Source organism: Crocuta crocuta, unplaced genomic scaffold (assembly GCF_008692635.1).
Source record: "Crocuta crocuta isolate KB4526 unplaced genomic scaffold, BGI_CrCroc_1.0 scaffold282, whole genome shotgun sequence".
Lineage (NCBI taxonomy): Eukaryota > Metazoa > Chordata > Mammalia > Carnivora > Hyaenidae > Crocuta > Crocuta crocuta.
Genome location: NW_027529174.1, coordinates 2,981,372 through 3,053,460, shown reverse-complemented (window position 1 = coordinate 3,053,460; position 72,089 = coordinate 2,981,372).

The following is a 72,089-nucleotide window of genomic DNA, read 5'->3' as shown; positions in this document are numbered from 1 at the left end:
TATAGCAATAATAAGATGCTTCTCTCCATATATAAGAATATATATTGAACAATATATATTGGTATAAGAGTGTACCCACAACCTGGAACATTTCTTCTGTTGGCATTTCTTCACAAGGGTTACCAATACTCCAGAATGAACCTGAGCTTAGAAATAGAAGAGGCAAGTGTTGAATGCACCAAAATATATCAATACATAAATATCACAATTAAACATTCTAAAACTTCTCTTCGGGGCATTGAAAAGGATCTACCTAGGATCTCCATTTTATAGACACAGGATAAGGGATCTGTACTTTGAGATCACTACTTTCGTAACAAAAAGAAGACTTCAAGTCATGTATCAGGTGCTGTTAATTAACTTAACTGTGGGTTCTGACTGCTGCCAGGTCAAGCCAACTGATCACATGACTTAGATGGTTCCAAATGTGTGCTTTCTTCAAACTTTTCCAGGAGCAATGGCATCAGCAGCCCAGTCACCCAAAGGAGAACCCTCAGAGCCATTCTTGTTTATCCTCTCCTTTTTCCTCTCCCCCTCCCTCCACGGACACATGGTTTCAGTCATTTGAGACCCTTACTCATTCTACCTCTGAAATGACCTCACCTCTGCTTCTCTCAATCCCCATAGCTCTACTTTGGGACCCCATCAACTCTCTCTTTCCCTCTCTCTCCTTCTCTCTCTCTCTCTCTCTCTCTCTCTGTGTCTGTGTGTGTGTCTCTCTCTCTTTCCCTGTCACTGACATTGCTTCTCGACTCATGTCCAAATCCTTGGAACCTTGACCAGAAGACCCAGACATAGTAGGCCAGATGTTCCTCGTGTATATCTCATTACCCCAGGAAAAGTTAATGGTTTCCTCATCAATATTACCACATTTCTTTTATTTTTAATGTGATGATTGTACAAAGTTATTTTATTGAGATATGACTTACATACAATTAAGGACACAAATCTTAAGTGTTGATTACAATTTATATATGAGTACACCCATAACTACCACCCACAACAACATCAAATACTCCAACAGCTGGGGCACCTGGGTGGCTCTGTTGGTTAAGCATCCGACTTCGACTCAGGTCATGATCTCACAGTTCGTGGGTTCGAGCCCCACGTCAGGCTCTGTGCTGACAGCTCAGAGCCTGGAGCCTGTTTCGGATTCTGTGTCTCCCTCTCTCTCTGCCCCTCCCCCACTCATGTTCTGTTTCTCTCAGTCTCAATAATAAATAAAAACATTAAAAAAAATTTTTTTTTAAAACAAAAGCAAATACTCCAACAGCTCAGCAAACTCTCACATACCTCTTCCCAGTCAATATTCTGCCACCTAAAGGTTACAACCATTCTAACTTCTACCACAATAGATTAATTTACCTGTTTTCAAGTTTTTTTATAAATGAAATCATACATGGGGTGCCTGGGTGGCTCAGTCAGTTAAGCATCTGACTCCTGGTTTCGGCTCTGGTCATGGTCTCACAGTTTATGAGTTTGAGCCCCACATTAGGAGCCTGCTTGGGATTCTCTCTCCCTCTCTCTGCCCCTCCCGCATTCATACTCATGCTGTCTTTCTCTCTCAAATAAACATTAAAAAAAATAAAAAATAAGTAAGTGAAATCGTGTGGTATATACTTTGTGTGTGTGTGTTCTATTTTATGAATATGTCACAATTTATTTATCTGTTCTTTGAATAGACATTTGAGCTACTTCAATTTGAAGGCTATTATGAATAAAGCTGGCATGAATATTTTTGCACCTATCTTCTTTTGTGAGCATATGCACTCATTTCTGATTGGGATATACCCAGATGTGGAATTGCTAGGTGATATAGATATGGGTGTGTGTGTGTGTGTGTGTGTGTGTGTGTGTGTTTTACTTGAGCACATACTGCTAAACAGTTTTCCAAGGTGGTTGTATTTACCAATTTCTAGATCTCTGAATTATTCCAACAATTATACAACGTTAACGTCAGTTTTTTATGTATCTGTTCCCAGACCACATTTGAGCTCTTTAAACATAGATCTCTATGTTGCTTTACTCCATATACCCAGATATAGATTATGGTTACAATTAAATATTTATATTACATACAAGTAAAAGATGAAATGCATTCACAAAGCTTGGTGGGGTAGAAGGGCTTAGGAATCTCACATTTACCTGTCTCTGGACCCAGCCCGGAGGTGACACATGTCTATACTAGCCCTGTCAACACCTCCATCACCCAAAGAGAGGTGGAATATTCAAATCAGTTCCCAACATTCCCTGGTCCTAAGTGCCCAAAAGCTCAGTTACATCCATCTGCCTGGTATTACCGGGTTCTAAACTTGCTGATATGTATTCAGTCCCTCATTAAGCTGCTGGAAACTTTAATAGGCTAGAAAACCTCCAAAGTTCAACCCTTGTTTTCCCTGTAACTCTGCAGATTCATTATGAAATGCGCTAAGGAAAGTGTGCTCATTAACCAGCCATCCTGCCTTCTAAGGTGGAATCAATTAGTGCCGAAGCCCTCCACCTCAATCCGGAGATAGAAAATGCCTCCCAGAGCAACACCCCCAAAAGATGCATGTCCCTTGATCTGTTTGCGCAGATGGAGGGTATTAGTTACACAAACACATGGAAAGAAGATAGGATTACCGAGGAAGTCCTCCAGCTCTCCCTGAAAGTGAATTTCGTGTCCTTCCTGTTTTTGCTTCTGAGTCTTAAATTTTTCACTGCTCTTCGGCGAGTGTCATGGCACGAACCACTTTCTGCTCCTTTTTGCAAAGACTACTTTCTGCTTTTTGATGTTGCTTTTAATAAAACATTGGCTCTAGACAGCTGTAGCAACCACATCCGAAAGAAACCCTCCACAACCCTGAAACCATAGCCGTCCTTGAATGAGAAGTAAAAGGAAACTGCTAGAGATAAAGCTGTATAAAAAGGTTGCAAAATGGAAAATATATATTGCTATTATTTTCTGTTATTCCAAGAGGTAACATTAACACTTACTTATTTTTGAGAGACACAGCGGGAGTGGGGGGAGGGGCAGAGAGAGAGGGAGACAGAATCTGAAGCAGGGTCCAGGCTCTAAGCTCAGCATAGAGCTCATGAACCGTGAGATCATGTCCTGAGCTGAAGCCGGACGCTCAACCGACTGAGCCACTCAGGCGCACTGTCCCCCACCCACCGGTAAAATTAAAATGCCCTTTTGATTTTAAGTGAGGGGTTTTTCTTTCCTGTGAGAGAACCTCATGTGTCTGAGTTACTTGCTATTGCTACCTTATTCAGCAGGAGAGGTTTGATGGGGAAAATTCTGACCTGGCAGTAGGCAGCCATTCTGTGAAATAGAGGCACTTCATTTTTCCATCTTTTTTTTTTTTTTAATGTTTTACTTATTTCTGAGAGAGAGTGTGTGTGTGTGAGAGAGAGAGGGAGACACAGAGTCTGAAACAGGCTCCAGGCTCCGAGCTAGCTGTCAGCACAGAGCCTGATGCAGGGCTCGAACCCACGAACTGTGAGATCATGACCTGAGCCAAAGTTGGCCGCCTAACCGACTGAGCCACCCATCGCCCCTCATTTTCCATCTTATGAGATGCTTCTAAAATAAGTCCAACAATGGGGCACCTAGGTGGGCCCGACAGTTAAGCCTCAGATTCTTGATTTTGGCTCAGGTCATTATCTCATGCTTCATGGGTTCAAGTTCCAGTCGAGCTCCATGCTGACAGTGCTGAGCCTGCTTGGGATTCTCTTTCTCCCTGTCTCTTTGTCCCTCCCCCACTTACTCTCTCTCTCAAAATAAATAAATAAACTTAACAATGATTTAAAATTTAAAAATGACTTAAGTCCAGCAAATAAGTATTTCTGAACACCTATGGCTTCTCACCAGCCTGTAGCTCCCACCTCCTGCTCTCCTAATCACACATAGTAAAATGACCACTGTTGGCATTCACTGAAACCTGGCAAACATTGTCATTCCTCCTGGGCCAGGGGTCAAGTTGCATTGGCACAGCAGGATGCACAGTGTAATAACCTGGCTGCTGCTTTAGGAAAACCTCAGGCAATTTAAATACAGTTATTTGTCCTGTGACATTTTCACAGGTCTTACACATGCCCCACCCGATCCACCCTTGCCAAGTCACTCAGCCACTCACCCCTCAGGATCCCAAATAGAGATGGCATGAGATCTCCAACTCAAGTAAGTCTTTGTAGTCAAATCTCAAAAAGGGATAGCAAAGGAAATTAGATATTTGTAGGTGGCTGGATGCATTAATTCTTGTTTAAGACAAAATAGGTAATTTGTAGTTATGTGAACATTTCCCACAACGTTTAGCCCAAAGAACCTCCCCTTCTTCAGCCTCTTTTATCTTAGATCTCACTTCCTCTGACTTCTTTCTTTTGTACCTACCTCCATCTTTCCTTCCCTCTCCTTACCCCCAACACATGCACGCGCGCATCCACAAACACCCTAGCACACTTTCCTGCTTTGGCATGCTTGTCCCCACATCGCCATGACACCATACCCAATTGATGCTGTTGATCTGAACAACCTCAGGATATATAATTGCTCCAACTAACTCAACACGTTGGTCTCTTGCGGGTACCAAGCAAGTACCACCTTTACTATTCTTTAGAGGTTCCTTCCGGGCCCATGGTACAAGCGGATAGCAGAGCTCCCGCCGTCGTCCCGCGACTCAGCCATGGAATAATTATGACTAGGCACCACGTTTTTAAAAATAAGTTTGAGATAGGAAGGCTACAGAAACAATAAAGACACTAATAGTAAGTCTAATAATGATAGTTATAATAAATTACACATAATCTTACCCCAGTAATACCAACTTCGTTTTAAAAATTTTTTTAATATTTATTCCTTTTTTGAGAGAGAGAGAGAGTGTGTGTGTGTGTGTGAGTGGAGGAGGGGCAGAGAGAGAGGGAGACACAGAATCTGAAGCAGCCCCATGCGGGGCTCGAACTCATGAACCATGAGATCATGACCTGGCCAAAGTCAGAGGCTTAACCAACTGAGCCACACAGACGCCCCTACCAACTTCATTTTTATATTTGTTACATAATTGAATATACTGCATAAAAATGTTAATTTTACACTTGTATTTTTCTATTGAACATTGAGCTAAACATTCTCCCATGTTTCCACATAGTCTTAACATACCACTTTATAAGGACTGCCCAGTGTTTTTACCTAAAATTCACCTAATTTTGTCATCACTAATGTCAACTGGATATCCTATCAATTCTTTTTTTTGTTTTAGTAGGCTCCACACCCAAGGTGGAGCCCAGTAAAGGCTTGAACTCACACCCTGAGATCATGATCTGGGCTGAGACCCAGAGTCAGACGCTTAACCAACTGAGCCACCCAGGCACCCCAGATATTCTATCAATTCTAAGACTACCTAAGTTGTATAACCTGATATACCATAAAAGTAAATATATCTAAACATTAAGCATTGCTTCGTCAAGTAGATGGGATCCTGATTTTTATTCTGTCTTTAGACTTCTTAAATTTTCTGCAGTGACCCTGTATTTTTTTTTATTTAAAACTTTAATAATAATAATAATAGCAGCTACCACTTATCAAGTGTTTGCAATGTCACAGGAATTCTTCTAAGTGCTTCATGATACTCAACCTTATAACATGCAGTCTTTATTACAACTTTTGAAAGTAGATACTATTACTATCCCATTTTACAGATGAGGAAAGTGAGGCACAGCACAATTAAGGTGCTTGCACAAAGTTACAGAGCTAATAAGTAGAGTTGCAAGGATTTTAACTTAGGGGGCCCAACTCTAGAATCTACACTCTCACTTTATATGCTACACTTAAAAAACATAGACTATCCTTTCTAAATATATTTAAGTTATAACCATTTTAAAATAGTCCACTTATTGACTTCATATTACAATGGGATTCCATGATATTCTGATATTTTGAGACTGCTAGGTGCCCAATGTAACACCATTCTACCACCACCATCAACCCTAATACCACCATCATTAAAAACCTTTATTAAGATTTTAGAGTGTGCAGTACACAGTACCCGGCACTTGGGGAAATACAAACTATGTAAAACACATGTTCTTTATTCTTGTGAATACCAGAGCTAGTCTGAGAACAGCTTCAAAATAAAAAGGCAGTAAATACCCATAAAACAAAAATCCAGAATTTAAATCATTAACAGGAAATTATGGGCAAAAAATAAAAATTACTACCTGAAATACAAAAAAAAAAAAAAAGAAGAAAGAAAATAATGGATGATGGGGCTCTTTTATTTATATAGGATAATAGCTTGAAATCCTCTTTCCACCCAACGTATGTAAACATAAAGTTTTATAGAGAAAAAAACATGAAGATTGAAGTCAGCTGTACATACTGCACTCTTCCTTCATGATATTTTCAGCCTGGATCACATAATCCCCTAGTTCTTATATCAAATTAAAAATAACTATCTTCATATGTAATATGTAATTGTGTTCAATGAATTTAAGGAAATATGATTCTGACTCTTTGTTTTCCAAAATATTCTGAGTACCATTAGGAAAAGAAAGTTTCTACTTCTAATCAGTGGATACTAATTGCAAATTCATTAAACAAGTTGCAAGTCTAAAATGAAGTAAGGACTCTGCCAGTTTATTCACATGAATATACTTGCCTCCTAGATCCAGTCACGCATTTTTGAAGCTGACCTGAACTATTTGGTATAATATGCTAAAAGGACACATATTTTTGAAAAACGAAAAACCATCTATCTATGTTGTACCAATTAAGAATTCTCTTAATTTTACATATGTGCATTTCTCTTCAAATATACTCTAAGACCAAACTAATAAAATAAGGCTTAGAAGATGTCCTGAGGAAATGATTTTAGCTGATAATAAAAATAATTTGTAGGTAGTATATAAATGATATATAAAATGCTTTTCTGAAATATTTGACTATTCTTTATTATGATTAATTTCTTCAAGCATATTAAATATCTTCATGCCCTCTTGTTTAGACTATTACATTATTTAGCCATTTTTTTCATAGATAATCAAAAGTAAACTTCCAGAATTTGGAATCCATGGTGTCCAATCAATGAAACTGTTTTTGAATTAGAGTAAATTCCCGATCACAAGATTTCCCCATCATTTCTCAACTCTGACTTTGTAGGTGTCCTTGATCCTGGTTCTAGTGAAATCTTTCTAAGACAGGCCTTTCTTTACAGAAAATTTATTTTCCTTTTATATTTGATCAATACTTCTTTTAATTTTTCCCAATACCTTATTTTTTGGTGTGACATCAATTCTCATCATATAGTCAGCTTCTCATTGATTTCATGTATACATTCTACCAGAATAATGTATTTCATGTTTTATAAGTAATAAAATATAAAGATGTCTTTAAGACATTTCTGTGAAAACTAAAAACATTTTCACATACTCATTTATTTATTTTTTTATTTATTTCTAGGAGAGAGAGAGAGAGAGAGAGACAGCGTGAGCAGGTGAGGGTCAGAGAGTGAGGGAGACACAGACTCTGAAATAGGCTCCAAGCTCTGAGCTGGCAGTCAGTACAAAGACCGACGCGGGGCTCGAACCCACGAACCGCGAGATCATGACCTAAGCGAAAGTCGGACGCTTAACCGACTAAGCCACCCAGGCGCCCCTATTTTTATAATAATTTTTAAGATGGGCATGGAGGAGGGCGCTTGTGGGGATGAGCACTGGGTGTTATATGGAAACCAATTTGACAATAAACTATTAAAAATAATAATTTTTAAGCTTTAAAAGTCTGGAGAATATGATTTCTCTTATGGAGATAAAGTTTAAAAAATAAAAACAAGAACTACAGGGCTCACAACTAACCCTCAGGCAAACTCTACACTCTTTCACTTAGTATTCAAGACCTTCCATAACCTGACCTCTGATCTGCCTTTATAATCTTACCTTCCACTTCTCAAAATTGTTACCTTTATTACTTATGTTAAACCATTATTCCAGGGTCCTCACCTATAAAATATGTTAATAATCTTTACTTCTAAGTGTTTCTGTATAAATTAAGCCTGAACACACTGAACATTGAGGTTAGCCCATAGTAAGTATTCAGAAAATAAGAGGAGGCATAGAAGTTATGCAGAGTTGGGTCTAAATCTCAGAGAATTGCTCATGGTCACATCATTACCTCATCTATAAAATAGAGATATACTATTGACAGGGCTTCATGTAAAGCACCTAGCACAGAATCTGGTACAAAGCAGGCTCAAAGTAGACACACGTTATGAGTGAATGAATGGATGCTACTATTGTCCATGGACAGCAAGAGAAATTGACATAGATCTCCAGAGATTCACTTTAAATCCGCTGAGATCAGTTCACCTCTCCAAATCACAGAACATGCTCTCAGAAGGCAGAAGCAAAGCAACTACATTGGAATCACCTTCCAAAATTTATTCCAGAGGTCAGCTCTGCTCAGAAGAGCTGATATGAAATCTGGCTGCCTATAAGGGCCGGCTCTAGACACAGTGAAAGAAAGAACAGTGAGGTACCTTGGCAGAAACTGGACTGGCCAATTACCTGAAATAATAATCAGACACAGATTATCATTTATAAAGTTTACTAGAGCAGATCTTATCTCTAACAGACCTCTACCTTGGGTCACCTCCCCATGGAGAACAGGAGATGACAAGGTTAACAAAGCAAAAGGCACCTCTTTGTTTATGAAACGTTACATTCATCTATTTTTAAGTTTAGAATTTGCAACATGAGAATTTATGTAAGAAACAAAACAGAGTCTTAAAATGGAAACTTCAATCCCTACTACCATCCAGAGAGACAGATATTTAGCATCAAGAAGCAGAGGAAAGGACAAGCAGCAAATCAACTGAGGAAGGAAGAAGAAGAAAAAAACCAGTCAGGGGGTTAGAAAAAGAGGCCAAACAAGGAAAAGAGAAAAAAAGAAACCCCCATGGAGCCTCAGAAGAAACAATAATTTTATGAGAGAAAGAGGTGAAGTTCTGATGCTGAGAAATCAAATCCAACAGGGAAAGGAAAGAAAACTAACATATGCAATACTTAGGGGCCCTGAGCTGGGCCCTTGCACACTTGCGATTAAGACTTCTGTATCTCAGATGAGGAAAATAAACAGTGACCGAATGAATTCTACATAGTGATTAGAACAAACATTTCAGCCAAGTCTCTGGCAACATAAGGAAAAAGAAGACAAAGAACTAACTAACTACCATTATTGCATTTGATCATCGTTCCTGATCTTTATCTCCTCAGCAGTATGTCAGGGAGAAGGTTTCTACTCAAGCCCAATTGTGAGAGGAGTACCACAGCTCTGCCACTGGGAGGTAAAGACAAAGATCACTTCTTATGCACTGTTGTTCCCTAGAACAGTGGCTTCTACATAATAAATGTGTCACAAAAGCTAGTTGAATTTAATTGAAGAATTAAACATACTAAAGAAGGTTCATGTTCAGTTTTTTTTTTTATAACAACAAACAAAGGTTTAAGGCCTTACATAAGGCAAACCCTTACCTTCCAATCAAGTACCCCTGAAAATACTTAACTTTCTCTCCTGACTTTGGCTTTCCGCCATGAGCTGCTGATGCCATTGAGATTAATAAAGTTAACAGAATTCCTCTCGCAAGAAATGGATAGAGGAAAACAACCTACCAGAGCATGTAATTATAAAAACCCCTTACATTATGTAGTGCTTGGTACCTTCGGTTATTTTCCAGTGATACTGAGTCTCTGGTTCTCCAAAATGAACTGTGTCTTGTTCAGTCTTTCCTTCCATGTATACCCTGGGGCAAGCCTTCAAACTCTACAAGTTCCATAAATGTTTCATTGATACTAACAGTCGAACACGGGGGTTAGAAATGCCTCCTTTGTGTCTGTTTTTGAAAAAACTTAAATTATCACCCTCATTCTTCAAGCATTTCTGGAAATCAACCTTATTTAAATTAAACAAAGAATCAGTAGATTAGGTTGATAAAATAGTCCTGAATCCCTTTTATGTTCTAACTTAGGTCTCCTTATCTCTTATTTGGATAAGTTTCTTACCAGGCTTCTCCGTCTACAACTTCTTCCCTTCTGCTCATTCTTTATACTGCTGCCAGGATGATGTTTGCAAAACACAACTTTGTTCAGATCACTGTCCACCTCAAGTTTTTAAGAAAACTGTAATGGCTCTCTCTTGCCTGTAGAATGAAGTTCCAACATCTTTGGTATAGTAACCGGGACCTTCCAAAGTCCAACACCAGCCTACTTTTCTACCTCAACATCTTAAATCTATCCATACATCCTATCATCCAAGCTCAACTAACCATTAGCTGAATATGCCATGGATTTTCAAGCATTGGCACTGTGTTCATTCCATTTCTTCACCCTAGATGGCCCTTCTCTCCATTCTTTATCTACCAAAATCCAACTCATCTTCTAAGACCCAAATTAAGTTTCACCATTCTACGAAACCACCGCAGAGATCCCCAAATGGAATTAATTATCCCTTTACTGTGTTCCCATTGTACTATACACCACTAATAAACACTTACATTCTATGTGTTTCTGTAATGGTTGGTTGTATAATGGGGTCTTTGCTGCTAGTTCAGAAGCTCTTTGACAACAGGCCCCATTAATTTATTATTCATATTTCTTTCTTTCACAGTGGTGAGCCCAGGGTCTTGCACAGAGTAGAAGACTGATAATGAATGAATGAATGAATGAATGAATGAATGAATGAAAAAGAATGAGTGTATGAAATAATACAGTCAGTGAACCATCATCAATTTCTTTTTATTTAATTTTTTTAATGTTTATTCTTGAGAGAGAGAGAAAGAGAGTGGAGAAAGGGCAGAGAGAGAAGGAGATGCAGAATCTGAAGCAGGCTCCAGGCTCTGAGCTGTCAGCACAGAACCCAACACGGGGCTCAAACTCACAGACCTGGAGATCATAACATGAGCTTTGAAGTCGGATGCTTAACCTACTGCGCCACCCAGGTTCCCCAGAAATTTCTTAACCCATGGAGTGAGACAGCTGAAGTTTCTGAATTGGAACCCTTGGGTTGGCCCCTTCACAACCAAAGGAGCCAATAGATGCACTTAACTGAAAACACACATTTTGCTCAAAAGAAGGGAAAGGTACCTTCTGGCGAAAATGATGTCTCATCCTGATGGCTTAAGCCCACTAAATATTTAATGAAAGCAGGCTGCTTTCTCCTTATTTTGCTTCTACCCTTGTACTGTGGTTGCCCTTGGCCCAAATTTTTCAGTGCCCAGCACATGGGAGGTCCCCCAGCCCCTGCCTGGACCTGAATCCCAATCAGCAGTGCCTCTCAGACTAAGAGTGTGCAGGGCTCAGGGTTTTCCAAAGAGCTCAGGATCCCAGTGCCACACACCAGTGCAGCAGCAACATGCCCAGGAGAAATATTGGACAGAAATGAAGGAGTCAGGAAGGTGGTAGAAAGCACAAAGGGAGACCAGGGTGGGCGGACAGCAGGTGATAGAGGCTAATGGAGATTCCTCTGTAAGGGTTCATGGGCTGAGGAACCTTCCACTTGAAGGTTGACTCCTATGTCTGGCTCCTGGGCACAGTCCCTGTGATCCCTGGTGACTCCTGACCAAACAAGGGCTTGAATCCTCGCTTAAGCCAAGTTATTTGGTGCTAGAACAAATGTATTCAAAACAATAAGGGAAATTAAGTTTGCTTTCAACCATCCACCATATCTTTGTGGTGTGACTGTTGGTGAGCAAAAAGTGGTTTGAAGGGAAAGTTGGAGAAATGGAATGCCTTTATCTCCTGTACCACGTCAACATATTGTGAATATGTTTTTAGCAGCATTTATTGTAGCGGTCTTAAAATTGGTGTGACATCAGAGAGGATGTCCAACAGGACAATGCCAAGTGAAATCACGACCGTATTAAAATATGGATAGGCATGGGATTCTTATCCATATGGCACCATTGATAAAATCTTAGCCCATCTTCCCAGTTAACCTAATCTGAACATAAAGCAGAATGGGTAACTTTTGTTCTAGATTATAGAATTTTGGTTATAAGTAATTGAACTAACAAGAAATGAAAACCTTATTGAACAGCTTCACAGCTCCCTGATGATGAAAGAGTGGCCACTTCTGCTTCCTCAAAACAGCCTGGAAAATAGATCCTCACAAGGCAGCAGAAAGGAAGACACTTAGCAGAACTAAGGATCAAAGTATCTGGCTGCCTGTTGGGGGAAGCTCTCCAGGTTGTGTTTACCAACTCCCTGCTTCTCTTCCTCCTAAACACAGAAGAAAAACAAAGTGGGATCCTGAAGTGCATTTCAGCAACCCCCGTACAAAATTCAGGATTAAAATCAGGGACAATCAGAGCTACAGAAACAACTGAGTTACTAGGTTAAGATAGATGCTGACATAGAAGCTCAGGAAATGCCAGAGACAAGATCCACAATGTAAAGGGGAGAAAAACATAAGCCTCTTAAATATTTTGACTGATTTTGCTCCAGAACCTTTCAGAGCTGTAGTTATATATTTAGATGAGTGTTCTCCCTCTAATTAAGGAAGACAAGTCATGTATAAAAATAACCCTAGGAGGCAACAGGGGGAGTCAAGTTCTCTAAGATTTATATGTACTATGTGTTTGATGCAAGAAGAGGGAGAGACCTTCCTGGCTGGGGGAATGGAGATGACCTCACTGGAGGAGAGTGAGGGGAAATGGACTGTGTCTTCAAGGATTCTGACAAGCAGAGATGAGAGTGAAAGGCATTCAAGAAGGGAGCAATGTGAATAAAGGCACAGAGGCAGTTCAGTTTGGTTGATGGGTAAGATTCATGCATTATCCGAATAAGGCAAAACTGGGATGGGAGGGTGAGCTGGGACTAAGTCATAAAGGCCTTGATCACAAAGCTTAATCTGTACTTGGTAGACAATATGGAGTCATTGAAGGTTTATAGGCAGTGATGTAATCCAACTCTGATTTTTGGATTGGTTGATGGTTTATTTCCCTGTAGGAAGGCAGGGGATAGATGTGACCAGGGAGGAGAGGGGGAAGGAAAGGCCATTTGGAGACAATTGCAATAATCTGATGACAGGGGATGGTGGTTTGAGCTATTGGAACAGGAACATCTGATAATTCCACCACTGATGGTGATGGGCTAGAATAAGCAAGGAAGCCTTTAAAGGTGGAGAAATCGAGCAGAGCCGTCTGTATGAGCACCTGAAATAAGCATGACAGTGGGACTCAAATGATTTTGCAGCTCATGGGATTAAAAGGTCAAGTCCACAGCAATGGTTTCCTGAAAGGTTGACATGGCTATTAATGGAAGGGCCAAGCACCCACTCCCTGCCAGAAAAACAGTCATTCTGGAAACCAGAGATCTGGGGCAGCATCTTCTTATATAAAATAGGATACATACATTAAGAAACAGATGATGACATAAAGAACTATTCTAGAATTCACAGAAAGAGAAATATCAATGTCCTATAATATTTTTTAAAAATTGAAACCTCTCTGAAGACAGAGAAACAACAAATAAAACAATAAAGCTTCTTACCTATCAGTTTTTCAAAGATTTTTAAAACTTTTTGATACTCAGAGCCATTTGGCGATATGTAACAAAAGTCTTAAACTTGCTCTGCTCTTTGGTGCAATAATTTCATTTCTAGAAATGATGCAAGGAAATAATCGTTGATATTTGTGAATGCTGAGTTTGTTTATATTATTGAAAATTGGAAATAACCCAAAAGCATAATTAGGGATTTCTTAAATAATGTTGGGTTGGTCTCTACAATGAAATACTATGTAGCCATTGAAAAGTACACTGCAAAACATTATGTAGTGACTTGGAATTGGTTCATTATATATTAATTGGAAAAACCATATATAAGCAAAACAGTATATGAAATATAATATCATCCTTGAAAAATATATGATATAGGATTGCTACAGTTAACCAGGCTTATCTCTGAAGGGTAAGATAATGAGCAATAGTACTACATTTTTTATCTTTTTTTATAAAGTGTCTATAACAAACGTTTACTACTATAATAAGAAAAACAGAGATTTTTTCCACAGAAGAAGTTTATTGACTTTCAAAATATCATTGTAAGAGATTAATGACACATATTTATGGTAAAAGATGGTAGAAGGATGTATTTATAGTAAAAGATGGTAATTTGTGTGGCTAATACATAGCTTAAGCATATCTAAATATGCTTTTTAAATTTTTTAGTGTCTACTTATTTTTTAATATAATTTATTGCCAAATTGGTTTCCATACAACACCCAGTGCTTGCCCCAAAAAGTGCCCTCCTCAATGCTCATCACTCACTTTCCCCTCTCCCCCCTCCCCCATCAACCCTCAGTTTGTTCTCTGTATTTAAGAGTCTCTTATGGTTAAAACAGGTATTTTTAAAAACAGAACTGGTTAGTAGGCCTCGCACTCTAATTATTGTCACAAGTGTTTGTTGAGCACTTACTATGGACCAGTAGATCTAGGTGATGGGAAAGCAGGCAATATCCCTGTTCTCATGAGATTCACAATTTTGAAGATTTCCTTTTTATTGCTCAGTCAGTTAAAGTGGAAAAGATGAGTCCCTTTCAAGCAAGATTCCTTCAGCTGGAAATGACAGCATCTAGTTCAAATTGGCTTTGGCAAAAAAAAAAAAAAAAAAAAAAAAAAATTCTGGAGTTCGCAAAAGTGAAGCCTATGAATAACTGATTCCACATACGGCTAGATTATTTGGACTCTCCAGAACTTGACATCTCATGAAATTGCAGCTGACTTTTCTTTGTGACTGCTCCACCATCAGCCAGGCTTTCCTGATAGTGTCAAGATGGCTGTCAACAAATCCAGGGTTGTATCCAATGTCCTCAAGGACACAAGGCAGAAACACAGATACTGTCTTCCCAATAGTATTTTTTTTTAGGAGAGAGAGAGAGAAAGAAAAAAGGAAAAAAGATTAAGTCCAGGTGGTTCTGACAGGCCATATGCCCGTCCCTGAACCACTCACTATGGCCTGAGGAACATAATGCTATGATTAGCCAATCCTAGGTCACATGGCTTTTGCTGAATAGGAACCGAGAGTGGAGGAGACATTTTCCCCAAGGGAAACCATAAGGCTGTTACCAACAGAACAAGAAATGTTTGCTGAGATGGTAAAACAACTGAGATGTCCACTCTAACCTTCTGGCAGAAACATAGAAACCTGATGAACAAGCTGGAGTCTTGTGTCAAAGTATGAAGCTTAATCCAAAAAAAGAAAAAAAGAAAACCCCACTTCATTTGACACTGTATTTAATGGACACAGACAATGTGAACATCACCAGGCCAATTTGCTTTAGACTCACATCAACCTAATTGTAGATGTATTTTGAAAAGATATTTACTTACATGCATATTTTGCCATATGAATTCTGATCTTATATATATTACAGGTACACAAAGGATCAACTATGCTAGAAATCGATTCGTTTGGCAGGTGATATGACAGGGACCCAACGTCTTATTTCTGCATAGTAGCAAGGCCAGCCCGGAATTCTGACTTACCTCTTTCCTTCCTCATTTCTGCTATCCTGTATAACTTCAGCCAACAATAATTTTTCAGACTTTTAAGAATGCGCTGTAAATGAAGTACACTTAAAACTTTAATAGATCAGACCATAAACACCTCTTTTTTGTTCTGGCTAAAGATTAAACAGTCTCTATCCATAGGAATAACTAGCTAATTACCAACACATGTCCCCCATTTATCCCTAAGGCTCACTTCAAGTATGTGCTTCCTTTATTAATTATTTTCCATAAGTATTTTAAAATTTCAAAGCTCACACTTGATATTAAGAAATCGGGCTTGCCAAATATATTCAGAGCAGAACATCTGTCATTCTGTTCATAGTTCTATCCTCTGCTCACCTGTCTCTCCATAACTGGGACTGAGATTAATATTCAGTTCTAGAACTTGTACATATGGAGGATGCTGGGTTTGGGAAATAAGATCAAGATCTACTAATTAGGATTACAGCACAAGATCAGCACTGGTCCAGTAGTAAGTCTGATTTGATGCTGAGTGAATGAGTATAAGTCACTGCCCTTAATAACTTCCTTCCCACCTGTGCACTTGGTCAAAGACCCTATTAGCAGCTGTGTCTACGATTTCATGGCTCAGGGACTTCCTCCAGGTTCCACCTCCCATTCTTTACTTTGAACCCTATTGTTTTGGTCTGGTTTCCCTGGTTCCTTCCTGTTTCCTTGAATCTGGATTTTCCCCTCTTTGCCTATTCCCTTCAGGTTGATAACTGGGTTGCCTGACTTGTCTTACTCCATCTTGGACCTTGAACAATAAGCTCTGCAGCCCTTGGCCAGTCCTTTCTACCCTTCCCCGTACCGAGCCATGGGGAGTACAGCTAAACTAGGAGTAGCCTTTGTCCAGTGGCCTGGACCCTTGCTTGTCTGAGAGGAGAGACGGAAAATTGAATTCTCTTGAATGGGGCTTCTGGAGTCCATTTAGTCTAAGATGAAGATTAAGTCTAGGATGGATCAGGGAACTCAGAGACAAATACTAATTGATCACCTATTACGTAGCAGGTACTACTCTAGATGCTAGGGATATAACAGGGAATGAAAAAAGTCTCTGATCTCATGGAGTTTATAATAGAAGTTGGAAAAGACAGATATATAAACAACTAGACAAAATAATAATTATTATAAGTCAGGTTAGAACTGTGCTATAATAATAATGAAGCAGGGTGGGGCTCCTGAGTGGCTCAGTTGTTGAGCATCAGACTTTGGCTAAGGTCATAATCTCACAGTTCATGGGTTTGGGCCCCACATGGGGCTCTGTGCTGACACCTTAGAGTCTGGAGCCTGCTTTGGATTCTGTGTCTCCCTCACTCTTTGCGCCTCCTTCGCTCACGCTTTGTCTCTCCATGTCTCTCAAAACTAAACGTTAAAAAAAATTAAAAATAAATAAAAATAAAAAAATAAAACAGGATGGTATGAATAGATTCTAGGGTAGTCAAGGAAGACTTCTTGAGGAAAGATATGAGTGACAAGGAGCCAGCCTCAGGAAGATTCATAGGAAAAGAGTTTTGAAGGAGAGGAAGAAACAGATATAAAGGCCCTGAGGCTGGAATGAGCTTGGCATTTTCCAGGGATGGAAAAAAGACCAGTGAGGCTGGAGCCTCAAGACAAAGCCATACTCGACAAATAAATAATTTGCTTTAAACATGAAAGGGGGCTCAAAAAGTCAGCTTCTGGGTGTGCCAATTTTTCTTCCCAATTCAACCAGGATTGCAACATAAAATGTGATGTGTACTTATACATGTTTGTGTGGGCACAAATCTTATTGGCAGCTCTGGTAAATAAACGTAGGACTAGTTGAGGTCTCCTTGACGCCCATCACAACTGTGAACACAGCCTCAGATAACATTGTTTTGTCACTTTTCACTCCCACCAGCAATGAAGACAGATAAATGGCTTCCTGACAAATGGCCCCACTTTCCAGGACCCGGAGCTCTGAAGGAAGGAGACATGAAGGAGACGTGAGCTTTGGAACATTTCTTGGGGTGGACTCCTTAAAGGGTTCATGGCCATGAGCCCTTGAGTCTGCGCCAGATGGAACCACTGCATTATTTCTTCTGAAAAAATTAGATTTTGCTTGCAGCTCATTAAAATTTCAAAAGGCTTATGAAATGGATTCCAGACTAACTATGTACCATTATAATTTGCAACAGAAAATACCTGTTCATAGAAACGATAGGGATTTAAAATGAAAAATACTTCATATTTTGCTTGTGTCTAGCCACGGTGCCCTTGAGAAGGTAAAAATCTGTCATTTCTGGGAGTAGACTTTCACCTAGATCTTATTCTTCCCAGGGATAACAGCTGTAGAGGGTTGAATAGTGTCCCTCCAAAATTTGTGTCCACCCAGAACTTCAGAATGTGACCTTATTTGGAAATAGTCTTTGCAGATATAATTTGTTAAGTGGAAGTCATACTGGATCAGGGTGGGTTCTACATCCAATGATTGGTGTCTTTATAAGAGAAAAGAGGGGAGACTCAGATATGGAAGGAGACCGTGTGAAGATGGAAAAAGGGATGGGAATGAGGTAGCGGCAAAGCAGGCAACAAGAAAGACTGCTAGAATCCACCAGAAGCTAGCAGAGGCAAGGGAGGATTCTTCCCTAGAGACTTCAGAGCATGGCCCTGCCAACACCATGATTTCAGACTTCTAGCCTCCAGAATAGTGAGGGAATACATTTCTATTGTCTGAAGCCATCCAGTTTGTGGTAATTTGTCACTGCACAGCCAGGAAACTAACACAACAGCCATGTGCCTTTGCCCTGGCACCAGAAGAGCGAGAGAAACTTCCAGGTGATTGGGATCAACTATGACAGCCATGATACCTTCGCCCCAGCACCAGAAGAGAGAGAGAAACTTTTAGGTGATGGGGATCAACTGTATCTACACTGGCAAAGTAGAAAATAGAGTAGTTATTTGAGTAGTTATTTGATGAATTTGACCAACAATAACTTGAGATTAGGAAATTGTGTGGGGTTAAAAGTTGGGGCTTTGCAATCAGAATGTCTGTGTTGGATCTTAACACTCTCATTTACCTTGTGCAAGATACTCAACTCTAAGCCTCAGCTTTTCCTACATAAAATGGCGAATTGCCTCACAAGATGGCTGAGAAATTCAAAAGGAAAAATCTCTGTGAAGAGCCTAGCAAGCGCCTGTCCCACAGTCAGCCTCCAGTAAAGGGGAGCTGCTATAATCACTGTTATATTATCATCCCTCCTCCATCTTCAGAAATGTTTCCTACCCCTGAAGGAAGAAATGAGCAGCTATTCTCAAATGTGCTTTTAGACTCTGTTCCTCTTCTGTTCCGTGTTCAGCAGCCACTCAGCAGGACCAGTCTATAAACTAAAAGCACAGAATGTTTACCAGTTTGGAATGAAAGACCAGCCTTGCTATGTTCACAGCAAGCCCAGACCCCAAAAACATATTTTGAAGCAATTTCTTGCCAGTCCCAAGACATAAATATTTCCTCTCCCCCCAAAAAAATGTGTTTTAAGGACCATAGCATTTTCAACAACAATAGTTATTGAGAGCTCATCGTATGCCAGGCACTTCCCAAATGTTTGTCGGTTAAACTTCACAACAGCTCTTCAAGCGAGGCTATAATAATCCTGTTGTACAGATGAGAGGCTTAGGCTCAGAGAAATTTCTAACTGAGGATTCCAGACTGACTGCAAATGAAAGTAGGAGATAAAAGCAGCACTGGGGACAAGGATGAGTGAGGCAGGGATGTTGTCACAAATACACAGTTTTCTCAAAGGCAGAGTAAAACTGACTGGAGGGTCAGGACTAGGCATCAGGAGGCCTGCTGTGGTTCTCTTCCAGGCTGCACCATTACCTGAATCAAGTGCTGCTTCTCTCTGGGCCTCAGTTTCCTTCTGTGAAGTAAGGAATGTGGTCTAGATAATCTCTAACAGTACTTTCAGTACTTTTTCAATTTTTTAAATGTTTATTTTTGAGAGAGAGAGAGACAGAGCATGAGTGGGGGAGAAGCAGAGAAAGAGGGAGAGGGAGACACAGAATCTGAAGCAGGCTCCAAGCTCTGAGCTGTCAGCACAGAGCCTGATGCAGTTTTGAACTCAAGAACCATGAGATCATGACCTGAGCTGAAGTCAGACGCTTAACCCACTGAGCCACCCAGGTGCTCCTTTAAAAGTTTTTTTAAAAATTTAATTCAAACTTAGAAAATCACAATGTTAGGACACACAGTATCATGAATTTTAATTAGCCTTTTTAAGCAATGTGAGATGGAAAAAACTTTAAAGATTCTGAGGTTGAAATTTTCCAAACAAATTCATAATATTTACGTACAGTATTGTAATTTTGGTTTTGATTACACTGATCCTACCCCTTTATTTCTCTAGTTAGCTCATATCAAAACAAAAGCTAGGGCATTTTTCACTAAATCCTATTTTTTTCTTTTTCTGTAGAAAAGTCTGAGCAATAGTAAATAAAAATAATAATGCTTCATATTTAAATAGCATCTGTGATCTGAGGTCTTACTGTACAGTATTTTTATAAGACATGCATGTCACTTTTTTTTTTTGGTAGGTCACATAGAAGTGCTAGGGCATCTAGAACACTGGCATTATGGAAAGTCTCCAAAGCGACACAATGACATTTAGGAACAAACACAGCTTTTTGCTTCAGTTGTACCTTACATCCAGGAAGTGCTGTATTTTTTAGTTTTAAATGATGTTTCATTGCCCTGTATACTTCATAGGTAAAGAAATGGAATCAAGGCAGATTCTAAAGAAGAATCCAGATGCTTGTTATGTTTACCGATAATAGTAGCAAGCAGGGACACCTGGGTGGCTCAGTCGGTTGAGCAACTTTGGCTCAGGTTGTGATCTCACAGTTTGTGAGTTTGAGCCCCGTGTCAGGTTCTGTGCTGACAGCTCAGAGCCTGGAGCCTGCTTCAGATTCTGTGTCTCCTTCTCTCTCTGCTCATTCCCCACTTGCCTTCTCTCTCTCTCTCTCAAAAATAAATAAACATTAAAAAATATTTAAAAAAATAATAACAGCAGTAGCAAGCATTTATTAGGTAGCATTTATCTAACTCTGTCCCAGGTGTCATTCTAAGCACTTTACCAAGTAGTAGCTCATTTAAGCTTCACAACCAGAGGAGGTAGGTGTGACATCTTCTTTTCCAGATGAGGAAACTAAGGCACAGAGAAGGGAGTAGCCTGGCCCAAGGGCCAGCTGCCAATCACTCACAAAGCTGGGACTTAGTTCCAGCTGTCTGGCTCCAGAGCCCACAGTCATCACCTCCATCCTCTTGTGAGGATGCTGAGGCTCATGGAAGTTTAGTAGCTTGAACATCTGTCCCTACTTCTCAAATGCTCACTACTCCATGGTCACCATCCATGAGCTTGCTGCTCCAAGAGGAACGAAATAGCTCTCTCTATCAATATCGTTGACTGGCTCCACTGACTTGCACTGTTCCTCATCTTCAGTGAGTCGCAAGCCAAGACTCCACTAGACCACGTTAACCTTTTGCATCCAATAGTAAATATTTCAGCTGTCAGATACTTGGTCCTTGTGCCTTATTCAAATATATGGCAAAATAAAAGAGCAAAGGTCATGCTAGTCTTTATTTCTGAGCAGATTGAGCTTCACATCAAGTACTTCATCTCCTTCCAATATATAATCCAATCACTTCTAAAGCCTTATTATTATTTTCATCGTATCTATTTTCATCGTATCTTCATGCATTGCGAGAAATTTAAAAAAAACACACACACACCTGAAAAAACCTCCAGTATTGGGCCAGATTCACTCTGAAATGTTTATTGCTATTTTTTATTCCTTGGAATTACCCTGGGCCACAGTGGTTAAAATTGCTATCATCTGTGAAACATTTTAAATCCCTTGACTCAGAAGCACACTCGTCAGACTTGATTTTTAGTGAGTTATTTTACCAGACGTTACCGTCCTCCTACGATGTGGACTCTAGCTCGGGGGAAGCAGATTTCATTTCTCCCCCAGAGGAAGGTGGAATGACCTTTGAAGCTCATATAACTGCAACTAAGGAGCAGTAATGATGGTTGTTCTAGAATCACTCTTTATAAAACCTGTACACACAGAGTTTAGCAGCAAAGCAAGCTTCTGGATCATTTAATTTTATAAAATGTATTTGATCATTTATTTCTTTATTCCATGCCTTGCTCCACAAAGGATTCCAAGTTCATATTTTTTTTAAGGTATGCTGCTTAAGAATTTTTATCTTCCAAGTGACAGATTTATTCACAGCTATGGGCAATGCGTTCCTCGTATTCCTGACTTTCCTCCATTTTTTATGTCAGGTAAGATCTTAGATCCAAAATAATATAAATGTTCTTCCCAAAAAAAACCACTCTCCAACTGCCCACCCCTACCAATTTCCTAGGGATCTCTTTAAAGGAGTTCAGAAATCAAATTCAGAACTATTGCACACAATCACAAAAAAACAAAAAGAGGTTATTTAGTGTGTGGAAATTGGCTTTCTCTTTCATGCATTTGCTTTTATTATTAAGGAATCCTTGAGGCCCACCATCTCCCCATCTGCCAACAGGGCTGACATCAGTTTGAGGCAATCAGAGTTATCAGGCAATGTGAGGGAAGGAGGGCCACATTGTGGGTGGATGCATAGACTCGCAGAGCCGGGCCATGTCATAAGCATTCTTTCCAGAGGAAACCAGGCCAAAAGGCTGATAAACCCCAATCTCTTTTCACAGCTTGCCTTTGGAGCCCCTTAATGCAACTCCCTCATTTGTTCATCAGCACTTTATGAGAAAATAAACAAAAACATGGTCTGTTTCCTCATTGTCAGCACATCAGGATACTTCCTGCTTGGAGAGGCCACCGTCCCCACCCTAAGAGTCAGGGGTCCTGTCTCTATTTTGCCTCAACTTTTTAACAGCCCATTTTCTAAGCTGAATTCCAAGGTGCTAATCAAATCTGAACGCCCCAATCACCAGATTTCTCGGTGGGTTAGATGTCCTAGCCTCCAATGCTCTGCAGGGCAGGGGTTCCTCTAGAAATACCAGGAGTGACCTACACTGATGCCATGGAGGTCACTTCCTTTTTCTCCATTCTTATAGTACTTTACAAAAAAGCTTTAGGAGGCTGAGGAAAAGGAAAAACACGTCAAGTATTATCTTTTCACCACATTGCCAGTTCTGTAAGGTAACACAAATTCTATAACTATTGTAACATTTTCAAATCAATTCAATCTTTCCAGATTTTTCACTAAATCTCATTACCAGAAGAAAAAGAAAGAGGTGGAAGAAGGGAAGGAGGAGGAATGGGAGGGGGGAGGCAAAGAGAGAGGGAGAGGAGGAGAAGAAGGAGAAGGAGGAGGAGAAGAAAAGGAAGGAATAGTTAAATGGCAAATGTAAAAGTTGTAAAGTTATGACTTCTAGGTTTAAATTTCCAATTTCCAAGTGGCTCACCAGTGCCCCATGGTAGACTTAGCATTGGTATCTCCTCTCTTGAGAAGATGCAAACGTTGAAGAGGGATGGGGTAGACACAGAGTCTAGCTGGAGAGCACAGCCAAGATTCTGGATGGATGTTAGAATGTTTCAGTAGCCCGGAAGTACAGTGGGTACCACCATGCCAACTTCTAGGAGTCTGGTATTTAAAATACATGAACAGTATGGAACCTCAGCTAAGGACACAGGCTTTGAAGCCTGATGAGTTTACAGCATAACCCCAGTACATGCTATCTCTGAGAACTTAAATCAGCCCCTTAAACTCTGTAAGCCTCCATATCTGCCTCGTAGGATGGCTATGACAGTTAACTGCATGGAAAGAGCAGAAGCCTCTGCCTTCGGGCTCAAGAAATGTTGACTGTTAAATATCAGATGACATTAGTGGATTCCAACATTTCTTACACTGTGCAGATTATGAGTACTAAGGGGCTGGGTTTTTTAAATTTTAAAAATAAAAAAAGGTAAAATAAAATAAAATAAAGAAAATAAGAGAAAAGAAAGAAGGAAAGTACAGACACAGAGGAAACCAACTTGACCATATTTGCTGAGGAACAGAACTCAGCATAAGTTGCATCTGTCTTAGACCCCATGCAATAGGGTTTGTATTATGACAAAACAAAGAACTCCCTGAAAAACAAAGCAACTCCTGGCATGAGCCTGGGGCTCTAGCATACTTTGGAACCAGACTCCTGGGGAAATAAGTGGACATTACCACCAACTGTGTAACCATGTGATCTTGGGCAAGGAACTTAACCTCTCATTGCTTTCATTTAAAAAGAGAGAGAGAACTTAGGCAAAAGTTATCAAAAATACCTGAGTGCCATTCACCCTAACATTCTATGATTTTGTTTAATGCCACGAATGGTTTTAAGTAGAATAAAACAAGATAATGAGAGCAATGGCCCCCAAGCTGACACAGTCTAGGAGAGACAATTTAGTACTGGATCATTTAGACTCCTGTGAATGTGTTGTTGTTGTTGTTGAAAATCTTTAAATCTTGCTTTCCCAACTAGATGAAAGTCTCTTTGAATACAGAGATTGTGCATCATTCTCATTCCTCTTTGTCCTCTGATCAGCATGTAACACCAAGTAGCCATCAGGAATGTACATAAGTAGAGCTTAATTCCATAAACCATACACATCGATCCGTATTATAGCTTTATAATCATGGTGGGCACTCGTTGATCAATCAGAACAATGTAACTCAGAACAGACATCAGTGAGAATAGCCAGGCATGTGACTCAACAAAGTGTATTTCTACCCTTTGATTTATTCACAAGTATTTATTCAGTAACTGTGAAGTGCCAGATGTTAGGATGCTCTACACCACAGTCACAACCGTGGAGGTCTTCACATAGGCAATGTGTAAGTCACAGATGTGTACGATGAGAGCATTACTAGAAACCAGACTGGATCAACCAACCCCTTTTTCCCCAAACCATTCCTCCCCATGTAGATGAAGGGGCTTCACAGTTCACCCCTGGAGTTTTATTAGTATGTTATCATGTCAACAGGTGTGGTGGGTTACTCAGTTTTTTAAATGCCTTTATAGAACTTTGTCCCAGTCTAAAACCTAGTATTTATCAACAATATTTTGACCTTTCTTAAAACAGAACTACTCTACCGTAGACTGGCGACTCCGATTCCCAGAAGCCTTCTGAACTTAACATTTCCTGCTGCTGTGTTTCTGGTCTTCAGTATGTCAGCAAAATACTCCATGGTCTGTAGATTATCTGTAAACCAACTGACAAGTATCCACTGCAGACCATGTGCAGACATTTCTTAGCCCCTATCGCTGCCCTCAGATGATGCTGTGAAAAGTAAAAGTTCATCAGATGCTGGCCGGGTTCATGATAGACCCGCACTGTGAATTCCTAAGGCTGAAAGGCCGTTTGCAATTCATCACTCCTGCAGCTTATCAGCCAAGGAGTGACTTTCCTCCACTTAAATAGCAGCCTGCTTCCCTCCTATGGCTCCATCCCTGTTGCCAAGGTTCTCTAAATGCTAATCAGGAGATAGAGAACACTCTGTGATCTTGTAAAGTGCTCACCCAGCAATTTGGTAAAAACAGAGTGTAAACATCAAGCCTGGATACCTGCATTTGTTGGTCAAGGATCAATGCAGAAATGACCACCACAAGGCTGTGCCTGCCACCACAGAGGGAAATGGAATATTCAGATGTTTTTCTAGAAATTTCAGATGCATTTAAAATAATAATAATAAAGCCAGTTCACTTATATCAATAGTTATTTGTGGCAAAAAAAAAAAGTAGGGGGAAGGAAATTATAAAGCTCATAGATCTAATGCTAATATATAGAGGTATAACCTGATTCTATGAAAAATATTTGAGATAGGAATATATAAACATTTCCAAACAATATGAATAATGTCATCTGGGTGCTTCGTTAGCAAAATAAAAGAATCAACAATGTTTTTTTGGACAGTCTTTTTTAGAAAGTTGCCATGATTTCGTGGATAGAAAAATCAACCTGGAATTGAGAGGTCTTTGTTTGATTCAGCAAGTGTTTATAGAGAGTCTTCCCTGCTTCACCACAAATACAATGAGTGAACATCATAAAGTCATACCTCCTCCCTACAGTTTATTTTGTAAAGTCTTCTGTGAAAGGATCCAAGTCCTGTGGGTTTTTTTAAGGTTCCCAGTCACCAGTAGTACATATAAGAAATATACAAGATAATCAACCAACAGATTCACTTCACTTCACTTGAAAGCTAGTGCAGAACTCTGTGTGATGACTTTTAAAGAATCACCTGCTAATTTTAGATATATACAGAGTGTCACAGAATCTCAGAGCTGAAAGCATGGTCGAGAGGTCACAAAATGAAGTAAAATTTGGCAAATATCCATATGTCAGTAAATCAACCTCGACATAACAACTCATGTTCAGTGTTAATCAAGTAGGGGATCATAAGGGACCTAAACTGTGCAGAAATCCACAAGGGATGGTTCCCAGAAGGAAACAACAAAGATATGATGTTGAGCCAGGATTACAAAATCAAAGTTAACCTCAAAACCATCGGGGAAAGATATCCTCTTGGGATGCTGATAATTTCAATTCAGCGTAACTTCTTTTGAATTTTTATTCATTAATGTCAAGCCTGGTTTTAATATTAATTGCTAAGGGTCAAGTTCAGACGCAAAAAGCATAGGCAGGCAAGTAGATACAACCTGATGTGTTTATCTTTTCAGCGCACACTTTCGGCTGCAGGCGTGTGCCAGATGTAGCAGCAGCTGTAGGAAGTTGTTTATCTACCCTCTTGACCTTTGTGAAGTGTTAGGAGATGGTAAAAATCATGTTTTTAAATTATAGTCGTCTCCTTTCAAACTAGCAACTTTTTAGTATCAATCAAAACATATCAATAAAGGCCTAAGAAGGTCAAGAAGATATGATCGTGTCCCAATGATACCTGTAAAAACATACTTCTATAGTTATTTACAATGCCACAAGGATTCCAAATTCACTTCATCCACTCAGCATTCAGCAAATATTTATTGCAGTCTTACTGTGTGAAGGGCACAAGTAAAAAGTGCAAGTCAGATGAATCCTAATACCTGAAACATGTGTGTCTTACCTGAATTTTTGCACAGGTCAGTTGAGTATTGCAAATGAATCTTTTAAATTTTTCAAAATTTATCAATAGTCCCAGGATGAGGGATAATTCAAAATCTTTAGGCATACTTATTAAGAAACATTATGGGGGAGGGAGGGCAGTTCACAGACAAAATATAAAAATTTCAGAGGCAAATGTCACATCCTTCTTGCAGAGAAGAAAGCTTGGACCAAGCTTCAGGACCACACAGTTTCTGTGCTGATGGGTCTTCATTTGGGTCTGTAGGGATTACGGTAAAGGCAAGTGGGATTGATCTATCAATCCCTCATGAGAAATTATCACTCATGTGAAATAACAACAATGTCATTAGCTAAGTTTCCAAAACAACCCAGTTCCTGCTTGAAAGTCAATCCCTCAGAAGCATGCTAAGATTTACTTTTGTTATAACACTTGAATGAAGTCACAAAGGTCCGTTTGGTCTTTCTCTGTCAACGTCAATGTCCTCTGGGGACTCCAGTGTGGTGATATCAAAAAACAAAGAGAAGCAAGTCAGGGTCTCTGAAGAGAAAGACACAAACAATAATTATTTTTAAGAAACTCAGTCAGCTTCTCCTTTTGGTCCAGGAAAAATTAGAAAATACTATATTTCTTTCCCCAAAGGAAGGTCAGCTTGCAACTGAAATCAGAATGTATTCTCATACATCTTTGAATCATGTTTATTAATTTACTCAAATTCTCCTAACCTGATAAAATATTTGTAAACTTGGACATTCACATCCAGCTATATTTAGACACATTTACTATGTGTACATAATTCAATTATACAGGCATAGGCAGATTCTAACTCTAAGTAAAAAATTTAACATGGGACACCTGAGTGGTTCAGCTGGTTAAGTGTCTGACTTCGGCTCAGGTCATGATCTCACAGTTCGTGACTTCGAGCCCCTCATCTGGCTGTGTGCGGACGGCTTGGAACCTGGAGTGTGCTTTGGATTCTGTGTCTCCCTCTGTCTCTACTCCTCCCCCACTTGCACTCTGTCTCTCTCTCAAAAATAAATATTTTTTAAAATCTTTAAAAACAGAATTGACACAAAATTTTATTTCTCCTTGAGATGCGTGCTCATTCATTGTGTGCACACAAGTGTGTGTATATGCCTGCATATATGTGTTTGCTGGGAATACAGAGGTTAACAGATGTGGCCCTTGCCTTCAAGGAACTCTTAATCTAGTAGTTGTGCTTAGAACCATTGGCTTGGCAACATTTTCTGTGGCAATCTTTGTTTATATAGTAAAAGGCCATGTATTCACTGTGCAGTGATATGTATAAGATTTTGAATTTTCAGCTTCCACAACTGACACTCTTGCTTTCCCTTCAGTATGTAACCTGAAATGAGCCTTTAAATCCTCTGAGCCTCCACTTTTCACTATCACATCAACTCGCCTTAGAGAGGTGACATAAATCATTCAGAGCAACAATCTCTGGGCATTCTCTTGCAACAACAACCTGTTCAACAATTTTCCAGTTGTGCAAATTGCATATACTCAGGCTGAAGGAATGACTGCGGCAAGACTAAGAGGAACATGAAAATAATTCTGAAAATATTTTCAGATGCCAAAGAACGAAACAATCATTCAATCATTCAATAAATATGACCTAGATATCTATTTGGTGCTTGCTGTTGTGATGGAAAATTGCTTCCAAATGTCCTCCTCACTCACTCTAGAGCCGTAGTGAATCATGATGACCAAGTCTTGGCCATAGTCATAGAAAAACAGCCCAAATCTCTTTCCTAAGACATTTTTGCTAGGATTCTTGGGAGAGTGTGTTGATGGGGGGAAAGTCAAGTGCTACTGAAGGCAAAAATATGTGCATTACTGGAAAGGCATGTGGACTTTTCATGTGGTGTGATATACATAAATATGGAGCAACATTAGAAAAAAAGTGAATGGCCACTATTCCACCAAGAGAATAGTCAACAACACAACACAAATAAACTAGATTACATTAAAATTAAAAACATCTGTGCAAAAAGACACACTCAACACAGTGAAAAGCCAAGTCATGTGATAGAAGGAAATATTTGTAAGCCATATATCTGATAAGAGGATGATATCCAGGATATATAAAGAGATCATACAACTAACAACAACAACAAAGCTTTTAAAAATGGGCAAAGGACCTGCATAGACATTTTTCCAAAGAACACATACAAACAGCCAATAAGTACATGAAAAGATGCTCAGCCTCACTAGTCATTAGGGCAATGTAAGTCAAAATGACAAAGAACTACTCTTATATATCCATTAAATGGTTACTATCAAATAAATGGAAATTGGAGAAATTGGAACTTTTGTGCACTGCTGGTAGGAATGTAAAGTTGAATATCCACTATTGAAAACAGTATGGTAGTTTCTCAGAAAAATTAGAATTGCCATATGATGCAGGAATTCCACTCTGGATATACATCCAAGAGAACTAAGAGCCAGACTCAGAGAGAGATTTATACGTCTATGATTACAGCAGCATTATTCACAATAGCCAAAAGGTGGAAGCAACCCAAATGTTCACTGATAGATGAATGGATAAACAAAATGTGGTAATACAAAGAATGGAATATGATTTAGCCTTATGAAGGAAGGAAATTCTGATACATGCTATAGCAGGGATGAAACTTCAGGACATTGTAAAATAATCCAGTCCAGTGAAATAATCCAGTGAAAATAATCCAGTCACAAAAGATGAATAGTATATGATTCCATCTGTATGAGGGATCCAGAGTAGTCATACCTGTAGAGACAGAAAGTGGAATAGTCTTTTCCAGGAGCTAGGGAGAGAAGCAAAGTTGTAAAGTTTCAGCTTTGCAAAATGAAGAGTTCTGGAGGACTGCTTTCACAGAAGGTGAATATATTTAACACTATTGAACTAGACATTTAAAAATGGCTAAGACTGTAAGTTTTATATGACATATATTTTACCACAATTAAAAATAATAAGTAAATGGTCCAATAGCATTTTTAGAAAGTTGATTTATTTAAGCAAATACTGCTCTCAAGGTTTTTTTTTTTAATCTACAATATTTCCACCAGAGTCAGACAGAGACAATCAGCCCGAAGGAATATAAACTTCAAAATTCAAGAGAGAGTCAGTAAGCCTTTCTTCTCATAACTGATCGTAGTGAGAACAACACACAGCAGAAAGGATGACTCTAAAATGTTGGGAACAACAAATGGTAATTGCATTGGTCAAAGTTCCTCAGTGAAACAGAAGCAATCGGATATATGGAGAAACAGATTTCTTTTAAGGAATTGGCTCCCATAGTTGTAGGGGCTGGCATGTCTAAAATCTATAGGGCAAGCTACAGAGTGGAAATTCAAGCAGGAGCTGATGTTGCAGTCTTGAGTCCAAATGCTAGAAACTCAGGCAGGATTTCTGTGTTGCACTCCGGAAGCAGAATTCTTTCCTGGTCATGGACCTCAGTCTATGCTGTTAAAGCCCTCAACTGTTTAGATGAGGACCACCCACATTATGGAAGGTAATCTTCACTATTCGACGTCTACTGATATATGCATCTCATCAAAAATAACTTTGAAGCAACATCTAGATTGGTATTTGATTTAAAAATTGGTACCTTAGGGGCGCCTGGGTGGCTTAGTCGGTTGAGCATCCGACTTTTGCTTAGGTCATGATCTCGCGGTTCGTGGGTTCGGGCCCCGCATCGGGCTCTGTGCTGACTGCCACCTCAGAGCCTGAGGCCTGTTTCAGTCTGTGACTCCCTCTCTCTCTGACCCTCACCTGCTCACACTGTCTCTTCCTAGAAATAAATAAAACATTAAATAAATAAATAAATAAAAATAAAAATTGGTACCTTAGCCTAGCTAAACTGTCATATGAAATTAGCCATCACAGTGCTAATATAGATTTTCTTTTAAATCATTTGTATTTGTATAAGTGAATTTCTAATTCCAAGTAGTCATCTTGGGAAGCTCTACACTCATTATGTTGATGCTTTCTTTATTCTCTTTAGGCAAGTGTCTTTTTGTACCAGTCAAAGAACCAATCTCAAACAAACAAACAAAATTAGTATCTTGGATTATAGCCAAAATGCTATTATTTGCTCAATTCATTAAAAAAAAAAAAAACACTTTGTTCCAAAGATTTTGGGGCTTTTTTATTTAAAAATCAAATTCACTTTCAAAGTTAAATATTTAGCACCTTTGATACTGGCACAAAAATAGACACATAGATCAATGGAACAGAATAAAAAGTCCAGAAATAAACCCAAAATTATATAATCAATTAATTTATGATAAAAGAGGCAAGACTATACAATGGAAAAAAGCCTCTTCAACAAATTGTGTTGGGAAAACTGAATAGCTACATGAAAAGAAATGAAACTGGACCACTAACAACATATACAAAAATGAACTTAAGATGGATTAAAGACCTAGATGTGAGACCTGAAACCATAAAAATCCTAGGAGAGAGCACAGGCAGTAATTTCTCTGACATGGGCCATAGAAATATTTTTCTAGATATGTCTTCTAACTCAACAGGGGAAAAAGCAAAATAAACTATTGAGCCTATGTCAAAATAAAACACTTCTATGCAGCAAAGGAAACAAGCAACAAAACAAAAAGACAACCTACTGAATGGGAGAAGATACTTGCAAATGACATACTCAATAAGGGGTTAATATCCAAAATATATGAAGAACTTAAACAACTGAACACCAAAAAAATAAATAACCCAATTAAAAAAATAAGCAGAAGATATGAATAGACATTTCTTCAGAGAAGACATACAGATGGCCAACAGACACACAAAATAGGCTCAACATCATTAACCATCAGGGAATAGCAATTCAAAATCACAATGAAATATCACCTCACACCTTGTCAGATTGGCTGAAATAAAAAACACAGGAAACAACAGGTATTGGTGAGAATGTGGAGAACAGGAATCCTTGTGCACTGTTGGTAGGAATGCAAACTAGTACAGCCATTGTAGAAAGCAGTGTGGAGTTTCCTCAAAACAATTAAAACTTGAATTACCATATGATCCACTAATTCCACTACTGACTATTTACCCAAAGAATACAAAAACACTAATTGGAAAAAGATATATACATCCCTGTGTTTATTGCAGCTTTATTTACAATAACCAAAATATGAAAGTAGCCCAAATGTCCATCAATACATGAATGGACAAAGAAGATGTGGCGTATATATACAATGGAATATTACTCAGCCATAAAAAGAAGAAGAATGAGACCCTGCCATTTGCAACAACAGGGATGGATCTAAGTGAAATAAGTCAGTCATACTAAGACAAATGACACATGATTTCACTCATATATGGAATTTAAGTAACAAATGAACAAAGAAAAAAGAGACAAACAAGAAAACAGACTGGTGGTTACAGAGGGAAAGTGGGGGGGGAGGGATGGGTGAAATAGGTGAAGGGATTAAAAGTACTAAGTAATAGAGTTGTTGAGTCACTATGTTGTACATCTGAAACTATATAACACTGTATGCTAATTATGTGGAAAACAAATACATACATGCATACATATATACAAACATACACATACAAAAAAAGCAAACACTAAAACAAAAATGTGCCACCTTTGAGAATCTTTAAAAGCGTGTATCACCAAAACTATTGCACAGGTGGTGTTTCAAAACATTCAGATCATTCTTTTATTTGCCATTTTCACCTTAAATTTTTATTCTTTCTTTCTTCTTAAAGCAATACATATTATTATAGAAAACAGAAAGTACAGACAAGCCAACAGCAAAATAATAACAACAATAAAACTACTTATAATAGTTTAATACTTAAAGTAGGTTAATACATTCAAATATCAACATTATTGGATTTAGTGTAACACTCCCAAAGGTAAAAATCTTCCAAAAGTTGTCATGTCTATTCTATAGTCATTAATAGTTAAACTTTTGAGCTAAGTTGTAACTATGAAGTTGTAGTATTGAGAATTGTGATGTAAAGGAATATTAATGACAAATATAAAGGATCCCAATCACATTGTTCATGATAGGGAAAAGATATCTACAGGAATCTAATTAAATAAATTATAGGATTAACTTAAACTAGTTAGAATACTGTGTAGCTGTCTATAATGTCACAAGCAGGGACAGGAAATAAACAATTTTTAAGCAGTGAAACTCCCAAAATTTGTATGCAACATTTTGCGTGCATGTTCACTTTTCTAAGGCAAGAAATCATAACTTTGAAACACATTATAATCCATCCATGACCATACCACCCTGAACATGCTCAATCTCATCTGATACATGTTATAATTATAACCCCAAAATAGTAGGGAAACCATGTAGCAGAAGGATATTTAATACAATGGGGAAATATTCAAGTTATATTGCTAAGTAAAAAGGCAGGATATAAAAGAGGTATGGTAAAGTGCATTTAAAGTATTTTTATGTATGCTTAGTAAATAATGATGAAAATGTAAACACCAAAATATTAGCAGGAATAATGTCTGAGTAGTGGGATTGTAAGTAGTTTTATTGTTATCTTATTTTGCTTTGCTGTTGGCTTAGCTGTACTTTCTGTTTCTACAATGATATGTATTGCTTTAAGAAGAAGAAAAATGTAATAAAAATTTAAGCTGAAAATGTCAAGTAAAAGAATGATTTATCTGTCTATTGACTGATGAATGGATAAAGAAGATGTGGTATATATACATATATATATAAACACATACATATACACACACATACATATATATACACACACACATACATATATATATATATATATATAATGGAATATTACTAAGCCATCAAAAAGAATGAAATCTTGCCATTTGCAACAACATGAATGGAACTAGAGGGTATTATGCTAAGCAAAATAAGTCAGTCAAAGAAAGGCAGATACCATATGATTTCACTCGTATGGGAAATTTAAGAAACAGATGACCATAGGGGAAGGGAAGGAAAAATAAAATAAGATAAAAACAGAGAGGGAAGCAAACCATAAGAGACTCTTAACTATAGAGAACAAACTGAGGGTTGCTGGAGGAGTGGTGGGAGGGAGAATGGGCGAGATGGGTGATGGGCATTAAAGAGGGCACTGGTTGTGATAAACACCAGATATGACATGTGAGTGATGAATCACTAAATTCTACTCCTGAAACCAACACTACAGTATATCTTAACTAACTTGAATTAAATAAAAACTTAGAGAAAAAAATAAAGAATGACTTGTCTGTGTGTCTATGTGTTATCAACACAATTTAGATGACGTGAGTTCTGGTCTAGTCAACTGGTATCTGTTTGATATTAATAGTATCTGTAATAACAATAGCAGTTTTAAAGACAATAAGGATAAGTACTTTATAACAACCTATGCCGGTGGTCCCTCTATGAATTGATTAGGGCTCATATGTGTCTCATTATAAATCAGTTAGCTGGAATTTGGGGTTAGAAATTAGTGTGAAAATAGTTGATATGAATCAATCTCCCTTGGTCAGTTTATCCATAACTGGGAAGAAAATCAAATTTCTGAACTTGAAAAATTAAGAAACCCGTATGATTGTATCTTGATTATGATCCTTTGAGTTTGACAAAGATATAAGATAACTACATAAGATGATGGCAGTCTCTTCCCCCAAAAAACTAGATTCATGGATAGATTATCTTCATTTTTAAAGTGTTTATCTTTTTGTACCTTTTTCTTGAAATGTTGGTATTATCACCTACTTCTAGAAAATACCAGCCACTGAAAAAATAAATGATAAAATAGCAAACAAATATTAATATTAATAAACAAACAAATATTAATAAACAACAGTCAGTTCAATAGCTCATTTTTACTTTTTCACAGACAATAGTATTTTAGATTCTGCATAATCTGGGGGCTTCCAGGAACTCAGATCTCCAGGAAGCAGAATTAGAAATGTAATAGATTTATTGGGGGAAATGCTTATGAAGGTCAAAGGGAAGAAGGAACAGAAGCAGGCCAGACACCCATGACAGGAGAGAAGGAAGGAAGAAGGAATTTAGTAGCAAGGACCTCAGACTGCAGTGACGTCTGTGAAAGTCTCAGCTAGACTCAGAGGGAAGCTCAAAGTGAAGATCGCTCAATGAGAAGTTCCACACTGAAACAGAAAAGCCCCAGCTCGGGGTGCCAGAGTGGCTCAGTGGGTTGAGTGTCTGACTGCAGCTCAGGTCATGATCTCACTGTCCAGGGGTTTGAGCCCTGGAGTTGGGCTCTGTGCTGACAGCTCAGAGCCTGCAGCCTGCTTCAGATTCTGCGTCTCCCTCTCTTTCTCCCCCTCCCCTGCTTGTGCTCTCTCTCTCTCTCTCTCTTTTTCTCAAATATAAGTAAGCATTAAAAAAGAAATGGCCCAGGGGTGCCTGGGTGGCTCAGTCAGTTGAGTGCCTGACTTCGGCTCAGGTCATAATCTCACGGTTCGTGGGTTTGAGCTCCACCTTGCGCTCTGTGCTGACAGCTCAGAGCCTGGAGCCTGCTTCGGATTCTGGGTCCCCCTCTCTTTCTGCCCCTCCCTTACTCATGTTCTATCTCTCAAAAATAAATAAACTTTAAAAATTTTTAAAATAAAAAATAAATGGCCCAGCTCTACTATCTCTGTCATTCCCAGTCACTGGCTGAGAGCAATCTGGGGAGGACTTGGCCTTGGCATGAGAGCTAGAGCAGACCCCAAATGTGCATCAGCTCCCTGCTCTCCTCACAGTAGTTTCTGGCTTAAAAGGAGAACTTGGATCATTGCTACAGATTAGCTTTTTATTTCTTACATGTAGAATTATTTTTTGCTACTAAAATTGTTATTATTTCTTATGTTAAAATTAAATATACCATTCTTTCCCCATGTTCCAAAAAGAGCATAGTGTTGCTAGGGGGCGCCTGGATGGCTCAGTCAATTAAGCATTGGACTCTTGATTTTGGCTCAGGTCATGATTTCACAGTTTGTGAGTTCGAGCCTGGCATTGGGCTTTGTGCTGACAGGAGCCTGCTTAGGATTCTTTGCCTCCCTTTCTCTCTCTGCCTTATCCCCGCTCACTCTCTATCTCTCTCAAAATAAATAATAAATTTTTTTTTTAAGAGCATCGTGTTCCTAATCTACAAAGACTATGATTTCTGGGTGTTCCCACTTTAAATTTCGGGACCCATTTCTGCTTTGGAGTCAGAAGACACCTTCATCACTTCTACCTTCATTACGTTGAGCAAGATACCTGGCCTTGCTGAACCTCAATTTCCTTATCTGTAAAGTGGGAATATCCATGCCTTACCCCAGAAGATTATCTTAAAGATGAAATACAGTAATGTGTGAAAATCCCTAGTATATAGAAAGTGTTTGATAACAGGTATGATTTCACATAGCTTGTCAACATTACCTTACTTTACCTGGACAGGTTATCTAATTCATAAGCCTCAGTCTTCTCACCTATGATATAGAATAATATTACTCCCTATGGCACTCAGTTGTTGAAATAATGGAAACAAAGTATTTATCCCAGGACTTGACACACAATAAGTCCTCAATAAATGTTACTGATTAGACTTATTTGCTATAAGCCCATTAGTTCCAAAATTTTAATTTTGAAGTTTGGAGAAATTAGATGCATTATATATATGGCAATCTTAGTTTCATAGGAACTAATAATATCTCTGTTGTTCTTATTGTCAGCTTGACATCTTCCTTGAAGTAAGTGCACAAAAACACCACTACTTACCAAAGATGACCCAATGTTGTACGATAATAACTAGACTAAGATAACAAGCAGCTTTACATTATTGATCAATTATTTTCAAATTTGCTCTTCTGATAGACATGCTTGGATTTGTCCACATATGCTGGTAATTTATTATTATTATCGCCATTAGAAATGAAACTGTGATGTAATTTGTACCTAAAAGCCTCAGTTTCTTTTAGGTATTTTTGCTTAGTTTCAAGTCTTCTGCTGGACATTTTAAATGAAAATTAGATTCATTTTTCCTTCTGTTCATCCACCAGTTTTGCCCCTGACTAGTTTATCAATTGAAATTTCATAGAGTTAGGGACAAGGAAATGTTGGGGGGAGGAAGGGGGAATAAAAATGGTTTAAAATAAGGAAAAACTATAGAAATATATATATCCTATAATTCATTGAAACTAAGATGGGAATAAAACAGGACATGGCTGGGATGCCTGGGTGGCTCAGTGGATTGGGTGTTGGACTCTGGCTCAGGTCACGATCTCGTGGTTTATGGGTTCAAGCCCCCATCAGGCTCTGTGCTGACAGCTTAGGGCCTGGAGCCTGCTTTGGATTCCATGTCTCACTCTCTTCCTGCCCCTCCCCCACTCATGCTCCCTCCCTCTCTCTCTCTCTTTGCCTCTCTCTCTTTCTCTCTCACTCTCTCTCTCAAAAATAAATATTAAAAAGTAAAACAAAAACAAAATAAGAGATGGCATTGGAAGTTTCTAAAGCCAGAACTACAAACTCTCACTCTGACCACTGAGTATTAGAAAATTAAAGACGGTCATAGATATGCCAAGCTTTTTTTTCTCTACATTTACAGATTGAGAGTTTCAGATTTTACAAGGCTAGTATACCAGGCTGGGCTAGTCTCTAGACTCAGATGGGAACCCTTTATTTTAAATTTGAAAAAAGAAAATAGGAAAGGAAGGAAGGAAGGAAGGAAGGAGAAAGGGAGAAAGGGAGAAAGAGAGAAAGAGAGAGAGAGAAAGAAAGAAAGAAAGAAAGAAAGAAAGGAAGGAAGGAAGGAAGGAAGGAAGGAAGGAAGGAAGGAAGGAAGAAAGAAAGAAAGAAAGAAAGAAAGAAAGAAAGAAAGAAAGAAAGAAAGAAAGAAAGAAAGGAAGGAAGGAAGGAAGAAAAAGAAAGAAAGGAAGGAAGGAAGAAAGGAAGAAAGAAAGAAAATTTCACTGACTTTAAGCACTGGGGTAAAATTGTCACTCAAACATGCTTGTTCCTAATAAGGAAATCAATTTGATTAAGACCACAAGCTCTTTTCTCCTAGAGCCAAAAAGCAGTCACCACTCGGTGAGTAATGATTTTTCCATTCTAATCAATAGAGCTTACTTACAGCAACTAACTCAAACATAAGTTTCTTATTAAATTAGTTATTGATTCAAAAATCTATGAGTCAAAATCTAGATTTTCAAGACTTTTGTTCAAAATGTATAATTTTCCACCATCACAGATCACTAAGAATTCAAAACTATTGATCACCTTTGACAAAGATACAACAGCACTGTATTATTGCCAAGCACAGATAATTTTTCATGAACTAAGAGCAGGATTCGGCTTTCAGTCCAGGCCACAATCAATGAAATTCAGTTTACCTGGTCCTCTGTCACAGATATGAAGGCACGTCACTAGATGAAAAGAGTGGACTTTATCTCCCAGAAGTGAAAAGGGAAAGAGAGACGTAGCTAGAATCCCAGAGGTTGGTACAATTCTAAAAACACAAACAAACAAGGGTGCCAGGGTGGCTCCATCAGTTAAGCATCCGACTCTTGATTTCAGCTCAGGTCATAACCTCGTGGTTCATGAGATTGGGCCCCACATCCGGCTCTGTGCTCCACAGTGTGGAGCCTGCTTGTGATTCTCTCTCTCTGTCTCTGTCTGCCCCTCCCCTGCTCATGCAAGTGCAGGTGCTCTCTTTCTTTCTTTCTCAGAATAAATACATAAACAAAAACACACAGACACACACAAAAAAACTCCTGATAGAGCTTAACTTGATGAGCAGAGGAAGTCACAGATGGTTTGAGCAATTGGCAGATGTGTATCATTTCTTCATTTTATTATCAGGCATTTATTGTGTGCCCACTGTATGCCAAGATCACTGCAAGCTGTATAGGCTTAACCATACCACAATTTCAGGCAGCCCAAGAAACCATCACACAAGCAACCAGTGTTGACCAGTTACAAGTCTGATTCCTAATAACATCCCCCTCTGAAAAAGGGATTTGTCTTGCTATCAAGTGACTCAGCAAATAGGTCCTTCCTCCCTGCTGCCCGGTATCTCAGGTGATAAAATTTACCTCAAGATTTCTATGGCTTAGATTTTTTTCCAGGTACAAAATAAAGACTTAAACCAGATGTTTCTGTGTTAAATTAAACAAAACAAAACAAAACAAAAAAAACAGGTAATTTAAATTAAATATAGCAATATTTCTCCTTATCTACCTCACTTTTCATGCAGACTCTTAGTTTGCATAAAATTTCCAACATAAGTCACTTGACCCTCTCTTCTAAAATATGTCTTGACTAGGCGTGTCTAGGTGGCTCAGTCTGTTAAGTGGCCGACTTTGACCCAGGTCATGATCCCACAGTTTGTGAGTTCCAGCCCCACAATGGGCTTTGTGCTGATGGCCTGGAGCCTGGAGCCTGCTTCCCACAGATTATGTGTCTCATTCTCTCCCTTCCCCTCCCCACTCACGCTTTGTCTCTCTGTCTTTCAAAAATAAATAAATGTTTAAAAAAATTAAAAAGAAAATAAAATATGTTTTGACTAAAAAGAGAGTACAAATATAGTGAGAAGTGGGTTAGGTATACAGCCCATTGCTCAGAGGCCTAAGGTTTTTTGTGTTTTTTTTTAACATTTATTTATTTTTGAAAAAGAGACAGAGCATGAGCAGAGGAATAGTAGAGAGAGAGGGAGACACAGAATCTGAAGCAGGCTCCAGGCTCTGAGCTGTCAGCACAGAGCCCCATGTGGGGCTCTAACCCATGAACTGTGAGATGGTGACCTGAGCCGAAATCAGACACTTAACCAACTAAGCCACCCAGGCCCCCCAGAAAGCTAAGGTTTTAGCTCAATTTTGTTATTGAAGCTTGAAATCTAAAATATGGGTATGGGAGCACCTGGGTGGCTCAGTCAGTTAAGCATTGGACTCTTGATTTCGGCTCAGGTCATGAACCCATGGTTCATGAGTTCGAGCCCCAGATGGGCCTCTGTGCTGACAGTGCAGAGCCTACTGATATTCTCTCTCTCCCTCTCTCTCTCTGCCTCCCCCCATGTGCCCCTCTCTCTCTCAAAATAAATAAGTCTTAAAAAATAAATAAAATAAAATAAAATATGTGTATGGAAGGAGACAGGATTCGTGGTAGTCATGTTTTACCCAGGCCTCTGTTCACCCTCCCCAGCATTAACATAATCACAGGGGTGGTAAAGCCATAGAAAAATGAAAAATTGCATTCATCCTGGCTTTTCAACAAACCCCAGTATATGTTTGGTTCTCTTTTATAAAAACAGCATAATGCTTTCAACCATGAGTCAGTAAGAGACCACAGAGGAAAATTTAAGTGTCAATTTTCATTTTCATCTCAATGACGCCCATTTCTGTCATCTTTATTAAGACATCAGTTGCCTGCTCAGGTCCTTCTGCCATTTAAGTAAGAAAAGCAATTCCCTGGAGGAGACCAAAGGAAAAGCAAAACAGATAAGGTATTTGAAAAAGAGGTTAAAATGGGTGAATTGAAGATTCATGTCCCCTCAACCAAAAAATAATCAGGTCAACTCAGAAAATCTGCCCCTCAGTAGAAATTTGGGTCAGAATAGAACAAGGCATCTTTGTCACAGAAGTTACATGACTTAGCCTCCAGGCAATTTGGTAGGTTAGGACCAGTAGACAAGAGACCAAAACAAAAATAAATATGTTAATAAATGATGGTCTTTTAGGACAAACTTTGTTTGATTCCATAAAACCATGCATTTCAATAATTATTATTACAGGGGTGCCTGGGTGGCTCAGTTAAGCATCCGACTTCAGCTCAGGTCATATCTCGCTGTCTGTGAGTTTGAGCCCCACGTCAGGCTCTGTGCTGACAGCTCGGAACCTGGAGCTGCTTCAGATTCTGTGTCTCCCTCTCTCTCTTCTCCTCCCCAACTCACTCTTTCTCTCTCTCAACAATAAAAAAAAATTACAAAAATTATTATCATAGCTAAACATTTTTTAGTGCTAAAAAATATCAGGCACCATATCAAGCCCTTTACAAACATCATATTTAATTCTCACAAAAGCCCTATGAAAAATGTACTATTGTTATCCCCATTTTCCAGATGAGCACATCAAGATACACAAGGTCAAGAAGGTAGTAAGTTCCAGATTCCAACTCCGAAATCCCACTGGTCAACAATAGCCTAGCAAGCTGGCCTCTTGCCAGAGGAACTGTTCCAGTTATCTCTTGGGGTGTAACAAACCACCCCAAAACTTAGTCACATAACTCTAGCTGGCTCTTCTCTCTCATGGTTCTGTGGCTTGAGTGAACCCAGAGAGGTAGTTCTTGCTCAGGTTCACACAGTGACAATTATATGATGGCTAGGCCAAAAGTCATCTGAGAGCAGGAATGGGCTGGGTTGGATGTCCAAGATGGCAACTTACATGGCTGCCCGGTGATGTTGGCTGCAAGCTGTGAGACCAGGTGGGGTCAACTAGAGTGCCAGCACATGGCCACCCATGTGACATGGGTTTCTCAGGGCACAGCCCCTGGTGTCCAAGAGGGAGTGTTCTAAGGAGGAGTGGCCTGTGACCAAAAATTCCAAGAGACTCAAGCAAAGGTTATAAGGTTTATGACCTAGTCTCAAAAGTCCTGTCATATCATCTCCACCAAATTCTATTGGTCAATAGTGAATCCCAACAACAGCCAGGTTCAAGGGGAAGAGACTACAAATAGCATGAATTCTAAGATATTGGGTTGATCTCTAGAGACTCATATTTGACTCATATATGACTCATATTCATATTTGTAAAGTGAAAATCTTTATGTTCCCCTCTGAGAAGAAGCCAGAGAAGGGAGTTTGACCCCATCAACTTCTGGGAATGGAGAAATTTTTACAAAGATGTTAAGCTAAGTATATTACGAAGAGGGACATCTGCAAACAATGACAGGAAAAACAAATGGCAGTAATAGACATAAATTTAAACTTAATCCTCCTATGTGGTCTGTGCAGAAATGACCACTTATCCCACACAAATAATGAATTCCTCAGCCTCTTCCTCAAAGCACTGCCCTGAACATAGTCTTCCAAAGGCCTCATATGTTTTGTGGAATACATGTGATTTCTTCTTTTTTTTTACTGCTCGTTTCTTTATATAGCCTACTGATCAGAGACATTATGGCATAAGCAGAAAGATGGTAGTGGGCTCTGGAATCAAACAGGACTGAATTCAAATTCAGACTCTATCAGTTCTCTGAGTCCTTAGGGAAAACTTGAATTTTTTTGACATTCTGTTTCTTCATCTGAATAACAAGAGTAATGAGTTCTGCATCTACAGCCGAGTGTAGGTATCTCTCTATATGCTACTGATATATCTAGTCATTATATATGCAATATTCAAATTGAATGCATACACATATTCATTTTCTTCTAAAGCCCAAAATATCTAATAGAAAAAAAAACTAAGTCACAGTCTCATGTCTCACTTTATAATGAACACCAAGAAAGAATTAAAGAAAGTGGTAAGAGTTTCAGCCAATCATCAGCCTCAAAGCTCTAGCCTCTTAGGGACTGTCCCTGGTCTACTTTGCTCTGTGGTGGGGCCTCTGCCCAGCCAGTTCCTGTATCTAGGAATATATGACCCTAAAAATTCTAAATCTAGACATGAAGACTGCGTGATCAGGAATAGAAAGGAGAGAAAATGCATAGACAAAGATGGTTTTCATTGTTTATTGCATAGTACCTGCCTCAGAGTAGATATACTAATTGTTGTTGAGTGCATAAGAAACATAATTGGGTGGGTAGGTAAACAGATGGATAGACAGATAGATGGATGGGTTTTAGTTGCAAATCTTTTCCCTCATGCCAGTAACAGGAGATGGATTCTCACTTCCACCTCCAGATGTTCCCAGTCCATTCTATACTCCTTAAACACAGAACAAAAGACCGTGTCTCCCTTCCTTGCAAATGTTCTACCTACCTCACTTTGTTCTCTCGGTATGTATTTTCCTCTTTCTTCCCTCACCTACCATAGAATATTTAAAGAGAGAGATCAACAACCAAGGCAGATAACTGCACACTTTTAGCTTATGAGGGAAGTGTTTCCCTTTCCTCTTGGTTTAATTTTAAAAACATGGTCCTACCCTTCAGTTTCTACAGCTAGTGTCAGGAGTAGTGTCCAGATTCCGGAAGTTTTCTCCCAGCATGGTGCTCCTGTGTCAGAGGAGGTTGACTAGGACTTATCCTGTTTCCCTGGAAAAGGGACTAAGGCTCCTGGCTGAGTACAAAGAGGGGCTAAATACACCACACTCTCAAGTGAATCACAACAAAGGGCTTTCTGAAAATCAATAGAACCAGTCCTACTACCATCATCAGCACCTCAACCATCCCCCTCCATGTACACACAACCTTTTTCAATGTAATCTAACGAGAAAGAGAGGGGAGAGAGAGTTGTAATTAAAAGCTGCCCACCTCACGGGTCCTTGGTAAAAGATATTTCTGTACAAGACTAAAGAGATGTACTTCCTTATCCTCACAAAGCCAAGAGATAGGCAGGGTTGCAGAATAATCACTTTTAGAGAGACTAAGAGTATCTGAAAAAGAGGAAACTGGCATCTCCCTCTTGGATGGATGCCCACTGAATTATACAATCTGAAGTCCAGTACTGGGGTTGTTATCCAAGTGGAATGCAGTAAAAGATCTGGGAGAGTTTAGCGTGCTTCTCCTAGAGTTTGGGGGCATCTGTGAATGTAATGAATGGCAAGCTGCTGCTTGTCTTAAGATTTATGAAAACAGACTCCTTGCTGGTTAGCACTGGGAATAAGATGGAAACAACATCTATCGGAGGATTCACAAGAGAACTCCAGTAGTTCTCATGGCCTCTAAGGAGGGAGAAGCAGACTTTAAGGGCTGCCCAAGGAGCTGTCAGGAAAAGGGAAGTAAACCTTCCTTTCACTCTGAGACTACCCCTTATCCCAGAAAAAGTGTTGGAGGCATGGATCACTGGTGGGGACAAAGATACATCTACCCTCTTGAAGATGGGCCTCAGCAATAGAGAGGTCCAGAGGAAGATGGACAACATCCACCAGAAATTCTAATCCCATTGTCTATGCAGACACTACCACACCATGAGCAGAAAGATCCAGATGAAACAAGACCCAACCAAAGGACAACCAAAGATTCCCTCTTACCACTGACTCAGGCCCATAAATCTAATAAGATCTTACTTCTTCATCCTTCTCCCTGGCCCCAAATTAGGCTGATTGAGCAGAATGTCCCCTTCAACCCTAGAGTTATTTGGAGAAGTGGGAGGGGAGCTGATTCTCATAAGGATGAACATGCTATGGGGATTTATATTGGGAATGTGGGAAGAGAAATGTTAAATATTCAGAAATATACAGAGCATTTCCACCCTGAGAATTGTCCCACCCAAAATGACAGTAACAATCCCTATGGGGAAACATACTGGTGGACCCAGGAGAGGGAGGAGGTGTGTATCTCAGTATAAACTATTTCTCCTCCATCCCCCACCTTTGCCTATCACCTCTCTCTCTATTCCAAGATGTCAGGTTCAATTCCAAATGAAAAGGCAGGTTATACATGCCTGCCACAGATCTCCCAGGCCTCAGGTCAAACCTGTGGTTTCAAGGAGAAAGGAGATTAGATTTAAACTGAATCTGAGATTTACACTTTAAACAAAATGGACTGAAATGTTTATAAATGAAAGAGAGCAGAAGGTTATGGAACCCACCAAAAATGTTAAAGAGTGGGAAATGGGAATTCAGTTGAACACTATAGAAATCAATAATTTGGAGGGCCACCAGAGTGGTTCAGTTGGTTAAGTGTCCAACGCTTGATTTCAGCTCAAGTCATGATCTCAGCTCAAGTCATGATCTCACTGTAGCCATGAGTCACACACAGAGTTGAGACACCAAGGCTTTTCTTTCCAGGAAGCAACTTTACTGGTGCCAGCATGGGCTCAGCAGGCTAAGATCCCAAAAGGCTGAGCCCTGACCACAACGGAGGGTTGCCTTTTGCACAATATTTGCTCCTTTGTCTCTCATATAGGTAACAGTCTGAATGGGCAGTCTGTGTTACAGAGTGGTGAAGAAGGTCACACATGCCCACATAGCCAGATTGCCTTCCCTTGTCTTGAGGTTTTCACCACATCCCTCAGGGAGGGGCTCTACCACATCATGGTTGTAGAATTGAGCCCCACATTGGGCTCTGCACTGACCACGGAGCCTGCTTAAGATTCACTCTCTCTGCCCCTTGCCCACTCATGCACTCTTTCTCTCATTCTCTCTCAGTCTCTTGAAAGAAAGAAAGAAAGAAAGAGAGAGAGAGAGAGAGAGAGAGAGAAGGAAGGAAGGAAGGAAGGAAAGAAAGAAAGGAAGAAAGAAAGAAAGAGAGAGAAAGAGAGAAAGAAATGGAAGAAATAGAAACATTTCATGCTTATGTCCCACTTAGTTAAAACTCCTCAGTTACCTCCTCCATAAAGGGGAGTGGGGTCATGGTTTTCAAACACTCCAAGGAAGGAAGGTCACAGAGAATGTTTCTGTCTGCCTCACTGACTACTGCAGATAAGCAGCTGCTGCTCACCCCACTTGGAAACATTGCATCCTGTTTCCAAGGGCCCTGGGTGGAGCCCACAGGCTGCCATCTAGGGTTGTGGTAGTTGGGTAGGAGCTCATTGGAGGCTTAGTAGGGGTGCTGGCCATGGCCACAGACACTGCACTCCTGTTAAAGGGTGGCTATGGGTAATGCAATGGGTTTCCCTCTCCCCCTGCCATGGCAGGTGCTTGATATCAGACCCACAGCTAAATGATCCAAGAGGGAAAACACCCAGGTCAGGGCAAGCTGGGCTGTGATGAGGAGGCCTGGGGGGCACGTGCCTCTGATACATGTTACTATTTACTCTGACCTTCCATTCCTCCAGTCAGTTCCCGGTTGTCTTGGCTCACACAAAACATAAAATCTCAAATCCCAGCTTCCCTTGGGATTCTCCCAAACTCCCTCCCTTTCGATCCCTTCACCTGCACTTGGAGAAGCAAGTAATTGAAGAGTGTCCCTGCTAATACTATATCAGAAAATACCTTACCTTGTAAAATGTACCAGTTGGCATAGGCTTTGGGAGGACAGTCTAGCAATATCTATTAAGTTTTTAATGTGCTTACTCTCTGACCCAGCAATTCTTCTGCGTATTTTTCCTGTGATTGTGTCGTTTTACAGCTATATTCCAGTGCCCACAGTTCTAGAATGAACAATACCAGGTAGACAGAGGGTGCTCAATAAAAACTTATTAAATGATGAATGAATACACAATTTAAAAAGATAAACTGGCAAGCAGGCCAACACAGACATTGTAATTTCAGATTTATAAAAACGTAAATTCTATTTTTCCTGTCGTTTAGAAAATTTTATCAACCTTTTAAGTTCACAACAGAGGTTATCAGAGGTATAGAAGTTGGCATCCTATCTGTCGCAGTTTCTCTCTTACCTTATTTTATTCTATTGAGCCTCTTCACCTCTTCATATACTTCACAGATTCAGTGCCATTTCCTACCTCACTCTCATGGTTGTGATAAATGTCCTTGTATCTGGATGTATTACTGAAACATAAGTAGTGCTTTTACGTATATGTTTTTGTTTTACCTAAGTGATGTTGCATATAAATCTTATTCAACTTCTTGGGCACCTGGGTGGCTCAGTCATTTGAGCCTCTGACTCTTAATTTCTACTCAGGTCATGATCCCCAGGTCACAAGGAGTCTGTTTAAGATACTCTCTATCTCCTTCTGCTCCTATCCCCTGCTCATTCTCTCTGTCTCTCTCTTTAAAATAAAAAATAATAATAAATTTTAAAAATAAATTTTATTCAACTTCTTGCTCTTTTCACTGTTTTTAAGATCAATCCATGTTACACTGTGAATACATCTAGTTCATGAACTGTGACTATTACATAGTATTCTATACAAGACATCCACTATGATTTACTTCCCCATTCCCATTATATGGACAAGCCCCTTCCAACTCCCTGTCCACACAAACAATGCTGCCAAAAAAAAGAATTAAAATGCTTCTATGTGGGGTGCCTGGGTGGCTTAGTTGGTTAAGCATCCAACTCTTGATTTCAGCTCAGATCATAATCTCATGGTTCCATGATCTTAAGCCTTGCTTCAGGCTCCACATTGATAGTGCAGAGCCTGCTTGGGATCCTCTCTCTCTCTCTCTCTCTCTCTCCCTCCTCCGTTCCCTTATTCTCTCTCTCTCAAATATAAACTTTAATAGATAGATAGATAGATAAAAATAAAATGTTCCTATGTGATTCCTTGTACCTGTGTAAGAGTTCCTCTGGGGCACATGCCCAGAAAAGGGATTGTGAGCAACAGAGAATATACATTCTCCGTTTCAGTAAGGAGCACCAGACTGTTTTCCAGAATGACTGTGCCAACTCACATTCACCAGCACAAGAGGGTCTCTCTTTCCTCACACGGAATTATCTGACCAGTGATCAGACTTATCAAACCTTACAATATTTTGTTAATTTTATCACTGTAAAGCAGCATCTTATTGTTTTATCTGCAGTTCTGATTTCAACAAGATTCATGTTCCTTTGTATGTGGTCTGCTTTCTCTTTCGGAAGATTTTAGAATTTTTCATCTTTGCCTTCAAGGATCTTTATTTTCACTTTAAGATATCTCATTGATGAGTGTCCTATTCTCAATGATCTTGAAGAGTGAATAAGTGGCCAAGATTATCCACACAGTTATAATAGTGAATAGATCTGAGAAGACATTCATCCTCTAGTCAAACTGCTCACGTAATGCCAAAACCCCTTCTGTAATATCTCTGTCCACATTAATTCAGCCTCTGAAATGTCTGAGAGCAATCCTTTCATATAGATGGACATTTCAGCTTGCTGCTCTCATCTTCCTTAGAGTTCAAGTACTTGTCTCAGGTGAAGCAACTGACACACATGTGTCTAAATAAATAAGGGCTTCCTTCCTTCCCTTCTATATGCCTAATTCTACTGTCTTGGGTACAAATCCTCGTACTGGCCCTTTAAGTATCTGAAAACAGTCACTCAACCTCCCTTGCTCCCGGCTCCCTACCTCCTGTTTCATAGCTCCTGCTTACTTTCTAAATCACTAAACTTCCTGTTGGTTCCTTTAGCAAAGACCCTGATTTGAAAGTCTCCTAATGCCCCTTAAAATGTGGTGGCTAAAATATGGACCTCAAGGTAAATTCTAAACAGAACAAAGCACAGTGGACCTATGAGCTCCTCCATCTCCCCTTGAGTCTGTTATGCAAATTAAGGATGCTTTCCGGTCTTAGCCAGCAGCACCTGATGGCTCACTAAGCTTGTGGCCAGCTCAGCCCTCCAGGCCTTTTGCACATGATTGCTTGCTTCTACCTGTGGAATTCATTCTGAGGACTATTTGGATGGTTCTGAGTGCAAACTGAAATAAAAATCAGTGGCTCTACCCACCCTTCAAGCACTTACCTCCAATTTAATTAACTCCTGACTTTTATCCTTTCTTTCTTTCATTTAGCTGCTATATGATTGATCAGGCTTTAGTACTAGATGGACCAGGGTTCAAATCCCTCCTCTGTCTCTTCCTAACTCAGTGAACTTGGGAAAATTATTTATTCTCTCTGAACTTTTATTGCTTTGATCACTTTGGAAATAATAATAACATTTACTTGATAATAATGTGAAGTAATATAAAGATTAAATGAGCTATAATATTATAAAATATAGAAGCCCCTCTGCATGTGAATTCCTTTCTCCTAACTCCTTGCCTTTTCTGCCTGGACTTCAAAAAGGAAAAGAAACACCCAGTTTCTCTCAGCTATGTCTAGATTCCTGATTCCCACAACAAAAACTATCCATCCGCCTTCATATTTCCTCACCTCTCTGCTCTCCAGCACAAAACACATTAACTGATCCAAGATAGCGCAGGAAGAGGTCACAGTGGATCAAAATGTTCCTCTTGCAGGTGACATTTGCAACTTCACAGAAGTTTCCCAGATTCTCAATGCCTCAATGCTTTTGGGATCAAAGTCAGAATGTAGGGTACAAAGTCAGGCAGACGGGATTCTCCCCACCCTGGTGGTTTGATGTTGGCACAGTGCAGCTGTGAAATGCCTCAGTGGGAGACAGTAGGGATGGGGCATTGGACTGAGGAGCCACACAAGTCCAGCGGCTGCCACGGTGCTAAGGAGCTTAGCAGGCCTCAGAAAGGCCAAGAGCTTTCACATCACAAGTTGCCTCACAGAGCTCCAGCCACATATGGACAATCACACATGAAGTCCCTCTGCACATCAGTAGAAATCGCTGAGGGGAAGACGGAGGTCTGCAGCAAACAGTTGTTGTGGTCATTGCCACACTCCCTTTAGCCCACCTGACTTCAGCATAGCTTTGGTTGCAACCCCAAATTCCAACTCAAACTCCTATCAGGGTATCTCCAGATGTTCTGCTCAGGAATTTTCTCCAAAAGCAAGGAAGACTACTGAGCCTGCATGTAGCCATGGCCCAGGAGGGAAAAACAATAGCCCCAGAAGCAGCCTTCAACCAATGGGGTAACAGAGCCAGTGGATAAGTGCCCCAGCCTCCTGCCCAATGGAAGAATTATTCTGAGGTTCTGGAGGGTTCTTCAGAGCCAGTTGCCCCCTGTAGCCACCAACTCACTAAAATACCTTTACTGGATTTTCTTCCTTCCCTGTCTCATTCTCCCTACTTTCTTGTTGTGCTTCCTGGGATTATCTTTCCCCAAACTACCTGACCCTGTTTGTGTCTCAGACTCCACCACTGGAGATATCCAACCAGGGTTTTGACATCAGCTACAGAAATGGTGAGTGTTTTGGCTTCTGTTAAAATGACATCAATTTATCTTCAGACTGATGTGCTCTGAGAGATATAGCAACTTTGTAAATGTTATCTGAAACGCTTGGTGATTCTCTAACCCAGCAAAAGGGTTACCAACAGAATTAACTGCTCATCCTTCTGTGATCTTCAGCATCTCATATGTGCTTTTTAGTACTCACAGAGATGTTAGAAAACTTGTCCAAGTTCACACAGCTGGGGAGAGGTAGAGCAGGGATTTGAACCAATGACCCCAGAGTCTACACTCTTTCCACTAGACCTCCCAGGATGTGAGCCAGACCTCCACCTCCTCCCTGGTCAGGGAATCTGGAGACAAGAGTTTAATTCCTGGCTTGACCACCAATAATTTAGGCCAATTTACCCTTTTAAAAGTTTTACTGACTCCACTGAAAATATAACTGTATTTTGCATAGCATCATAAGAACACAGAAAGAATGAAGTCGTGTTTATAAAGTACTATACAAAGTCTAAATAGACTTTTATCTTTAACATATTCTCATATACAGATAAAAATCATACTCTCAAAAAGGCATTCTAGAACCCCAAACTAAGATTAGGTTTCAATGTCTCTATTTCTTAACTAACCAGACACCAAATAACATCTTTTCAAACAGCATAGATGATGTTTTTTGGAGCCTAGAAAATAAATGTTAGTGCTTGTGGTAGTTTCTGGGAATTTAAAAGTGCTAGTCCCAGAATAAATACATATTTGGGAGAGAGATAATATAACCTAGGCCAATAAATATTCAAGAAAAATGCTCACATAGAAAACATGTGGGAATCTAACTGTGTTGATTCAAAAGGAAGAAAGTAAGTTGATACTAAGATTGGGCTGTGATGGAACTTGAACCCAGGGCTCCGCGGCTACCTGTGATGTGCTTTTCACCACTGCCTGGAAGTCAGGGCCAGACACAAAACTCTCAGTGGGATGGAAATGCCCTCCATGTGTCTGAAATAGCCTTCCTTTTTCTACCATGATAAACTGATAAGTTGGAGATTGGGTGCATTAATATGGATGCTACAACCATAGTCATGTCATTCTACATTCTTAGAAATATTAAATATACCTAGCAACCATAGTTAACCATATTTTCCCCAGCAGCAGCAAACCGTTACTAGATGTATTGTTCTAAAGATCAAAAATGTTGATAATCCAAGCCTAAAATTTCCCAAATTTTTTCCTAAAATTTTTCAGAACTTTCCAACTTCACTAAATGCTGACTCACACTTCTGTTCTGCTTCGGCAAGGCTACCTGCAGTCACACTAAGTACTTGCCATGGTCCTTAACTTCTGAGCCCCCATATGAGAGTTAATTTTTGGGCCAACTTGGGTAGGCCACGATACCCAAATATTTGGTCAAATATTATTCTAGGTGTCTTTGTGAAGACATTTTAGGATAATATTAAGATTTAAACCAGTAGGTTCTGAGTAAAGCAGATTACCTTCTATAATTGGAGGGGCCTCATCCATTCAGTTGAAGGCCTTAGTAGTAAAAGACCGACCTTGCGGGAGAAGTCCAACAGACCACCTTCGGACTCAAACTGCAACTCTTCCCAGGGTTGAGACTGCCACCCTACCCTGCAAATTTTGGACTTGCTAAGCCTCCATAATCATGTGAGACAGCTCCTCAAAATGAATCTAGATGGGTAGGTGGGTGGATGGATGGATGGATGGATGGATGGATAGATAGATAGACAGACAGACAGACAGACAGACAGATAGATAGATGGCTAGATAGATGGCTAGGTCCCTTATTGGTTCTGTTTCTCTGAAGAACCATGACTAATACTTCCAGTTAGAATCATAGATGTGATAATGACACCAAAGGTGCATGAAAAGCATTTGCAAAGTGGCATGTGGGGTCCCTTCCAACAACTGCAAATTTGGCCACAGGTATCTCAAATGCAACAGGTTCCAAACCAACAGGCAAGGGTTCAAAATTATGGCTGCGCGTCTTATTAGCCATGTGACTACAGGACATTACGTAACCTCCCTGTGCCTTAGTGTCCTCATCTATTAAAGAATAATAGTGCTTCCAGGCTGTTTGGGTTAAGCGTCTGACTTCAGCTCGGGTCATGATCTCATGGTTCGTGGGCTGGAGCTCTGCATCGGGCTATGCAGTGACAACTCAGAGCCTGGAGCTTGCTTCAGATTGTGTCTACGCCCCTCCTCTGCTAACACTCTGTCTCTCTCTCTGCCTCCCTCTGTCTCTCAAAAATGAATAAACATAAAAAAATAGTACTTCCTACATAAGGTTATCATGAGAATAAAATAAGTTGCTACACCTGAGACATTTAGAAGCACACATGGCATAGAATGTGGACTCCTTAGATGTTGTCCTAATCCTCTCTCAATCTCTACCCGCTTCTGCTCTCCCTAATACTTCCATCCTGGGTATAAGCATCCCAGCAATACCTAAAAACCTCCTCTTATTTTTGCCTTCTCTCTTTCCCTCACAAATTTACTCCCCCCTCTCAGAACCTATGGATTCCACATCCCCGTTGTTTTTTCCATCCATACTTTATTTATGAATTCATTCTACAGATATTTACTGACCACTATTTCTGGGCCTGACTCTGGGTTTGGACACCAATAAGTAAATAAAGGCTGGGTACTCTATACTGGAAGGGACTTTCTGTTCCCATTGCTCCACCTTTGTTCATTCTCCAGCCTCTCCCCTGCATTACCAATGGAGCTTCCTAAGCAGCTTTCCAATCTCTCTCACTGCAATCCATCTTTCATCTGATGCTTCCCAAATTCAGGTCAGTTTTGTTTCTCTTGGCCTTGGCAATAAAGTCCACAACTGTCCCCAAACAGTCTTGATTTCATCTTCTCCCAATATTATTCTCCACAGTGGGCTTTCTGACACCAAACACTGTGCTCCTAGGTGCTCTGTGACCCTGAGCCTCCAGCTGGTCCTCCCTCTGGTCACCTGCCCAATGCCTTCCTTGACCTTCCCAGTCAGACATAATCATCCTTCCCTTGTGTGGTTCTTGTCTTTGCACTTGACATTCCAGCTATCATTATTTATGTAGCTGAGCCCTGGCTTGAGCCCAGGCCATCTTCACACCAGGATGCAGACGAGGCCTGGGCAAATCTGGAGGGCCTCTGGGGTGGGTCTGCCAAGGTTCTGTTGCATGAGGATCTGAGGAGCCTCCTGGGAAATGAACTCATCCTGAGGGAACAAAGGGCCAAGTCACACAAACACGTTCCAAGGACAGTCAGCCAGTGTCCAAGGAAGGGATAATTTTGAGTGCAGCATGGTGTCTGCCACTCAGCTTGTCCTTGGCCAAGTTCATAGGGACACATGCCTGAGTCCTTTAGTTATCCATTCACACCCAATAAACATTTAGTGGGTGCCTACTCTGGGCCAGACTCTGTACTGGGCGCTGGGGATACTCAAGTGAGCAAGAGAGACCCAGTCCCTGACCTGAAGGAGCTTAACTTGAAGCTTAGTGAGAAACTCTAAAGACAGATGAGCTGCAACTAACAAGTGTGTTGTTTTTATTTGTTTTCTTTGTTTATTTTTTAAAATGTTTTTATCATTTTAATATTTACATATAATTTGAATCTCCTTCTGACTGGGAGAACAGAAGGCAACTCTGCCTTTGTGGTCTATGAGTGAGAACACACCAGGGTTAGAGATAAAGGATGCTTTCCACATATGATGTGAAAGTTGGGGAAAGCAGAGGCAAATGAGATGGCATCATCATAGACAACATCTGAGTATCTGGGATGACCAGCAACCCATCTCTGCTGCGGAGCAGGTGAAAGACAGATGCCATGAGGGCCAGGGAGGCAGCACTGGAAAGGGATGTGCCTGGAAGTCCTACAACTCCACATTCTATTCATATTAGGACCTAATTTCTGCCTCAAGAGAACATCTTAAGGAAACTAGCATGTTTTTTTCATTTCTATTGAACCAATCTGTCACTTCTGTAAGGGCAGGCACTACGTTTTATTGTCTGGGGAATCAAATCGGTAACTAAATGAAACTAGGCATGGAACAAAGTTTTGTTGAAATAAAATGAATATGAAGAACTTGCATTTAAGTAACTAGCCCAGAAATGTAAAGAATACTTATAGCCAGGTGGGGTATTCCCCCTTCTATTACAAAGTGAACTTGGCACTCATTTGTCATTCCACATTAGAGGCTTAAGGTTGAATTAAAATAAATAGAATTAGTTTGTTGCTAGTCATTTGATGTTAGTTCTGTGTTGGTATTATAAGAATCATACATCCTCATGATGAAAAAATAAACAGCCTGGTAAAGGGTAGAAAGATAATAGTTAAAGCAGACACTGCACCAACATAGGGTGCAACATTCATTGGTGGAAATGAATAGAATTCTATCATTTGGAAGCTCCAGAACTATCTTTCTCCTCCCACTTCCCTACACTTCAGGTATAATAATTCCCCCATAACCTGCGACAGAGATGGAAACAGGAACAAAATGACAGGTGACTTTCTCACAACCACACAAATCCGTTGGCCCCCAAAATCCAGACTAATCGAGAATCAGCCTGATTTCTGGACAAAAGGAATCGAACGTCATTAGCTCAGCAACCACAGCCTTGGTCCGTCTGAAGTCACTCATCATAAATTCCAACCATCAGCCGCTGGTGGGAAGGAAGGTACTAGCAATAGCCAAGCCACTCAACAGGGAACCCAAGTTCATTTTTCATTCATTGTTTTCTGGGGAAACACCAAAAGAAAATTTTAAATTATAAAGACTGAGTGTGTCTATTTTTACTCTTGTGGTTGGCTCATACCATGGTAGTAAAAAGGATGTGCTAGTGAAAGCAGAACAAGAAAACAGAAGCACTAAACCAGTTTTGCTGTGTAGTCGCTGGATGACCTATAGCAAACAGGTTAACTTTCTGAGCTGCTGCTTTTCCTTTGGCAAAAAGGACCAATCATCCCAACGCTGCCTAGCTCACAAAGCTGTGGTAAAGATAGATGAGCTTCTGTTTTTGGAAACTCTAAAGAGTGCTGGATAAGGGAGGTATGAAGCCTACATCACTCTGACCAAAGAGTGTCAGACATGATTTCCCTGTATTTCCCCCAAATGCTCCACCCAAAACTTAACCCCCACTACTTCCTACTAACACAGCATCCTCCTTCTGGCAGGATTCTCTTATTACTGGAAAAGTACCCAATACCCAAGGATCATCAGCACAAGGTCAAGAGCTAACTGTCAGCAAGAAAGAAAGACAGACCAAAGAAGTGAAGACCACACAAAAGGAGAACATTGTGTTTTCATGGCTCTGCCTATAAGGTCCAAATGAAGGTGAGTAGACCATAAAAAGAAACTCTGGCTGTTAGAGCCAGGGTGGTGGAGGGTGCAACATAGCGTAACACTGAGTACACAGGGAAACTTGTGCCGAGCAAAACCCAGATGGGTACAACATACTGGCCCTTGAGCCAGACTACAAGGGTCATTTGAGAGTTATGAGACTTTGAGTAAGCCAGAGTCCTTCTGTGCCTCAGTTTCCTCATCCACAAAAGGAAAACTCAAATAACAGCACCTACTCCATACGGCTGTCCTGAGGATTCAATGAATGAACATGGATGAGGTACTAGGTAAGCACTGCAGCTGAAGCAAGAAAGTGACAAGCGGGTGTTGAAGGTGATCAATGGTGATAGTAGTGATGATGGTGGCGGTGGGGATAATGATGCTGGTGCTGATACCAGTGCTGGTGGCAGTGGTGATCATCGTGATGGTGATGATGCTGGTGCTGGTGCTGGTGATAGTGGTGGAGGCGGCGGTGATTATGGTGGATGGTGGTGGTTTGGACTACACCTCCCACTGCTCACACATAAAACCATGAGGCAGAACAGAGCAGAGACAGAAGTGCCCCCAGGAAGAGGCAGTGAGCCTCTGCTTTCTACAGAGACCATATGGAAGGAAATCAGGTGTCTTAGTTCATTCAGGTTGCTACAATAAAAATACATACACTGGGTGGCTTAAACAACAAACCTTTATTTCTCACGATTCTGGAGCCTGAAAGTCCAAGTTTAAGGTGCCAGCAGCAGGTTCAGTGTCCGGTGAGAAGCCGCTTCCTGGTCCATGACTGGCCACCTCCTCACTGTGTCCCCTCCCATGGTAGAAGGGATAAGAGAGCTCTCCAGAGTCTCTTTTAAATGGTTACTAGCCATCGCTTCTTGACCTTTTGTCTAAGGTCAAGTGTAAATGGTTACTAACCACCTACCAAAGGTCTCACCTCCAAATACCATCACTTTGGTGGGAGTTAGGATTTCAACATATGAATGTGGAGTGTGGGGGACATAAACATTCAGTACAGCATAAGGCTTCTTCAAGGTCAGGCCATGTAGAGGTTTACAGTAGCAAATCAGAAACCACAAGACCCCAGGCAATAAAATTGGGTCTCCATAGACTGTGAACTTTGCACAGCTACAGTCAGACGGTGGCATCCTAGTGATTTCTATCAAAATGCTGATAAAGGAAGCGCCTGTTCCAGTGCGCGTGAGCATGAAGTACAGAGGAGAATGGTGCAGAAAAGAGCCTTTGGGACAAGGCAAAGCAAGGCCAAGGGGGGGGAAAAAAAAAAGAGCCACAGCACACGGAGCCAGGGCAGAATGATTCCTTTGGCCTCTCTCCACCGAGGGGGTTACTGAGTTCACAGTGAGGAGAGACGGTTTAATAGCATAGCCATACTCTACACATGCTTAATACTGTGCTGTTCAAGACATTTGCTTCAGCTAACTGCTCAGTAAAGTGTTTATAGCTCATCCTATAGTGTGGGTTCCTCAGTGAACTGTTTTCGTGTGTTCATTCAGCAGATATTTATGGATTGCTACAGAATTCCACACCCTGTGCTCAGGAATGAGAGTTCAGGGCCAACAGCTTAGCAGGGGAGTTAGAATGGTAAACAACTGTAACTCTCAGGCTGGAGTTTGCAGGAGCACAAAGTGCCCGGGGCTAAGGGAAGCGCTGGAAGGGATCGAAGGGTAGATTGTGAAGGGCCCCAGAGGAGCCGTGTTAAGGATTTGGACTTGGCTGAAAGCATGGGGGCCATTAAAAGATACATCAGGTTAAATGCCCTACCAGCGTTGTTACAGATGCTCACGCATGGTGAACCCCAATATCTCATCCAAATCCCGGCACCCAGAATGAACCAAATTAATAATACCTCCCCTTGCAAANCGCATGGTGAACCCCAATATCTCATCCAAATCCCGGCACCCAGAATGAACCAAATTAATACCTCCCCTTGCAAGATTACTACCACCCATGGACTATTCCTTTTGAGGGGTGGCTCTATGTTATGTTATACTCACCCATCAGCAACACACATCTAGGCGATGGCTACCCTGAGGTCTCAGAAAGAGGTTAAAACTTTATTCAGTTGGACTTAAAACCCAGAAATCCTCTCTTTTTAGAACAGGAATGATATTTGGGCAAGTAATGCTTTCATTTACTGCAAGACTCCAAGATTATCCAAAGATTCTCATACGATCAGAGATGCCCAAAATGTGGGTTGGCTACTAAAATTTTAAAGGCAAAAAAAAAGGAAGGAATTTGAGTCATTTTAGTTGTAAAAATAGAGCACGCTGGATGGAGGCCAGCTACCTATTGTAATAATCAAGATACCGCTCTTTCTATGTTGCAGGGATAATGTCAAAATTCACACTAGCAGTGTTTGTTTTATTTTCTAAACCCTGTGAGAACTCTTTCTCTGTGGCAGCAACACGGTTTCCACAAAGGAGGGGCTTGTGGTCAACAACGCACTTGGAAGAGATTTGTCATGAAGTTACATTTGTGTAATTGGCACACTGTTTTAACTCAGATTGGATGATTATTTGTAATGGCTTGGAGACTGAAGAGCGGGGACTCAAAGACTCCAGACAACTCTTTTGTCAGGTCCTGTCAACAAATGGGATAGATCTCACTGAGAGTCATTAACTACGAGGTTGGTAAGTATTCCCGATGCAACATTAAAGCCTAGCTACTGGAAGGAAAGGTGACTGGGTGACTAACTATACCGGAGTGGTTTTGTCCATGGATATCTTCTTCCCATTCGATGGGATGATTTTTGCATCCAGGAATGAAATGGAAGGTAAGTAGTTTTACCTATGGATGTGACAGTTAGTCTAAATGAACTGTGAGGGATATTTGAGGAACCCCGGGAGATCTCACTTCATTTCTTTCCACACCTCAAACCTGGTGCTGAAATTTCCCGTATATTTTACTTTTTTGAGGGAATACATTAAAAGCTACTATGAAAATGCACATGTTATCTGGGAGGGGTAGCACATTGAGTCATTAATAATAACAATTATTCGAATGACTTCATCCAGCTATCCGGCCAGTTACTGGGCAGTTTCCAGAGTAATAGTAAAGATGCCTTTTGATCTTGGGGAGGAGGCCAGAGGACGTCTGTCTGAAGGACAGACTCTGGGTGTGGGTCCAGGAAGACACTAGAAGGAACCTTACTGCTTCCCCCCTTCGCTGGGACTGACCTGGTCTCATTGTTTGAGTGATTTGGGCTGAGATCATGAGAATTATTCTGGCCACAACTAAGTGCTTTATTGTAAACTTCAGGCCGTGTGAAGTGTCTGGGTCATACATTCACCGACTATGTGATGAATTTACATGTTTATTGAACTCTTAGATCCTCAGTTTCTCATTAAAAAAAAAAATGAGAATAATAAATGGGCCTCACTTACCTCAGCGAGTTCCTATGACAATTGAGTGAATTAATAAATGTGAGGGCAAATAAAAGAGGGCTACTCAAAGAACCACAGTTGATCTAGCAATCAGACTCCTTGCTATTTATTTACCCAAATGAGTTGAAAACTTGTGTCTATATGAAAACCTGGACACAAATTGGCAAATATGAAATTGCCAATATACAGAAGCAACCAAGATGTTCTTCAGTAGGTGAATGGATAAATAAAGTGGGAATCCATGCAGTGGTATATGGTTCAGCAATAAAAAGGAATGAGCTATCAAGCCATGTAAAGATATGGAGGAACTTTAAATGCATATCACTAAATGCAAGAAGCCAATCTAAAAAGGATACATACTATCTGATTCCAACTATCTGACATTCTGGAAAAGTCAAAACTATGGAGATCGTAGAAAGATCTGTGGTTTCCGGTGGTTTGGAGGGAAAGAAGGATGAACAGGTAAAGCATGAGGGATTTTAGGACAGTAAAATGACTGTGTGATACTGTAAAGGTGGATACATGTCATTATGCATTTGTCAAAACCCAAAGAACATATAATACAAAGAATAAAAACATAAACTATGGGCTTCAATTACTAATAATGTATCAAAGGACCATGTTATTCCTGATTAAAACCCTTCAGTAGCCCCTCAGCTAAAGCCCACACTCTGCACAACAGCATCTAAGCCTTCTGTCAATGCTCTCGTGCTCTCTCTATCCAGGATGAGTAGGCGGTCCCTAAATAAACTTTCTCTTGCTCTTCTGCTGTTTTTGCCCAACATCTACTTTTCCTTCTTCTGCTAATATTACCCATTTTCTTTCAGGAAACAACACCAAACGCACCCTCAGTTTATGTGGTTTGGTTGGGGCTGCCCTCCACACTCATCGTCCAGGTTGAGGATGTGATACAATCCAGAGATAATCCAAAAGCTTTAACTGGAACCATTAGAGAAAGCAAACTCTCTCTTCACTGGAGCATCTCAGAGACTGGACTGAAACCTGAGTGTTTGTGGTCTTCTCTGCCACCTCACAGGAAGATGCTGCCTAAAGGAAGCCAACAGACAGAAAACAGAGCATGGAGAAGGAAGAAGCCCAGGCCTGATGGCAAGCATTGAATGCCTGGATCCAGCTGATTCTGAAACTGGCTCTGCATTTCCCACCTCTTTAGAATTTTCCATTATGTGAGCCAACAAAAATTCTCCTTATGCTTAAACCCATTTGAATTGTTCTTTTATTATCTTCGAACCACAATACACATAAGAAGGATGCTTTCCTCTGCTTTATTCTGTTCCCTCTTCTTACCACACCCTATCAATCTGACAAACACCTTCTCATACCTCAAGATTCAGTTGCAACACCACCTCTGTGAACTTTTCTAGACCAGTCCCCAATTCCACTCTAGTTAGAAAAGGTCACTGTTTCCCTAGAGCCACGCCCCCTCCATACCCTTACTGACTTCCAACAGAGTATCTATCTCTTATTTATACTAATGGTGCTTCATTGTCTGTTTGTCTCTACCAGCCACTAGATGATAAGATCCTCAGTCCCTCAATGGGATGTATCATAACTTGCTCTCCCCAGCACTTTCTGAATATTTGTTGAGTGGAAAATTCATTATCAAAACAGGACTTTGTGGGGAGAAAGGTAATACCAAGGAGAAGAAAAGAAAAAGCAGGAGAAACTGTGGCCAGGCATCTAATTTACAACAGAAACTAAATCTAAATAACATGGAGGAGGGGTAGTTTGCAGGGCAAAAGTAATTTAACACTCCCTATATATGCATTGCTCTGATAGGAGTCCGTAGTCTCTTGCTCCCCTATCACCTACCACCCTGGGTCTTTTCTGGTTTACTTTTTGTTTAAAACCCCCCTGTAGCAGAACTAGCTGTCCCTCAATATCTGTTACCCTCTTCTCCAATAGAAATGGAACTCCAAATATGTTGCTGGATACAAGGATGCCCAGAATTAAAACTACATTTTCCACTGTCCTTTGCAACTAGGTATAGCCATTGATTATTTTCTAGCCACTGGAATTTGAGCGGAAGTGGCACACACGACTTCCTAAAGAGAGATGCTTGCTTTCTTCTCCATTTTTTCCTTCCCACAAGCTGGACAAGGGAGCCATTGTGGACTGTGAGGATGAGAACAACAGATGAAAGGAGGCCAGGTCCCTGAAGTCCCCGTGCCAGCCCTGGACCTTTACATTGGAACTGTTACATGAAAGAAAAGACCAACATTTAACTTACTTAACCCAGTGTCTCTTTCAGCTGGCAAACTCATATCCTTCTATAACTAAGGCACCTCTCTTCTTTGTCTCTCTTGTGTTTTTCCCCCTCCTTTTGTTCTGAATTGAAACGATTAGAACTGGGTGTTCCCAGTAGCCAAAGCAGTAATCACAAGTAAAATCCATAATATTTCTCCATCTTGCAGCCTTTCAACTGTCTTCAATCATATATATCCACTGCAAAAATCCACATTTACTGCACTAATTGGTTTCAAAAGTATGCTTGCCTAAAACACCTTGATGGCACCATCTTGTTTGGATGCTAGAAAACCAACAAATCCCAAGTTGCTCATGACAACATACATTTATAGTAGCTAAAACCTGAAAACACTCCCATTCCCCATAGAAGACAAATAAATTTGAGTAAATCCCCTGTGTTTAACATAACGTACTAGCCATTAAAGCTAACATTTATGGGGCACTTGAGTGGCTCAATCAGTTGGGCATCCAACTCTTGATTTCAGCTCAGATCATGATCTCACAGATTCATGGGATTAAGCCCTGCATCAGGTTCTGTACTGACAGCATGTAGCCTGCTTGGGATTCTCTCTCTCCCTCTCTCTGTCCCTCCCCACTCTCTCTCCCTTTCTCTCTCTCTCTCGATAAAGAACCTTTTTTAAAAGTTTTTTTAAGAAGCAACCATTTATAAAGAGTATGTAATGATATGGGGGGTGACTAGAATGAAAAGAGAAAAAAAAGCATGCTAAAAATTTGTATCGTACAAAACATAGTATGATCTCAGTATGTAGAAAAGATTGGAAAGAAAACAACACTCATGACAAAACCCTATCATGTATCAAGCACTTACTGTATACCGGGCACTATGCTAAGCACTTATACGTGCATTTTCTCATTTAATCCACAGGAACATTCTGATGTAAGTACAATTAGTATTTCACTTTTATTAACGAGAAGAAAGGCTTGAGGAGATTAAGCAGCTTTCCCAAAATTTCACAGAACACAGACAGGTATCTGACGCCAAAGCTTCTGCTGATCGTGCTGTCAGCAAACTTTTTCGTGATATGTTTGAATTTTTTTTTTAATATCCTTTTACTTCTTTTGTGTGTATGTGTGTCTACGTTTTCTAAAAGTAGTATTGCTTTTCCAGTTAAAAAACACACAAAATTAACTTTTTAAAAGAAGGAATGAGAGTCCATTCAAAACAAAATGTTTTGCTTTTTCCTAAAATGTATGTCAGGGTGGCACACTAGAGTCTCAAAGAAGATCCAGCTTCACTGAGCTGACAATCGAGTGGGTTTATAACTCTCAGGTTTCTCCATTCACCTTTCAACAGAGTCTCATCACTAGAAATGCTGTGAGTTTGTAGTACTTAACCTCTGGGGGGGTCATGACTCCTCTGAGAACCTGTTGAAAGCCACAAACCCTCTTCCCAGGACACTGCGAGGAGCATGCATGCATTTCTGCCCACACGCACGCATGTGGCACACAGCTTCAGGAGATTAACAGATGCAACCACACCTATGGCTACTGTCCCGGGTATGGGGCCCCAGGTGACACAAGAAGTTGACTTTTGTCTGATTTTGAAGTTCGGCTCCAGATCTGGCATCATCGTCTACACAAGAAACTGCAGGCCTTGTTTGTCAAGACGCCCTACCTTCCACAGGGATGTGCTCTGAGGTCATTGTTCGTGGGACGATGGATTTCAGCAGATTTATCTACATTCTTGACTGACTCCCTAAACATGTTGGGGGATGATGCTGAGGAAAACAGGCTACATGGGTAGAAACTCACGAGCAAAGTCTTATGAAAACAACATAAGATTAATTCCCTAGTTAGAAAACATTTTCAAACCCTGGATCTCAATTGACTCCCAAACCCCCACAAACACAGACCCATGAAGAGAGTCACTAGCCATATTTTACCGATAACCTAGGTCTCTACTCTCAACTTCACCTACAAGAGCTGACTATATGTTGGCCAAACCTCATGCTTGATGAAGACTCAACCTCTTCAAAATTCTAGTAAGAAATCTAATTGATTTAATTAAGTCTGTCATAATTTTTCTAGAACAACTGAAGATTCAGGGAGCCCTTGGAAGGGTCATCTCACACAATACACATCTCTACAAAATCCCAGTTAGACCTCTCTGGTGTCTCTTCTGCTCCACTCCCAGATGACCCCCACACCACCACAACTCCCCTTTCCCTTCTATATTACACAGAGTAGCTTTCTTCTTTTACACAAATAAAGGGCTTATTAAGGCATCTTATCAACAAAACTAATGTATTCAAGAATTGGGATTTTTCATTTGAATTGTTTTATTTCTTAACTTGCTAGCCAGTATCCAATTCCCTTTCTTGAGATAATTGCTCTGATTTTTCTTTGGGGAGCCACACCTCCCCAGTTCTCAGTCCATGTGGTGCCAGAATAGCTGATACCATGATTGTATGACTTCAGCAAAGCAAACCAGAGCCTCACATCCCCCTGGTCACAGTGATTGGTTTGGGAACAGGTAAGTGACTCCTCAGATGCCCTGTGATACTTTCTCTGAGGCTGGGAGAAAGGATCTGATTCAGTCAGTTATGCAGCTGAGAAGATATAAAGTCTAGAGCTCTTGCCACCATCTTGCTGTAAATGAAAACAGAGACCAAAGTCACACACCAAAGATAGCTGAAAAATGGCATGAAACCGAATCCTGATGGCATAATTCGGGTCTGATGCCAGCAATATCCGTAGCCAATGTCTGTAATGGGTTGAATGGTGGCCATAAAGATATATCGACATCTTATTCCCTGGAACATGGAAATGCTACCTTACATGGCAAAAAGTGAATATTATCTTACGCACCAAAAAAAAAAAAAAGTGAGGAGGAACATATCCAGAATTACCCAGGCTCTAAATGGAATCACATGCATTCCTATAAAGAGAGAGGAAGGTCCGAGGCAGACCAAAGAAAGAAGAGAAAACACAGACACACCAAGGCGAAGCTGATAAGAAGATGAAGGCAGAGAGTGGAGTGACATGGCCATAATCACTCCGGTTGTGCTTCCAAGTGTGGTTCCAATTCTAAGGAACACAAGGATGCCAGGGAGCCATGAGAAGCGAGAAGAGACAAGGTCCTCCAGAGCCTCGGGAGGGAGCACGGCCCTGTCAACACCTTGATTTCGGACTTCTGGCCTCCAGAGCTGGAAAATGAATTTCTCTTGTTTTAAGCCACCAGTGTTGTAGCAGCTTAGAAACTCACCCACCAGCCCTGTCCCTGGACTTTTCACTTACTGAGGCAGCAACTCCCCTTCTTGCTTAGGCCACGTTAAGCCACTTGTAGCAGACTTTTAAATGATACTGCTGGTCTGTCCTTAAAAATGAATTCGCATAACAGCCATCAAGATGACGGAATTTTTCTACATTACCTTACATACATGAGGAAACTTTTCAAAGAGAGAAAATTATTTTCCCAGGTGATATCATAAGGACACCCAAGACAAGCATCACAAGTAGAAAAGCCAAAATTTTATAACGTGACTCCAGCCTAGTTCTCTGACTCCACGTGGCATGTTCTGCAGGATGTATTTTGCTCTTCTCACTAAGCAGACCACACATCCAGGTCCACCCACAATGATACAGACACCAGCGTTAGCACCTTAAGCTGTAAGCTCTCCAACTCTTACCAAAATGGTAGCCCCAAAAATGAAGTACAGAACATCATCTAAAGAGCTCTAGTCCCTACGGGGCACCTGGGTGGCTTAGTCGGTTAAACGTTCGACTTTCGCTTAGGTCATGATCTTGCAGTTCGTGGGTTCGAGCCCTGCGTCGGGCTCTGTGCTGACTGCCAGCTCAGAGCCTGGAGCCTATTTCAGAGTCTGTGTCTCCCTCTCTCTCTCTGACCCTCCCCTGCTCACGCTGTCTCTCTCTCCCTCTCTCTCCTAGAAATAAATAAAAATATTTAAAAAAAAAAAAAAAGAGCTCTAGTCCCTCCATTTCATTAGAGCCTCTAAAATTCTAGGCTTGGCTACAGCCAAACCTACAGAACAATTCTCACTTGGGTCACATCACCTCAGGCTTTTTCATACTTAACTGCCCTGTACTGTGTTTTAAGCCTCTATGCTAATCCTTACAGTAAGTATGCATACTTACATTCTTTTCCCTGGGTGATTTTCATCTCCTACTTAGAGTTTTACTCTAAAGGGAGTACTTGATGGTTAATTTCATAGGTCAACTTGACTAGGCCATGCTGTGCTAAGAAATTTGGTTGAATGCTGCTATGAGGTGTGTCTGGCAGCGTGTTTCTGGATGAGATTAATATTTGAATAGGTAGAGTCAGTAGTTTGCCCTTCCCAGTGCAGGTGGGCCTGGTCCAATCCATTCAAGACCCAAACAGAATAAAAGGCAGAGTAAAGGAGCATTCTCTCTCTCTCTTTCTTCGTTCCTCCTTCTCTCTCTCTCCCTGCCTGCTGTCTTTGAGTTGGGACATCAGTTCTCTCCTGATCTTGGACTCATCGCACTGTTGGCTCTCCTGCTTCTGGGGCCTTCAGACTTGGATTGAACCTCTCCCATCAGCTGTCATGGGTCAAGCCTTCTCAGCCTCCGTAATTGTAATTGTGTGAGTCCATTTCTTATAACAAATCTATTGATTTATAGATATGGACGGATAGATAGATAGATAGATAGATAGATAGATAGATAGATAGATAGATAGAACAACCCTATTGGCTCTGTTTCTCTGGACAACCCTGACTAATACAGGGTATGAAGGATAAAATCAGATTGAATAGAAATTACCTGGGGAAAAAAACCCTTGTATTGCCCTAAATGCATTATGCAATAAAGCACATTTGTGAAATATAGCTTTACAGTATAGTTACTATTTCACTCATATCCTTGTTGTACTGGCACATATGTTAAACTGTACCTGTATAATTTCTTTGGTCCTAGCATTATGTTTTTATTTTATTATGTGCATTCTTGTTGTCTCCAATCCATGTATATATATGGACAAAACAAAAATATATATATACACACACACATACATATACACACACATATACATTGTTCCTCAGAAGCTTGGAGATGATTTGTATATCGGTATCCCCAGCTTTTCAAAAGTCCACATTATGCCACTCCACTGTTATGAAAGACCTATGTTAGTACCTGTTTTCACTAACTGAAAACAATCCACAGGGGATTTTCACTTTTATGGAAAAAGGTGAAAGGGGGAAATAGCATTCAGCATTTGTTTTGCAGTAAGGCAGCACATACCCTAAGCAGTGAATAAAGGTAGTCCTTTTTAATAAGGACTTTAATAAAGGGAAGTTCCTTCCCCAAGAACTATACTCAGCATCTCAGCATCAAGCCACTATCGCACCGAACTGTGCCTGTGAGCATGTGTCCTTTATTTCTATTTGTGCATCCATTAGCAAGATGGGTTCTAAGGTATCAGAAAAGCCTAAGAGAGGTTACTTTTTCTTAAGTTTATTTGTTGTGAGACTGGGGGAGAGAGCTCACAGATGCATGCAAGCAGAGGAGGGGCAGAGAGAGGGAGGGAGAAAGAGAACACCAAGTAGGCTCCATGCTGTCAGTGCTGAGCCCAACACATGAACCGGGAGATCATGAACCTGAGCCAAAACCAAGACTTGGACCATTAACCGACTGAGCCACCCAGGTGCCCTGAGAGATTATTTTTCTGGGCTGGGAATGTTAAAAAATGTTTACACATGAATTAATGGTAATTGTTTCTTTGCCTTACACCATTTGGGTTTAGGAAAGTTTTCATAGGAACACTCTACCTACCAGAGAGAGGAGAAACCCATATTTATGTCATGCATATAACCATTTCCATATTACCATATATATGGTAGTAACATAGTTTTGAGTATCTCTGTGTATAGGACAGTCTGCTGCTTGCAACATCTCTTTTTAAAGATATGATTCCTTCCAACAGATAGAAATATTTATATAGCACTATACAGTTTACAAAGCTTCCATACCCTCAACCTGTATTTTAATCTGCACATTTTCCATTTTCAGGCAAGGAAAATGAGGCTCTGAAATTTTAAGGGACTCACTCAGTCCCCACGACTAAAAACATCAGCTCCGGGGTCTTAGCCAAAATCTTCTGGAGCCAGAAGATCCTTGGAGTGGTTGAAAGGAAGTGTTGATCTGTGGGAACAGAATGTGATACTTACCTTTTAAGGGGTTCCCTTGGTATCACCTCAAGTATAACAACCCTTGATCTGAGTGTTACATGTACTTGCATAACTAAATATAACAGAAAAAAAATTGGAAGATCTCTGTGCTTTCAGGCCCTCTCTGGTTCTACAAAGGAGCTCAGCAGTGAAGCCAAGAGGCTATCCTTGCTCGCCCCTCCTGGCTTGCTCTAACCTAAATGACACTTTCCTGAGAATTAGCAAAGCTCTCAGGGACTTGAGGTGCCCTGTGTCTTGATGAGTTGGGGAGTGAACACAGGCAGACCCCAGAGTCTACATGCCCCCAGCCTGAGCCCTTTGCTAGTGTTAGGCAGCCCTTGACATTGAACTTCTTCACTTTGAGCCCCTTTCATTCTCTTCCTCTTCATTTTCAGATCCTTTCCCCTTTATCCTTTCTCATTGTGTCTTGTCATACACCCCCCTCTGTTTTAGGGTGGCCCTTCCAAGGCCACAGCTAGATGTGACATCTAGTTGCCTGGCTTGCCCATATCTCACAATACTCACCCTAGGATTTAGGGCTTTCTTCTGTAATCCCAGCACATGCATCTTTGCATGTCTGAAACATTGAGTCCTTCCTTGAGAACACTGCCAAAATTATAAGCAAAGTAAGACCCTTCAAGCAACTCTTCCAAAAGCTAGCTGTTGGCCCATTCTACCGATCTCCATTCTTGACATACTAATGAGGTCCAGCAGGGCCAGGGATCCTGTACTTTTAGCCAGTCAACCCAAAGATCTGACAGCACTGTTAAACAACAACCAACACTGGGAAATAAGGCTTCATTGTTCACAGAATGGCTGCCAGGAATCACAGGCCCTGCACCCATGGCCTGAAGTGCTTCAGAAAGCACTTCCTGTATGATAGCATGAAACCATCTATTCTAAATCCAACAATTTCACTCATCGCTTCATGTTCAGAGTCAATTAAACAAGCTGTGGATCAAGAAAGGAAATCTGTAGCAGCCAACAGATCATGTTCACAATAGAACTGAAATAATCAGAGGATTGAATTCAACATTCCTCTTAACCAATTGTGAAAATGATGCAGCCTCGTGGATTTGTCTTAGCCATATTAAAGAATATTCTTTTGTGCTTATGAAAGAAAAACTGCCTCCAAAGATTTGGTGTCCAACATTAACAGCCAAAGGACTCTCTGACTGCACTGGGGATTTGGGGCAAGAAAGTATCTTTGTCTCCCCAGCTGGCACAATCTAGTTGCTCAATAAGAGCAAGGACACTGCACCAGCACAGGTTCATATGAAAGTTGAAGTGGCTTCTCCCCTACAGCTAATCTGGCCCATATGGCTAGACTTCTCCTCTGGAGCCTCAGACCTCTCCTTAGGCCCACTATTCTGACACTGGTTGTGGGAAGAGTTTGTATTCTTGTCACCCGGGACTCTTGATCCTTGTGCAAAGTAGGGGATGTTCCTAAACAAGCTGGGAGACAATCATGACCTTGCCCTGTCACTCCAGAATAATTTAAGAGGCCTGTCTACCCTGAGGATACATAGCACCTCAGGATCTGAAGTCCCACTGAGCCAAGAGAGCTTACATTACTGAGCTTTTAGACACACAAGAGGAGCGACTAGTTTACACTAGGTTTAAACTGTAAGTTTAAAAATAGACAGTAGACCTTTTCCAACATGGGTTTGAACTGTGCAGGTCCATGTACATGCAGATTTTTTTCAGTAAATACCATATGCTACCATAAATATATTTTCTCTTCCTTATGATTTTCTTAACATTTTCTTTTCTCTAGCTTACTATATTATAAGAATACAGCATATAATATATCTCACATACAAAATACATGTTAATCAATACTTTATGTTAATGGTAAATCTTCTAGGGGTGCCTGGGTGGCTTAGCCTATGAAGTGTCCAACTCTTGATCTCAGCTCAGGTCATGATCTCGGTTCATGGGTTCAAGCCCTGCATCAGGCTCTGCGTTGGTGGCACGGAGCCTGCTTGGGATTCTCTGTCTCTGTCTCTGTCTCCCTCTCTCTCTGTCTCCCTCTCTCTGTCCCTTTCTCTCTCTCTCTCTCTCTGCTCCTCTCCTGCTCATATGCTCTCTTTTTCTCTCTCCCTCTCTCTCTCTCTCTCAAAATAAATAAATACTTAAAAACAATGGTAAGGCTACCAGTCAACAATAGGCTATTAGTAGTTGCATTTGGAGAAGTCAAATGTTACATGCAGATTTTCAATGGTATGGGGGATGACACCCCCAGCCCCCTCATTGTTCGAGGGCCAACCATATTATATTCCAAATGAGCAATGCAGGAACACACTCATAAAAAAAGTAACAGAGGAAATAAGAGAAAATGACCTCTCTGAGTGGTTTATAAAAATGAGTATAGCAGGCATTTATAAAATCTGAATAGAAGGCAGGTATGCTTACATCTGAAAATGTATTTTCGTCAAGATATTTATTTCATCTTAACAATGGTTGCCTCTGAGTGGAAGATAATTTTCTACTTTATACTTTTTCAGGTTTGGATACTGTACATACGTTATTTTCATAATTGAAAAATGCATACATATTGTTCAAATGCTACAGCACAGGTGCCCATATCTAAAAACAACATATTGGGCATAAAATACACCTACAGTAGAAAAACAACAAGGGGAAAGTGAGCATGTGATTATTTTATAGCATCTCTGAAGAACCTCTAAACATAGCCTAATATTCCTAATATTCGTGGATTGGAGTACTATGAGAATTTCCACTGTAAGACCCTGAATCCCTGGGGGAGAAGAGGTTCTGTATGGAACCCTAGACCTCAGCACCATTCCAGGAATTTTCTCCGGCTGCTGTAGAGGGGTGCTGGGAAGGAACAGATGGAGGGAAGGGACTCCCCACTGCTTAATGAGGACATAAGAACTCCTTAAGGGGGACATTTCTGCCACAAGAAGAAAATTAGGGAATAAATGCAAATTAAAACAAGAATGAAATGTCCTTTTAGCCTATCCCATCTGATTGACGCAATGTTTAATGTTGGAAAATGTCAGGTGTTGGTGAGGATTTGAGGAAATGTTTCCTTGTGCGATGCTGGCAGGAGTATAGGTTGGTATCTGGGAAGGAAGCTTGGATCACGCTATTCATTCATTAAGTATACATACGTAAACACACACACAACTGGCTCAGATGCACGCTTGATTATTGCAAGAGTAATGACAACAATAATTTTAAGTCCGTCTGTAGCATCACCAAAGCATAAAAATAAAGACCGAGCATCCACTGAAATGAGAGAATCCCAAGTGATCGTGGTTAAGAGATCTTTAGTTAACTGCCTTTTGAGAAAAAGGGTCAGGTGGAGGATGGAAGCCAATCAACCAATTTTGTTATAACCAGATTCACAGCATTACAGTATCTGCCCTGGAGAAACATCACAGGAGCACAAGATCATTCCTTGGAACACTGTCTGCAATGGAACAGAAATCACCTACAAGTCCACCAGTAGGGAATGCTTAAGTTACCATGGCTTCATCCTGTGAAGCAGTCAAAGAATGAGGCAGAAGAGTATTCTCACACGGGAACATCTCCAAGATATGCTATTGAATAGAATTTTAAAACCAAGCTACAGAACAATAAATACAACTGACACCATTCATGTAAAACTAATAATACANAAAAAAAAAAAAAAAGAGCTCTAGTCCCTCCATTTCATTAGAGCCTCTAAAATTCTAGGCTTGGCTACAGCCAAACCTACAGAACAATTCTCACTTGGGTCACATCACCTCAGGCTTTTTCATACTTAACTGCCCTGTACTGTGTTTTAAGCCTCTATGCTAATCCTTACAGTAAGTATGCATACTTACATTCTTTTCCCTGGGTGATTTTCATCTCCTACTTAGAGTTTTACTCTAAAGGGAGTACTTGATGGTTAATTTCATAGGTCAACTTGACTAGGCCATGCTGTGCTAAGAAATTTGGTTGAATGCTGCTATGAGGTGTGTCTGGCAGCGTGTTTCTGGATGAGATTAATATTTGAATAGGTAGAGTCAGTAGTTTGCCCTTCCCAGTGCAGGTGGGCCTGGTCCAATCCATTCAAGACCCAAACAGAATAAAAGGCAGAGTAAAGGAGCATTCTCTCTCTCTCTTTCTTCGTTCCTCCTTCTCTCTCTCTCCCTGCCTGCTGTCTTTGAGTTGGGACATCAGTTCTCTCCTGATCTTGGACTCATCGCACTGTTGGCTCTCCTGCTTCTGGGGCCTTCAGACTTGGATTGAACCTCTCCCATCAGCTGTCATGGGTCAAGCCTTCTCAGCCTCCGTAATTGTAATTGTGTGAGTCCATTTCTTATAACAAATCTATTGATTTATAGATATGGATGGACGGATAGATAGATAGATAGATAGATAGATAGATAGATAGATAGATAGATAGAACAACCCTATTGGCTCTGTTTCTCTGGACAACCCTGACTAATACAGGGTATGAAGGATAAAATCAGATTGAATAGAAATTACCTGGGGAAAAAAACCCTTGTATTGCCCTAAATGCATTATGCAATAAAGCACATTTGTGAAATATAGCTTTACAGTATAGTTACTATTTCACTCATATCCTTGTTGTACTGGCACATATGTTAACCTGTACCTGTATAATTTCTTTGGTCCTAGCATTATGTTTTTATTTTATTATGTGCATTCTTGTTGTCTCCAATCCATGTATATATATGGACAAAACAAAAATATATATATACACACACACATACATATACACACACATATACATTGTTCCTCAGAAGCTTGGAGATGATTTGTATATCGGTATCCCCAGCTTTTCAAAAGTCCACATTATGCCACTCCACTGTTATGAAAGACCTACGTTAGTACCTGTTTTCACTAACTGAAAACAATCCACAGGGGATTTTCACTTTTATGGAAAAAGGTGAAAGGGGGAAATAGCATTCAGCATTTGTTTTGCAGTAAGGCAGCACATACCCTAAGCAGTGAATAAAGGTAGTCCTTTTTAATAAGGACTTTAATAAAGGGAAGTTCCTTCCCCAAGAACTATACTCAGCATCTCAGCATCAAGCCACTATCGCACCGAACTGTGCCTGTGAGCATGTGTCCTTTATTTCTATTTGTGCATCCATTAGCAAGATGGGTTCTAAGGTATCAGAAAAGCCTAAGAGAGGTTACTTTTTCTTAAGTTTATTTGTTGTGAGACTGGGGGAGAGAGCTCACAGATGCATGCAAGCAGAGGAGGGGCAGAGAGAGGGAGGGAGAAAGAGAACACCAAGTAGGCTCCATGCTGTCAGTGCTGAGCCCAACACATGAACCGGGAGATCATGAACCTGAGCCAAAACCAAGACTTGGACCATTAACCGACTGAGCCACCCAGGTGCCCTGAGAGATTATTTTTCTGGGCTGGGAATGTTAAAAAATGTTTACACATGAATTAATGGTAATTGTTTCTTTGCCTTACACCATTTGGGTTTAGGAAAGTTTTCATAGGAACACTCTACCTACCAGAGAGAGGAGAAACCCATATTTATGTCATGCATATAACCATTTCCATATTACCATATA